This window comes from Erythrolamprus reginae, chromosome Z, assembly GCF_031021105.1.
Source record: "Erythrolamprus reginae isolate rEryReg1 chromosome Z, rEryReg1.hap1, whole genome shotgun sequence".
NCBI classification, from domain to species: domain Eukaryota; kingdom Metazoa; phylum Chordata; class Lepidosauria; order Squamata; family Dipsadidae; genus Erythrolamprus; species Erythrolamprus reginae.
The window spans coordinates 29,285,806-29,346,753 of NC_091963.1; the positions used below are offsets into that span (position 1 = coordinate 29,285,806).

The 60,948-nt window shown below is 40.1% G+C and overlaps 1 protein-coding gene across 1 annotated transcript; it reads right to left on the reverse strand.

Moving 5' to 3' along the window:
- Positions 1-31,002: 31,002 nt before the first annotated feature.
- On the reverse strand, positions 31,003-57,086 carry HACD1 (3-hydroxyacyl-CoA dehydratase 1). The gene is made up of 7 exons (XM_070729519.1): positions 56,907-57,086; positions 53,416-53,533; positions 42,744-42,762; positions 42,579-42,667; positions 37,319-37,440; positions 32,961-33,139; positions 31,003-31,904 (listed from the first exon to the last, which is right to left on the reverse strand). Exons 1-7 carry the CDS (start codon positions 57,041-57,043, stop codon positions 31,822-31,824), a joined length of 747 nt encoding a protein of 248 aa, XP_070585620.1. The 5' UTR covers positions 57,044-57,086; the 3' UTR covers positions 31,003-31,821.
- Between the last annotated feature and the right edge of the window lie 3,862 nt (positions 57,087-60,948).

The following is a 60,948-nucleotide window of genomic DNA, read 5'->3' on the forward strand; positions in this document are numbered from 1 at the left end:
CACCATCAGAAAGTTTTTCCTTATTTCCAGGTTGAACCTCTCCTTGGTCAGCTTCCAGCCATTGCTCCTTCTCTGGACTTCTGGTGCTTTGGAAAACAGTGTATGCTATCATGTCCGCTTCCCTGGACTATCCATGGCCAGTTCCTGCAACCTTTTTTAATATGGTTCAGTTTCCAGTCCCCTTATCATTCTGGTTCCTCTCTTCTGCACTTACTCTAGTGTTTCAATGTCTTTTTTGTAGTGTGCTGATCAAAACTGAATGCAATAATCTAGGTATGGTCTAACTAGGGGTTTATAAAGTGCTATTAATATCTCCCTAGTCTTAGAGTATATCACTCTGTTGATGCAACTCAGGATTGTATGGCCTTTTTAAGCCGCCGCTGCACATTTCTGGCTCATGTTTAGTTGGTTGTCCGTCAAGACTCCTAGATATCTTTCACAGTCACTTGTGTTGAGTAGGATTTTACCCAGTTTGTATGTATGTTTTGGGTTTTTCTTACCTAGATGTAAGATTTTACTTTTCTCTCTGTTGAATTTTATTTTATTTATTTGGACCCACTGTACTCATCTCTCAAGATCCATCTGTATCCTGAACCTATCCTCTGAGGTATTGGCAACTCCCTCCATCTTGGTATCGCTTGCAAATTTAATTAGTTCCTCCTCTATTCCTTTGTCTAAGTCGCTGATTAATATGTTAAAGAGTACAGTACCTAGGACTAATCCTTGTGGTACCCTGCTACTTACTTATTTCCATGTGGACATGGACCCATTGAGGACTACTCGGGTGTGGTTGTCAATCCATTTGGTTGTGTTATTGTCCATCCCACTTTTCACTAATTTGAAGAGTAGTAGATTATGATCCACCTTGTTGGATGCTTTACTGAAGTCCAGTTATACTAAATCCACTGTGTTTTGATGGTCAGTTGATTTGGTCACAGTGTTGAAGAATGAGATAAGGTTGGTTTTGCAAGATTTGTTCCTTACAAACCCATGTTGGCCATTGGTTAATACGTTGTTTGTCTCTAGGTGGTGGCAAATTTGTTTCTTGATTATTTTTTCTACTATTTTCCAAGATATTGTTGTTAAGCTGATTGGTCTGTAGTTCCCTGGGTCTGGGGTTTGGGGTTTTTTTGCCTTTTCTTTTTGTAGCTGGAGACTATGTCAGCTCGTTTCCAATCATACAGTAGTTCTCCTGTGATTCAGGATTATTGGAAGATGTAGTACAGTGGTTCAGTGATGACATCTGCAAGTTTCTTTAGGACTCTGAGGTGTAGTCCATCTGGCTCTAGTGATTTGTACTCATTAAGTTCCAACAGGTGATCTCTTACTGTTATTATTAATGTTGAGTTTTGTTCCAATTCTGCTTTTTACAGCTATGTTGCAGATTTGTTGATTTGCAGTTTCTTTATGAGTGAAGACAGATGTGAAGAATGTGTTGAGTAGTTTTGCTTTATCTCCTTGTCTGTTACTTCTTTGCCATCTTCCCTTTTTAGTAGACTGACTGTTCCTTTGGTTTTTTCCTTGTTGTTTATGTATTGGAAGAAACTTTTTTTATTGTCTTTGAGTCTTATTGCTAGACATTGTTTGTACTGGGCTTTTGCTGTCCTGATATTTTCTTTGCAGATTCTGGCTGTTTGTTGGTAGTCTGCTTTAGTTATGTGTCCTTCTTTCCATTTTTTGTATTTGTCTTTTTTCATTTAGTTTATCTGAGGTCTTTGTGTAGCCATGGTGGTTTCTTTTTGGATTTCTTGTATTTCTTTTTCACGGGGATAGTGTTGTTCTGGGCTTTTATGAACTCCTTGTGTTGTTTTGCCCTTTAGGGCTTCTATCCAAGGGATCTGTCTCAGGTATTCTCTGAGTTTATTGAAGTCCTTTTTAATGAAATCTGGGTCTCTGGTGTTATTGGGTCCAATTGTTTCTGTTAGCATTATATTGAACTTTAGAATGGTGTGGTCACTCTCACCCAGCACCCCTTCAGTTTCAACTCCTTCTATAACTTCTTCTCTGTTGTGAGTATTAGGTCTAGTGTGGCTGCCCCTCTAGTTCCCTCCTCTACTTTTTGGACTAAGAAGTGGTCTACAAGGCTGATTAAAATTTTGTTTGCTTTTTTTGCTTAGTGCAGAGTTGATTTTCCAGTTGATGTCTGGGTAATTAAAGTCTCCCATTATTACTGTATTATGTTTCTTGCATATGTGTGTTAGCTGGCTGGTAAAAAGGCTGTACATTATTTCTGTTTGATTTGGTTATGTAAGATTAGGTTAACATCTCTTGTTGCAGTGGGCTTTGGCACTTAGGTTATTTGATATGAGTGTTCTAAGGTCTTTGATAGTGAGGGTCTTCTGCAAGATCTTGTTTATTCAGCTTGTATTTGGTATTCTGATTCTTTTTGCCAATGTGTAGGACAGAGCATTTGTTGGTTGAGATTTGGAGTTGTCAGATGTTTGACTATTCTGACACAAAGTTAAGGTCTTTTTGGAGGGTAGCCGAATTGTCGGTGGTGTTGAAGAATTTTGCATCATTGGCAAAGAGAACAAGTCACTTGTAATGTGATCGCAAAAGTCATTTATATAGAGTATAAAGAATGTTGGTCCTAGTACTCTGCCTTGGGGTACACCGCTGTTAACAGAAAGGGGATTAGATAGGGCACTCCCTATTTTGAGCACTTGTTGTCTATGGTCAAAATAGGGAGTGCCCTATCTAACCCTTTGCATTGTCATGTACATGCCTGTGTATGTGTGTATGTGTATATATCTGCACATGCAGGTGCATGAAAGTACACATATACATGTGTGTGCGCGTGCATGCGCATACCCACACCCACACTCACACATACATGGTCTTGTGAGGGGATGTCCTTGCTTGTAGATCAGACCAACGATCATGCAATCTGAGTGTCTAAGTCTGGTCAATATTTTGTTATGTCAATTTAAAATATAAGTGGGAGTGCAGGATAGAATACTATAAGGATCCAAGGCCAATATTTTTTCACCAGCCAAATCCAAGCATGGCAAGAATTCTGTAAAAGCATCCATCAAAAGATTTTAAAATTCCTGATCTTTTCAGGGCTTCAGAAATTTTGTGTGGTCTGCTTTAGATATGGGCATTGATCAAATTATCTTTGTCCCTTGGGAAAAGTTTACCTAAGACTTTTCAGATCTATGTCTACAAAGGTCAGTGGTGATGAAGTCATGGCCTCAGAATTAATTTTGTAATGATAAAGCAGGCAAAAAGAAAATAGGGAGAGTAAATACCAAAGGAACACCAGAGCCTGCTGAAGAAAAACAAATTTCAAAAGTATTAGGTGAAAATACAGAAGAGATAAAATTAAAACTAACAATTGAAGAAGGCTACTGTTCCTAAGAACTTGCTAAAAATAAAAAGAATTAAAATACTTCCCTTCACCAACTACTGTAGAAGTAATTGAAGGAGAGATTATAGATAATTATCCTACCATTTGCAAAAATAACCCTAAAACCTCATAAATATGAATATTTGTCTTAATAAGTCCCATTAATCAGCATACAGTAGCTTGCGTCATTTTTAGAGTTTAATTGCTTGTATTTGTTGATAGGTCACATGAATATGTCTACTGGCTTAAATTAATTAAAATCAGATGTTATACTGTTGTGCATTTTCTAAGTTCAAATACCCAATGTTTGTTCTGGGAATAAAAAATTATTACTGAATTTCTAGGTTTAGGATGTTAAAGAATATGCGACTGAATCTTTGGAGATCTAAATAGACAATCAAAAATGACTAATATTAAGACCATATATCATACCACTCCAGATTGGTTTTAACCGTGAAGTGCTAAGTAACAACTCAATGAATTCAATCCCAATTACTATAATTTTGTTCTTTGATTATGAGAGATACAGGTTATGGGAACGATATATAAATAGCTGAAATCATATGAACCGTGCTCTACACAGCATATTGAATAAATGATATGCCAATTTCTTATCCTGATATGTCAACAGATATGAAACTGTGGAAGCATTCTGAATTAGTTAATATATTGTTAGTTCCAGTAACAAGAAACATATGGAGAACACAACAACAGTGATAATATTAACTTCTTTAACATTAGTTTTGGGATGGCAAATTAAGAGTAACAGATGTAGAGCTGTCTGAAAAATGCTATAATGCTATTCTTGAATCCTTCAAGTTTGCTTTGCTTAAAGAATTAAATATTGTTTTTATCTATGTTTTTAATGCTCACATAAGCCAACTTATGTACTATCCACACATCAAACAGTCAGATTTGTAGCACAATTGATTGTGCTCATCTGATTTTCTGCAGGATATATTGCTGTCATTTAAGAATGTATGCTATTATTAATGTATAAATCATTAATTATTAGGAATGAAACTGAGAAACAGAATCTGAATAAAACTGGAGGCATTAAGGATTGCTCAGCCCAGATTGCCCTGCTAAAAAATTTCTGCTCTTTTAAATCATATTTAAATAACCAAGTTAAAATCTAGCCAAGAAGAATACTATATGATTGAGGTCACATATTGTTCCCCACCTTAATTTATTAAATAAACTACAATAGCAATTTCTTTCGATCACAACACTGAATAAATTACAGCTGGTGGGGTTCATGTAACATGTTTATGTATGTATGTGTTTGTTTGCTTGTTTGTTTGTTTATTCATCCATCCATCCATCCATTCATTCATTCATTCATTTGTTAGATTTGATGTTGTCCAAAACTATGCTTTAGATACCACAACTGTTGGGTTCATCCAAATGTGAAGTTCCAAAGAAAGAAGACTAACATAAAAAGAAAGCATGCCTAGCATTTTGTGCAAGTGCAAACACCACTAAGGTTGCATCCAACCCCCAGGCCACATTTTTTTGAAAACAGGAATCCAGGGAAGTAGAATAGGTATTAAACAATGAAGACGGTCATAACAAACAACACAGTTGAAGGTGTGGTTTCTTTTAAAAAGAAAAAGAAACCTTTTGTTGCATGTGTGATATATATAAAATGGAGTTTGTGGCTACCATCTTAACATTTTTGAACAACCCTGAAACACCTTCATTTTTGCACTGCAAAGTCCAGGTCCAGATAACATTTCAAGCAAAACGTTTCAATCCAGACTTTGATTCATTATGTTGTTTAATTCTAGTGAATGTTAATTATGAACCAGGTAAATGGTAACACTGATTAATCAAAAGCTATGAAAATCAATTATTACAGAGAATACTCTTGTGCGTGTGTGTGTGTGTGCGTGTGTGATTTTAAATGTGCATGGGGGCACGCACCACTATTCTTTATATGCCATTATGTGAGAAACAGTGTAGTGAAATAGAATGTGTAGTAATGAAATGATCTTCCTATTACTTTTCTCCTGTTGTCTGCAGGGTAAATAATATACTGATATGAGAAATGCAAGAAAGCAGTTATAGCTTTGTTCTATAGGATATGAAATTCCATTCAGATGCTTTAAAAAAAATTAATAACTTGTATTCACAGCCCCTTTCATGATGGTTCTTAGTTTATGAGGATTTTATGATACTATACTATACTGTATATTGCTGCATCTGAAAATGATATTTAATCTTTTTCTTGGATTTTGGGATGGTTTTTTATAGGAGCTTTAGATTAACTATATTAACTGGTTTTTTATTGGGAAAGTGATTTTAAATGTTTTGCATAGTTCCCATAAAGTCTCAGTTAATACTGTAAGAAGGTTGGATTAATTTTCCATATTTATTTGCCACCAGGCAGCTGCTTACACATAATTATCTCCAATGCCTCTCCTATCCTGCAGGCAATTTATCAATAAGATAAAACACTAGATGGCACAGTAACTATTCAAAAAAAGAAGCAAGCTAGACAATTACTAAAACACTAACTGCACAAAAACAATGAAAATACTGCGTATCTTGGTTAGAAGAAAGAAAATAAAAAATTGAACAATAATATTCCGTAGCCACGTTGAACCTAAATTGAAATATTTGCTGATGCTCACGCATTTTAATAAAATTAATAGTGGTTTTAATAATAGTCAAACAAAGAACAAAATAAACAAGTTTATCCAATGCATAGTTCCATAATTAGATATCTGACATTTTAATATTTACATGCTTCCATTTTTTGGTAATTTATCTGACATTTATTTTGAAAAGACTATATTTTCAGAAAAATATATACACACAGTTGCATACATAGATATCAGACTTCAAGGAAGTAATAACGTAATGCAGAAATCAGATAATTTTATTTCCAGCATAAAGCTAGGGAAGCAAGTTTACTGAATATACAACATCTGCTCTATAACATTGGCTATTACAGAGAGTATTTTAAAACAGTAGTTGGTATGTAATGGTTTTGATGGCTGCAGTTCATCTCAATTGTGGAGAACTAGGGGCAAAACAATTCTTCTTAACCAGGCAGGAAACAATTCTTTTCCTGTAATTCATAGAGGAGAGGGACGGCATACAAATCTAATAAATTATTATTAGAATATGAATACTCTGTGAATTATGTTTGAATTTTTTTTAATTTAAACATGAATGCACAAAATATTATCATTCTATTAGAGTGAATAATAATAATGGGGATAGACTGAGGGAGATTAAAGTGAAATTAAGAGTCTTCCAAGAAAGTTCATTATTGCTACTACTGTTTGTTATTGCATTGATTCCTCAGTCAAAAATGCTAAACAACTCAAGCCATGATTTAAACATCAAAAATATGTTATTCCAGCTTTTTTGCATGGATAAGATTGAAGCTATATGGAAAAACATGATCTGAAAAAGAATCACTGCTCAGCACTGTCCAAATATATAGAACCAAGATGGTTCAATGCAATCTGAATTGGACAAATGTACCTTACCATCAATTAGGGCAACATAGTGAAAATTGAATGAATTAAGGTACCCTACGAAAATAATATCAGGTGTCTGGATGAAAACAATTGAAGGCAAGGAGAAGTTTAGAAGTGAATACATCATGAGAGTGAAGGAGATCTTAAAGTCCAAATTCCTTGGAAAAAATAGACAATCAACATCTGAGCAATTTCGGTTATTTGATACACAGCTGTAATAGTGGATTGGACTCAAGCAGAATTAAAAGTCCTGGATGGAAGAGCAGAAAATAGTGGCAATGAATCATGCCTTTAATCCACCCAGCAATGTTGACAGACTTTATTTGCCAAGGAACATGCAGTAGGTGGAATGGAATCTTTCAAGTACACCAGGTAGTTGAAGAAGAAAAAAGAGGATTGGGAGAATTTATGAAGGATAGTGAAGAAGATGCCTGAAGGCTTATTGAATACTAGAAAGATCAAACAGGCATATATGAAAGATCAAATAAAGAACAGAAAAGAGACATGGCAAGGCAAACTATTACATGATTACAGCCACCCCCCCACCCCCCCATCCACCCACCCCCACACAACTAGTAGGTAAAGTATATAAAACAAGACTTGGCAATGGCTAAGAGCAGAAAAGTTGAAGAAAAAAGAGGGGCTAATTCTGGCTGCAAAACAAACCTTTAAAACAAATGCATATACAATGATACCTCTACCTAAGAACGCCTCTACTTATGAACTTTTCTAGATAAGAACTGGGTGTTCAAGATTTTTTTTGCCTCTTCTCAAGAATCATTTTCCACTTACAAACCTGAGCTTCCAAAATTGTAACTGGAAAAGGCAGGGAGAAGCCTCTCTAGGAATCTCCTGAGAGGAAACAGGGCCAGAAAAGGCAGGGAGAAGCCTCTGTGGGGCGTCTCTAGGAATCTCCTGGCAGGAAACAGAGCTGGAAAAGGTGGGGTGAAGCCTCCCTGGGACCTTTCTAGGAATCTCCTGGGAGGAAACAGAGCCTCCACCCTCCCTGTGATTTCCCCAATTGCATGCATTATTTGCTTTTACAATGATTCTTATGGGGAAAAATTTCTTCTTACAAACTTTTCTAGTTTAGAACTTGGTCACAAACTAATTAAGTTCGTAAGTAGAGGTACCACTGTACAGTCAGAATTAAGAAGACAACAAAAGAGAGTAAATGTTATATCTGCAGAGAAACTTTAAGAAACAGTGGACCACCTAATTAGCTGCTGTAAGAAGATCACACAGACTGACATTAAATAACAGCATGACATTTTACTTATACAGTAGTATTCCAGAATGTGTGTAGTATCTGTAAAAAACCACTATTTGCCTGCAAGCAAGAACTGATGGGGTCACAAAATAAACAAAGTAATAGAAAATGAAGAATCTTAGGACAAACAAGCATCTGTAATGCAATACTGCAGACTTAACAATGCTTAGTAAGAAAGACCTAAAGGTCTGCATAGTGGGCGTGGTAGTACCTGGAGTCAGCAGAATAGGAGAAAAGAACTGTAGAAAACCCACAAAATATAAAAAGCTGCAAATAAAATAACTCCAGCAAGAAAAAGCCACCATAGCATAAATAACTATAGATGCCTTGGGTGTAATCCCAAAATATTTGGAGCACTACTTGAACACCATTGGCATTGACAAAAATCAATTGCATTGAGTCAATTGTAAAAGGCAGCTTTATTGCAACAGCTTATATCCCACAACAATACTTTTAACACCATCAAATGACAACATCTGTCTCTCCCAAATTTTTGGAATAAAATGCCAAATCTTGTCTACAATCTGGCTGACTCTGTAACTAACAGTAACAATAATGACACTAAAAGAGCTGTTGATAAAACAGGGTTTACCTTTTATAGAATAGTATAGAATAGAATAGAATAGAATGGAATGGAATGGAATGGAATGGAATGGTAATCGAATGGAATGGAATGGAAAGGAATGGAATGGAATTGAGTGGAGTGGAGTAGAGTAGGTCTATTGGCAAAGTGTGATTGGACACACAAGGAATTTGTCTTTGGTGCATATATGGTGTCAGAGTATATAAAGGTGGGGGGAGAAAAATACAATAATCAAGAATCCTAAAATACAGCTGTTAGTGACAGTCAAAGGTTACTAATAAGCAATCAAATCATACTAGGAAACAAACAGAACAATATAAATTGTAAAAATTCAAGCAACATGGTTATTGTCATAAGTAGGATGAGATAGGTACTAAGAAGGATGAAATGAATAATAGTAATAGACTTAGTAAATAGTTTGAAAGTGTTGTGGGAATTAGTTGCTTAGCAAAGCAGTAGCATTTGGGGAAAAGGCTGTCCTTGTTTTGGTGTGCAGTGCCCTATAGCACCGTTTTGAGGATAGCAATTGAAATAATTTATGTCCAGGACATGCGGGGTCTGTAGATATTTTGTCAGACCTCTTTTTGACTCGTGCAGTATACATGTTCTTAATGGAAGGCAGGTTGGTAGCAATTGGGGGGGGGGGTTGGCAAAAAAAAACCCAACATATTTTAAAAACAATAATTTTAAAGTATTAAATTGGCACATTACCTAACATCTGACTGACTCTACTGGCTGAACTGAAAAAATGATAGTCTGCGAGCTATCATTTTATTATTTTTATTTTATTTATTGATTTTGTCCAATACGCAATGAGAGTTTTAGTGGGTATACACATAGTAAAATACATGATGAAGGTTATAGAGGATATATTCATAGTAAAATATATCTATGAAAGAATAGAAAAGAAGATATAGTAATAGAACATATCAATGAAAGAATAGAAGAAGAGATATAGGAATAGAAGAAAGGTATAGGAGATATAGGAGAGCAATAGGACAGGGGACGGAAGGCACTCTAGTGCACTTATGTACGCCCCTTACTGACCTCTTAGGAATCTGGATAGGTCAACCATGGATAATCTAAGGGTAAAGTGTTGAGGGTTTGGGGACGACACTATGGAGTCCGGTAAAAAGTTCCACGCTTCGACAACTCGGTTACTGAAGTCATATTTTTTACAGTCAAGTTTGGAGCGGTTAATATTAAGTTTAAATCCGTTGTGTGCTCTTCTGTTGTGGTTGAAGCTGAAGTAGTTGTTCATTACTGAAAATAAATTTTATTGAATTACATTTTGTGTGATGACTGCAACTGCATTTATTTAGGGCAGTAATGGAGGGAGGTCCCTACTTTTAAAAAAATGAGTTAGATTGTTTTGGGGCTTTCAACAGTTTTAAAAGACATTGCAGTTCAAACACTGTAAAGATACAGAGAGGTGACTATTTAGCAGAGAGATCCTGCTGGAAATGGAAACAGCCAAGAGGAAAGAGACAGTAAGAAACAGATGGAGTTAAAGGAGCATCTTGGTATTATTCTCTCTGCTGCTCAACTTGACATGCTTTATCATTATTAACATGCCAAATAAAAGGTGAAGAATACTGAGACAGGCAGGTTCAAAGATGGTTCCTTTATTTAGCTCTTTTTGGAAAGTGACATTCAGCAGGGAACGCGTCTGCTGTCAATGAGAAAAGCCGCTCTATTTATACTTTTGCGGCTCGCGCCAAAACGAACTGTCATGTGTCTGAACCAATCAGATGCGACCTCTTGTTATTTACATTTTCTGCCCGGAGACAGCTTTGTACAAGGTTTCAACTATTTACATAGGATTCAACACCCCTCCCTCCTTAGTTCAGAATATGTCAATCAGTTAACCATGTGATATAGTCCTCCAATCTGCTTGGTCTACGCGAGGCTCTCTCCGACCTGCGCAGATCAGTTGAGTCCTCGCTTTCAACGGTGGAGGTCGGTTCGCCTGTACCTCCACAGTGCGGCTGGGGCCGAGTTTGAGCTCTGGCCTGCTGAGTTGAGTGGGCAGGCACAACACCGACCTCTGAGGACAAAGATGGCTCGGCGTCGCTGGAGGACCTTTCCTGGCTTGGTAAATCAATTTGTAATTCCAGTAAATCGGGTTGTGAGTAAACGTCTGATAGGGGGGAAGAGTTTTCATTAGCGGTTTGTCCCTGGGAGGATTCAATGCGTCCTCTCAAGTGATCAATGTGCCGCTTCCACATGCGGCCATCCTCTAATTGTACATAATATGTTTTGGGAGCAGTTTGCTGTACAATCTTTCCCTTAATCCAGTTTAACCCCCCATCAAAATTTTTAGCAAAAACATTTTGTCCCAGGTACAAATTCCTTTCAGGAGTTACAGACATATAATCAAGACATTTATTATTACAATATCGTGGGTGTAACCTGTCCAGAGGTGATCTGAGTTTTCTACCCATTAGGATTTTTGCAGGACTCTTGTGTGTAAGGGAATTGGGTGTAATATGCTGTACTAATAAGAATTGGTCCAAATGTTGCTGAATTTCTCCAGGGCCTGCTCTGCGCAATGCTTCTTTGGCCACCCTTACGTACCGTTCCGCCAGACCATTAACCCATGGCGAGTAAGGTGATGTGAGTGCGTGTCTGACCCCCAAGTTACTGAGGAATATTTCAAATTGCCTGGCTGTCAATTGGGGCCCATTGTCTGACACCAAGATGTCAGGACAGCCATGAGTGGCAAACAAATGGTGCAAAACCCTTATGGTAGCACAAGTGGTTATATTACTCGTTGCAATTATCTCAACCCATTTGGAGAAAGCATCTACCACAATCAGAAAATACTGAGACCCTATTGGGCCTGCGAAATCAATGTGTATCCTGGACCAAGGCCCAGCAGGCTTTTCCCACTCTACTGGAACTGTTTTGGGGGGATTAGGACGTGACTCCTGGCATGGGTTACACTTGGCTATCCACCGTTCAATGTCTGTATCCAGACCTGGCCACCACAAGTGCCCCCGGGCTAAACTCTTCATTCTGACAATACCAGGATGGCCTACATGTAACATAGTGAGTACTTTGGTCTTCAGGCTTTCAGGAATGATTACTCTATCACCCCACAATAGACAACCCTTAATAAATGACAATTCTAACCTTTTGGTTTTAAACTCACTTAATTTTGCCTCCTCATGGTCTCCGTGCCATCCCTTTAGTACACAATTTATAACTTTTTGTAAAGTTGGGTCTTGCTGGGTGTGCACAGCCACCTCCTTTGCTGTTGTTATTGAATTTTCCTCAAAATCTATTATTAACACATCCTCAGATGGGGCTGGGTCTTCAACTAAGTCTGACATAGGGCACCTACTTAGGCCATCAGCGTGGTTGATGGTTTTGCCCCCTTTGTGAATGAGCTCATACTGGTATCCCGAAAGAAATAAGGCCCACCTAATTAGTCTGGGGGACATAAATGGAGGTGTTGGCTTGTTAGAGGCCAGAAGGCCCAATAAAGGCTTGTGGTCAGTGATCAATTCAAACTTCCTTCCAAACAGATAGTTATGGAACTTTTTTACACCAGCCACTAAGGCTAAAGCCTCCTTATCTAGTTGGCTATAATTTCTTTCAGTGCTGGTCATTGTTCTGGAAAAGAAAGCGATTGGGGCTTCAGTATTATTAGGCAGAACATGTGCCAATACCCCACCTACCCCATAAGGTGATGTGTCGCACGTAAGCCTGACGGGTAGTAATGTACTATATTGAACCACCACACTTTTGGAGGTTACTAATTGTTTAATTTGAAAAAAGGCTTCGTGCTCAGTTTTGCCCCAGGTCCAGGGAATTCCCTTCTGAAGCAGCCGGTGTAGGGGTTCTGCTGCCGTTGCCTTCTGTTTCAAAAAGATAGAGTAAAAATTAAGAAGGCCTAGAAAAGCCTGTAACTCTGTTTTATTTTTTGGTTCTGGCGCTTCTCTAATAGCTTTTAACTTTTCGGCAGTGGGGTGGATACCATTCCCATCTATTCTATACCCTAAGAATTCTACACTTTCAGTTCCCCACATGCATTTGTCAGGTTTGATCCTCAGGCCCTTAGATTGCAGTCTATGTAAAACCTCTCTTATTCTTTGGTTTAGTTGTGCTTGGTTTTCCCCACAAATTAGTATATCATCAAAGTAGGGGATAGTCCCCTTAACCCCGGTCAATAAACGTTCCATTATGCTTTGAAAAATCCCAGGGGCTATGCTTACCCCAAATTGTAGTCTGGTGCATTTAAAGGCACCCCTGTGGGTAATGATAGTCTGTGCTAGAGATGTTGGTTTATCAACTGGGAGTTGTTGGTATGCCTGTGCGAGGTCGATCTTTGCGAATACCCTCCCTTCCCCCAGGGAGTGAAGGATTTGTTGCACCACTGGAATGGGGTATGGGTGATGTTGGAGGGCTTTGTTGAGTGTGGATTTATAGTCCGCACAGACTCTTAAGGAGCCATCTGGTTTTAGAGGTGTGACTATTGGCGTTTCCCAAGGCCCTTGTTCTACGGGGACCAGGATGCCCTGGGCTATGAGTTTATTGAGCTGTAGGTCAAGCTTGGGGAGAAGAGGTAAAGGCACCCTTCGGGGCTTGAGTCTGACCGGGGGGACCTTAGGGTCAATAGAAAATGATATAGGGGGCCCTTTATAAGTTCCCAAGGTGGGGCTAAAAACCTCTGGAAATTCCTGTAAAAAATTGGGAATGTTATCAGAGTTAACAGTACAGATACCCGAAATTTCAATACCCAATGGGTCCATCCAAGTTAATCCTAGAAGAGAGTGTTTAGCCCCTGCAACCACAACCATAGGAAGGAGACATTTAACATTTTTAAAATCAACAGGTACATGTACTTTTCCTAACACAGGTATGACATTCCCTTGAAAATCCCTAATTACCAATGTAGTTTGTAATAGATCAGATTTTAAGAGGTTAGGCATGTACATCTTAAGCTTTTCCCATGGCATAATAGTATATTTAGACCCCATGTCCAGTTCCAGATTGCATGGTCTGTTGTTTAGGAGCAGCGAGATTACGATTTTGCTCCCATTTTTCGTTGTTGTGCTATTTACAGAAAATTGTTCGTTACCTCTTTTGTAGTCGCAGTTAGCGGTTGGGTAGTTTCTGCGGCTGGAACCTCGGGGAAATCTGGTGTCTCACGGTTGGGTTGTCTGGTTGGAAAATCGACGAGGACGAGGAGTGGAGAAGGATTCCTCGGGTAGAGGGGCTCTGCAGGCCTCGGCGATGTGGCCACGTCAGTTGCAGCGGCGGCAGATGGCGTCCCGGAAGGGGCAGCGTTGGCGCGGGTGGTTTCCTTGGCAGCCGGAGCAAGGAGCAGTGGGGTGAGGGTATCTGGGTTGTCTCGATTGGTCACTCTGCAGTAGGAGACAGTTGTCCTCGGCGATGGCAGGTGGGCTGAGGTCGTCTGGGGCCTCGGCGCGGGAAGGCGAAGAGACGATTTTGGAAATGGTTTCTCTTTTGTCATGTTCTTTTAGCTCTTTGGAGGCAGTGTCAGCGACCTCGGCGGTTTGTGCCAACTTGATTACCGCCTGGAGAGTAGGCTCGTCTTCGGTGAGGAGCTTGTTGCGGACTGTGGCATTTCTCATGCCGAAGATGAGGGCATCGGTGAGGCGAGCTTCCGGGCTGTCAAACTTGCATTTTGACAGCACCGTTCGAAGTCGCGTGGCAAATTAGTTAATGGACTCGGAGTCGAGTTGTGTCATTCTAGAGAACTGGTGTCTGAACACGACGGCTGGCTTTGTGAGTTTGAAGTGGTTAGCGAGCCTTGCTTGTAGGTCGTCCCATGGAATGGATTTTGCTGGCAGCGGGTCGGTTAGAGTCTGTGCGAGGTCAAAGATTTCTGGGCCGCAGTAGTTTAAGAAAATTGCCCGCTTTCGGTCGGCGTCGGCGTCCCTCATCCCGGCGGCTTCGAGGAAGATTTCGAATTTTGCCATGTAGGCGTCCCAGGATGACTTCTCCGGATCGAAGTATTCAGGAGCCCGGCCGATTTGAAGGTTGTTCATCTTGCACGCGTGGTTTCTCCGTCCGTCGTCGCCAGTGAAGAATACTGAGACAGGCAGGTTCAAAGACGGTTCCTTTATTTAGCTCTTTTTGGAAAGTGACATTCAGCAGGGAACGCGTCTGCTGTCAATGAGAAAAGCCGCTCTATTTATACTTTTGCGGCTCGCGCCAAAAGGAACTGTCATGCGTCTGAACCAATCAGACGCGACCTCTTGTTATTTACATTTTCTGCCTGGAGACAGCTTTGTACAAGGTTTCAACTATTTACATAGGATTCAACAAAAGGCCTTCCTGTTATTTCTGCTGAAATTTGGGCAAACCCTGGGGAACAGTGGAAGCTTATCATGCTTTGGCCATGGATTTCCAAAGAGTTGAACATGAGTTTGTGATTGAACTACAACAGTTTCATTGTATTTGGTTATTTGAGATTCAGCGAAGCTCATGAAACCCTTCACTTTCCTCTCCTCCTCCTTATGCCATACCCATCATCAGATATTGGTGATCATGTTGGCAATCCAATTTTGGATTTCACGAAAAAGTGCTGTTGAATTTTGTCCAAACCATTCCCTTAGATTTTGAAGCCATTATATTCTTCCACTCGGATCTCACTTGTCTTCTATCTTTCCTTGGAGGATTAAGTCAAGTATGTAGTATTTTTCTGGGTGTCACATCACATGTCCAAAATATTCTAACTTTCACTTTCTTATGGTTTTGATTATTTTCTTTGGCTTTCCCAGGTGGCTTACCACCTCCTCATTTCTCATTTTGTCAACTGAACATACATGATAGCCATATCATGTTGATTTTGCTAGTGACTTTTAATTACAAAGAGCAGTTTGACCTGTGCAAGTTTGCAGAGATAAATCTGATCTAAACAAACAAATGAAGTCTATAGCTGCATTCCAGTTTTCAAAAATGTTCTTCTATTGCTTCCTACTTCTGCAGCTTCCAGATGTGCACTTATTGACATCCAAAGCAAAGTCTTTGGAGAGGGGCAGCATACAAATCTAATTAATAATAATAATAATAATAATAATAATAATAATAATAATAATAATAATAATAATAGCAAATATTGTACTGAGCTGTTTGTCAGATGTTTATTACCAATGTGTTTTTCAAAACTGCTATTATTACCATAACTCATACCTGAAATTGCAAATCTGTCATGAAGATAGACTAGAAAGTAAAGCAAAAAAGTAATTGCAGGGCTTTTGGTAGTGTGGAGGAATCACATACTGTCTTGTACCAACATGTATTTTTCTTTTTAAGACTTGCACTGAAAACCAAAGCTCATAGAAACTCTAAAGCTTTTCACGCTGTTCAAACTAAGTTTAATTTTCCCAATTTCCATATAAATCTCTAGAAGATCACAGCATCAAAGATCTTATCTCTATGAAAAGCAAAATTTGAATAACTCAATATATCCATTTAATTGCAAGTTGAATACGCAAGTCCTGTTATTAATAATGTAACAAGTTTGGGACGTATTAAAAAAGGTTCTGAACATACCATGGCCCCCAACGTCTTGAGCACAGGCCCAAGCTTGTCTTAAATTAGTACTTTTATGTGGAAAGAAGGAAAACATCATCAAAGACAGAATAATCATATTTATTTTGCATTTAATTAAACTGAATTGAAAGTAAATTAAATCACCTCCTTACTTTTTGTCAAGGCTTACCATGCTTTTGGGGAATATTGCCCCAAAGAAGCAATTCATGAAGCCCAGGACATGATTTATTTTAGCTTCTCTTTTGCTTTCTGTTCCCTTTGAATTACACGCTACCGATGTATTTATTAAGAGAGACTAGACACCATTTGCTATTTTAGAAAAGATTACATCATACCTGACTCTAGAAAGATGGTTCCATTCAAATTGGCATTACAATTGAATACATTCAGGTTTCTTCAGATACAGCAACAGGCTGCTGCTGGCTTTGCTCTTATCATTAAATTGGACTAAATCTTCTTTCTATCATCTTATAAATATTGCTACTGCTTTTTTTTTACACCTCAGGCAGCTGCTGCCTTGCCAAAAGAGAAATTTATCATTTTGCAGTGTGATAATAATTCAAAGAGGCAGTAAAGTCTTAATTAATGGCTTGAAATGGAATGAGTTCTTTAACAGTCCTTAGATTTCCCTGGCTGAATTGTCAGCTTCTTTTTAAACAATTGGGCAAATCCCTAATTTGCATTAATAGCTGAGGACAGACTTGTGTAATGATTAGAAAAATGTGTTTTTAATTTTAAAAACCACAGAATAGCCATCCTTTGTGAGACTTTTTATATTATTTTAAAGAAAAAAAGAATATATCCAAATAATCCAGAGACTTAAATAAAGTGACAGCTCAGTAATTTTTCTTTGGTAACAAATTCAGTAGAACTTACTACTAACATACACATTCCATTATTTCTTTAAAATGCTATAAAGTATTTGTTTTGGTCTGTACAAGGACCAATTTTTTTTTTTTAAATGTCCAATAAATTGCAGTGTTTTCACACTTAAACTGGCTTAGTTCTTTATAATTTCCCTTTGAATAACATATACTAGCATGCTAAGAGACAACTTTTAGTAGTGTTCTGCCGGGCTTCTTGACACGAGCTCCCAATTGAGTTCAAAGGTGGGAATTCAGACACACACAATTGTAAAGTCAATAACACTGTTTTATCGAACGGAAAATACGAGCCAAACACACTTTTAGTTAGTCAACATCGACCAAACATTCAACAATCTCTGGTGGGCCCGGGACAGGGGTTTATGTCCTGGTGCTTCTTGACCTCTCAGCGGCTTTCCATACCATCGATCATGGTATCCTTCTGCGCCGATTGGAGGGGTTGGGAGTGGGAGGCACCGTTTTATGGTGGTTCTCCTCCTACCTCTCTGGTCGGTTGCAGTCGGTGTTAGTGGGGGGGGGGCAGAGGTCAACTCCTAGGTCCCTATCTTGTGGGGTTCCTCAGGGGACAGTTCTCTTTCTTCTGCTGATTAATATCTACATGAAACCGCTGGGTGAGATCATCCAAGGGCAGGGGGTGAGTTACCATCAGTACGCTGATGACACTCAGCTATACATCCCCACCCGATGTCCACTCAGCAAAGCAGTGGAAGTAATGTGCCGGTGTCTGGAGGCTGCCAGACAAGATGGAGTGGCTGTGGGTACTGCCCCCCAAGGACACATCCATCTGTCCGTTCATCACCCTGGGGGGGAATTATTGACTCCCTCAGAGAGGGTTTGCAATTTGAGTATCCTCCTCGATCCACAGCTAACTTTAGAACACCATCTTTCAGCTGTTGTGAGGGGGGCGTTTTCCCGAGTTCGCCTGGTGCACCAGTTGCGACCCTATTTGGACAGGGAATCTTAGCTCATGGTCACTCATGCCCTTATCACCTCGAGGTTCAACTACTGCAATGCTCTCTACATAAGGCTACTTTTGAAGAGTCCCAGTGACCGGTGAGTTCCCACAGAGTTGGCCTCCTTAGGGTTCCCTCAACTAAACAATGTCAGCTGGCAGGACCTAGGGAAAGAGCCTTCTGTGTGGGAGCCCCGACCTTCTGGAATCAACTCCCCCCAGAGATTTGCACTGCCCCCACCCTCCTTGCCTTCCGAAAGAGCTTAAAAACTCATCTTTGCCACAAGGTTTGGTTCTTTTAGATCTTCCCCCTGGCCACTGAATGCTTAAGTATGATTGTTGAATGTTTGGTCGATAAGTTTTTCTTTTAATTGTTTTTAAATTGTAGTATTAATTGAATTTACATTATTGTTCTGTTTTTACATATGCTGTGAGCCGCCCCGAGTCCTCAGAGAGGGGCGACATACAAATCCAATAAAATAAATAAATATATAAATAAAGTGCTCACCTTCAAAGCAACAGCCTTAAAAGCTGTGAAGAACAATAAACAAACACAAAGCAGATAAAAGGCAGCTGTAAAGTCGTCACAATCAACCTCCTTCAAGAGTTCTCAAGTCCCAAACTTAACTATGAAGTAATCCAAAACGTCCTGGAAACAGTTCAAATAGTCTGCACACATCAATGAATATCTCCCCTTTTGAATCCACTGATGATAATGATGATGAATCACGTACGGGGCAACTATCTAATGGGCTGCCTGCAATTACCTCTTCTGAGGATCTCATTTCACTTTCACTATCTTCTACAGACGCTTCACTGTCGGAAGCAGTCGGAAGCAAAACTGGCCTCTGACATTGGGAGGATTCACCCACATCCACTCCCACAGTCCTTGGAGTAGAAGCTGGCCCAGAGCCAACCACAACTGGTAACACTTTATCAGTTGGATTATTAGTCACAGAAACCATCAGGATGAATTTGGGACAGTCACCCTCTATCAGCACAATCACTTCATAGGATTTTTGTTATGAGAAAAATAGTTGGAGATGCTGTGCCTTGAGGAGTACAAAGTACAAAGTAAAGGTCAGCTATCAATCAGTCAACCAATTTAAAAAAGAGAAAAGCTGTTATATATTAGGAGAAAACAGAATTATGTCTGTTAGCATCTGCAAAAGATTTTCACTCATGAAATAGTGTCCTTTCCATATGGAAATCAAGGAATCATCATAATTTCATCCAGTTGAGACAAGATAAAGGTTTCCATGGGAGGACTCATTGTCTACAGCATGGGTGTCCAACTCAGCACAGCACCTTGCTGTCATATGAATGTTTCCCAATATTTCTCCCCCTTCATGGAGCTGGGGTAGCATGTCCTCTGTGTAATGCACAGCTTCATAGTCAAGTCCTCCATCTTTGTTAATATAAAATTTGCAGTTTTGCAGCCCCAGATGCCCCAATCTGGCTAGAGAATTTATCCTTAATGCAAAAAAACCAACATTTTTTTAAAAAATGTACAGAATCCAGGTCAAGAATTAGGAGCAGAAGTTTTATATTCTTCTCTTGCTGTTAAGTTGAATAGCCTTAGAGATCTAAATAATAAATACATGTGTTTTCTTTTGGCATGGAAAACCTACCACAATAATTCCTTCTCTAGTACAAAAGTGAATGATTGACAGAACATTATAAGAACATGCCTGATACAATGTTTGCAGCTGTGGATGTTTTGTAAAAATCAATGTGCTCGGAAATCTAGGGACTATTGACAATGTTACCTTCTATCAGTTTAGCTTATGCTTTAAAAAAGCTAACTAAAGTAATGTGAATACCAAGGTCCCTTGTGGTAGTAAACATCTTAAATCAATTGTACATTGAACAAGTACAGATGCTACTAAGTGAAAAACAATAAGTAAAATTCCAATGGAGTTTAACCCAATTAATGCATGAACAATCCCTCAGCACAGCTCTGAAATGAAGTTGTTTCATTTGCAACATTAGCGTGAAGATGGTGACTATTATATTCCTCCTTAGCAACAGAGTAACTATCACTTCTTGAAGAAAACAAGCATATAATGCTGAAAAACTGGCATTTTAGATGCCTGTGGAAGCAGTCTGTTGTATGAGCATAGGATTTTAATATGATCCTTTTCAATTAAGTCTTCCATTTCCCAAGAGTAAGATTCATGGAGAAATCATAATGCTTCTTATTAAACTTTTTTAATGCTTCCACAACAGCTGTCAGAGTTGTCCTACCTGGATTCTGAACTCCAGATAATTGTTTCTAAAGAAGTTAATGTTAAAATCCATTGTATGGTACAAATGACTGCAGCTTTATAAGCTGTCTCTGTAATACAGATTCTGTAAATTGATACCCTCCAGGAAACAAGAAAGTAGCAATGAAAGGAATGAAATCAATTTCAATGCTAGGCCAGCCAACTATTTTTCCTGGCAAGAGATATGGGCAGATCATGATGTCAGAGTCAATTGAAAGAGGTCTGCAGAGGATTTTTTCCCCCATATTTCCCCCCCCCCCCCGCATGCCAGTACACAAGAAGTCACCTGTAATCTCTCTCAGTGATATGACTGGATCCTTCCCTTCACTCAGAAATTTATATTTTCAGGTGTGTGTGTTTGGTTTTTAAAGTTCTTTTGCTTAGGATAAATTATCCATCAGTCAATCTAGTTTGGTCTTTCAGCAAGTATCCTGAAACAAATGCAACATCATACTATACTATGATTTTATATTATGCAAGGAGTCTTTGGGTTCAAATACAGTCATCTCTTTTCTTCTTTCTAATATAACCCATACTCCATCTGAGCTCTCTTTTTCGTAGTAAATCATTGTTTACCATATTTTGGACAAATTGTGGAGGAAAACTAGTACAATAATGAAATCAGAATCAACTCATACTCCTTTTGTTCTGGTTTTTATTTGCCTATTTTGAATGAAAAAGGATCTATGGAAAATGAAACAGTCATGTAAACCATTGTTGCCTTGGCTATATCGGAGAGGAGGCAGCATATGAATCTAAATAACAACAACAACAATAACAATAATATTAAGCTGCAACGACTCTGGCATAAACCAGTGAAAGTGGTCCCAGTGGTACTAGGCACACTGGGCACAGTGCTGAAGGATCTCAGTGGACATTTGAAAACCATCGGAATTGACAAAATGTCCATCTGTCAATTGCAAAGGGCCGCTTTACTGGGATTGGCACACATAAGTTGCCGCTACATCACACAGTCCTAGGTGCTTGGGAAGCGCCCGGCTGGTGATGAAATACGAAATCCAGCATAGTAATCTCATTTGCTGTGTTTTATTGAAATAATAATAATAATAATAATAATAATAATAATAATATAATAATAATAATAATAATAATAATAATAATAATAATAATAATATCATAATATCATAATTTCAGCGGGTGGGTTCCCATTATAAACCATGATTGTAGGTTTGATGAGTAAACCACAATTGTCTAGATTCATATGTTGTATTATCAGGGTAGAAAAATGCAGAACGTGACAAACAGAACATATCTGAATATCCAATAAGTTTCTATTAATAAGACAGAGTAGTTGCACAATAAATGTAGTTGTTTTCCTATTTGCATTAATTTGTGACGCTGCCACAAACCTTGGGGGTAAGTAGTGGCATTAATATAAATGTTATGTTTTCACTCTTGTTTGTTGGAAAGAAATAATGATGTGCCGGCTCACATAGTATCAGTTCATATATAATGTTTATTAATAAACCATAATATTTGAATTCATGCATTTGCTTAGGCCGGTAAATGTGATTGGGTTTGGCTTTGGCTTAGCCTGATGTGAAAAGCAGGATTTTCTTTGCTAGTCTGTCGAACTAGTAATTTCATTATTTCAGCTGCCTAGTAGGATTTCAGTCTTTGAACCTGTTAACATATTTGGCACAATTCCCTCAGACAACATGTTTAGAGCGTACTAACAGTCCATTCTATATTTGTGGATTTTTTTACATGCTTGTTCTTTGCAAACTGCCATTAAACTTCCATTCTTTAATCACATTTTTGTTACAGATTACATTTTCGCCCCAAATAAATTGTTTTCCTCTGCTAGTAGTGAGAAGAAAGGGATGAAATTTTTAGCAGCTACTACTCATTTAAAAATCTGTAATTTGTCTTCAAATGTTTATTTTTTTGATGTGTTGAAAGATTAAATAAAAGAATTTCAAATAGTTATACATAAAAGACATTATCAAAGCCTAGCCCCTTATACATGCATAATAAAAGTTAGGCTTACATTATGGAAACTTTTAAAAAGTGGTTAGAACTCTGTATTTCCTGCATGGAAAAAGGGTTGATGGGGGGGGGGGGATTCCTGTTCTCATCTGCTCATAAAGGCCTTAGCTGAAAACAGGAGAGTTTTCCATTTTTTAAAAGGAAATAATGAGATAAAAATAAGTTCTTGTTTTTCATTTGATAATTTATTCTCATCCTTCTGAAGGTCAGAACGAAGAAAAGCATAATGTCTTAGTGAAATCTTTAGCTTTGGTATGACTCTAGGTTCTTACATTTAAAATGATAGATATAAACCAATAAGTCATTTGCTGGCTCCGCTATCCTCTTTGCTCTGCTGACCTGTTGTAAACTGAGAGTACAAGCAGATTTACGGGCACGAGCAAATAAACTCTTTTGCTCTTGCCAGAGGCTGAGTTCACTGCACTAAAACTTATTTAGGCTTTAGTATATTGTATGAATCTATCATATTTTTCTCCGCTGCTTGACATCAACCATAGCTAATGAGCTTTATGAATCAACAGGGAGGCATGAGATGCATAGATTCAGGAGGAGTATTCCAAATTTGCCTGTTTAGTAATTAGCCCATATTCAGTGATATTAATTAGTTTATATAGTAGTTTCCCTGAAACATAGCAGGTGGTAGCACAAAGCTGACTTTGAAGAATTAATTAAGGTCACATTTGGTTAATTTTACACACACACATAACCCCCCCCCCCCCAAAAAAATACTGTGTGTGTGTGTGTGTGTGTGTGTGTGTTTTCAAAGATTTTCACGGGTATATGTATGTAGATTATTGTGAATTCAGGTTTTTTCCCATGAAATATTTTGAGTCTCTTTGCGACATTTTGGCGAAATTACATTCGCCATCTTCAGGCTGACGTCATTGGCTTTGGGCTGTTCTAATATGGTCTGAGTATATTACTGGTACAATTGTGTGTGTGAGTGAGTGACATGTTTTTGATGAATTTTTAAAATTAAGGGAGACTAGGATAGTACTATTTTGGCCTTGTTCTGGCCTCATCAGCTAGCCATTCCCCTGCAGGGATTGTATCTTGCAACCTTGGCCTTGTAAGGCAGAGAATTAACCTCTAGGCTACAGTATCCAATCCTTTCAGCAAATACATACAGTAATACCTCATGATACGAACTTAATTGGTGCAAGGAGGAGGTTCGTAAGACGAAAGGTTCGTAAGACGAAACATTGTTTCCCATAGGAAACAATGTAAAGTCAATTAATCCGTGCAACCAAAAACCCCCCCGCAAAAAAAACGGCTTTCGGAGACTGCTGGGAAGCCGCGCGGCTGTTTTAAAACGTGACAGCCGGCCTGGGGGGCTTCCCAGCACCCCCCCCCGAACCCGGGTTCGGGGTTCGGGGCGTGCTGGCAAGCCCCCCAGGCCAGCTGTGACCTTTTAAAACAGCCGCGCCGCTTCCCAGCTGTCTCCTGAAGCCGAACGGGGAAGTTCGGCTTTGGCGTTCGGCTTCAGGAGACAGTTGGGAAGCGGCGCGGCTGTTTTAAAAGGTCGCAGCCGGCCTGGGGGGCTTGCCAGCACCCCCCCGAACCCGGGTTCGGGGTTCGGGGGGGTGCTGGCAAGCCCCCAGGCCGGCTGCGACCTTTTAAAACAGGCGTGCCGCTTCCCAGCTGTCTCCCGAAGCCGAACGCGGAAGTTCGGCTTTAGCGTTTGGCTTCAGGAGACAGCTGGGAAGCGGCGCGCCTGTTTTAAAAGATCGCAGCTGGCCTGGGGGGCTTCCCAGAACCCCCAGAACCCCGAACCCGGGTTCGGGGGGTGCTGGCAAGCCCCCCAAGCCGGCTGCGACCTTTTAAAACAGGCGCGCCGCTTCCCAGCTGTCTCCTGAAGCCGAACGCTAAAGCCGAACTTCCGCGTTCGGCTTCGGGAGACAGCTGGGAAGCGGCGCGGCTGTTTTAAAAGGTGACAGCCGGGCTGGGGGGCTTCCCAGCAACCTCCCGAACCGAACCCGGGGTTCAGAAAAATTTTGCCTCTTCTTACGAACTTTGTTTGAGTTACGAACCGGCGTCCGGGAGGCTTCTGGGAAGCCCCGCCGCCCGGCTGTCACCTTTTAAAACAGCCGCGCCGCTTCCCAGCAATCTCCAAACGCCAGTTCGTAACTCGAAAAAAGTTCGTAAGAAGAGGCAAAATTTTTCTGAACCCCGGGTTCGTATCACGAGTTGTTCGTAAGACGAGGGGTTCGTATCTTGAGGTACCACTGTATTATATGTATTGTTCCAGGGAGGCATGTATCTCATGCCTCCCTGGCACAATCTGAGAGGAGAAGTACCAGTGGTTTAAAGGTTAAAGCTACTTCCTTACAGTGTGAGAATTTACTTCTGTGCATGTGCGGAAATCTCAGCGAGGACATTTGCACACACAAGATTATGGAAATTTTCAGCCATTTCTTTGCTTCCACGCATGTGGAAAAGCAAAGAAGGGTCAAAAATCTCCAAAACCTCATGCATGCGAGCCTCCTTGCATGAGATTTCAGAATTTTTGGTCATTTCTTTGCTTCTGTATATGCGCAGAAGCAAATTCTTGCCTGGGAGTGTGCGGGGGGCATGTGCGCATGGTGGAGATACACAGATGCACATGATTCTTGCTTTAGCAATGGAAACTCTGGTCCCATAAGTCAAGAACTACCTATATAGCAGGAAATCATTATTCAGAAATAGGTGCTATTTCTTATGCCTTTCAGTATACTGAAGAAAGAAAAACGAAAGCCCAAGTTAATGAGCAGTTACTAACAATACTTATTTGAACCAAATCTTTCCAAGTGTTGAAAATGCACGAATATTTTAACATACCCAAATTTATGAAGCATCTCAATGAAATACTTTGTTTCGTTCTTATCAATGCTTATTAAAATTAAGCACAACCACATCACCAACAGATTTTTCACTGAACAATCCCATTGATCAGTTTGAAGGTTACAAATAAAACATTCTGAAAGGCAAATGTACAGTGTCATCTGAAAAGCCTTGCTGTGTAAACAGTTGGAAATTATTTGATTTAAATTTTTTTACACTGTCCTGTTTTTTAAAAACCCACATATCTTTTCCGTAGTATTGGCAATGCTTGTGAAAATGGGGAACTTCAAATGTATGAACATATTTTTTTTATTTATTTATTAGATTTGTATGCCGCCCCTCTCTGTAGACTTGGGGCGGCTCACAGCAACAATAAAACAATGTACAACAAATCTAATAATTTAAAAAACACTAAAAACCCCATTATTAAAAGCAAACATACACACAACCATACCATGCATAAACTATATAGGCCCGGGGGAGATGTCTCAATTCCCCCATGCCTGACGGCAGAGATGGGTTTTAAGGATTTTGCAAAAGGCAAGGAGGGTCGGGGCAGTTCTAATCTCTGGGAGGAGCTGGTTCCAGAGGGTCGGGGCCACCACAGAGAAGGCTCTTCACCTGGGTCCCGCCAAACGACATTGTTTAGTCGACGGGACCCAGAGAAAGTCAACTCTGTGGGACCTAACTGGTCACTGGGATTCGTACAGCAGAAGGCAGTCCCGGACATATTCTGGTCCAATGCCATGAAGGGCTTTATAGGTCATAAGCAACACTTTGAATTGTGACCAGAAACTGATCGGCAACCAATGCAGACTGTGGAGTGTTGGTGTAACATGGGCATACCTTGGGAAGCCCATGATTGCTCTCACAGCTGCATTCTGCATGATCTGAAGTTTCCGAACACTTTTCAAAGGTAGCCCCATGTAGAGAGCGTTACAGTAGTCGAACCTCAAGGTGATGAGGACATGAGTGACTGTGAGCAGTGAGTCCTGGTCCAGATAGGGCCACAACTGGTGCACCAGGCGAACCTGGGAAACGTCCCCCTCGCCACAGCTGGAAGATGGTTCTCTAATGTGAGCTGTGGATCGAGGAGGACGCCCAAGTTGTGGATCCTCTCTGAGGGGGTCAATAATTTCCCCCCAGGGTTATGGATGGACAGATGGAATTGTCCCTGGGAGGCAGAACCCACAGCCACTCCGTCTTATCCGGGTTGAGTTTGAGTCTGTTTACACCCATCCAGACCCTAACAGCCTCCAGGCACTGGCACATCACTTCCACTGCTTCGTTGACTGGACATGGGGTGGAGATGTACAGCTGGGTATCATCAGCATACTGATGTTACCTCACCCCATGCCCCTGGATGATCTCACCCAGCGGTTTCATGTAGATATTGAATAGCAGGGGGGAGAGGACCGACCCCTGAGGCACCCCACAGTGTAATTATCGGGAGGGCCTTTTCTGTTGCTGCCCCGATTCTATGGAACCAGCTCCCTTCTGATGTTCGTACTGCTCCCACTTTACTGGCTTTCTGAAAAGCTGTTAAAACCTGGCTTTGCCGACAGGCCCAGGGGCTGTGAATTTTGGGGGAGGGGTTATAATTTGGGTTTGTTACAGTTTTGGGGTTTTAATTATTGTTGTTGTTCGACTTCTTTTTTATTATTGTATCATTGTATTGTTTTTTAATTGTTGTAAGCTGCCCTGAGTTCTACGGGATTGGGCAGCATAGAAGTCGAATAAATTAAATTAAATTAATTAAATGTGTGACACAATACTAAGTCTTAATCCTATAAAACAAGTAACAATCCAATGTCCTGTGTTTCTGGGAACTGGAAAGACCACATTTCTCCAAAAATAAACCTTTTTTTTTAAGCACATGCCTAATCGAAACCCTAACCCAAAATAAGACCTAGCAAAGATCATCATCAGCTAGGGCATGGGTGGTTATGGCCAACACCAGAAGCTGCAAAATCACGGGGCAGTAATGGGTTCCTATTGGAACGGTAAAAATGCTGCACCAATAGTAAAAGATGAGCTGCGTGTGCAATTTCGGGTGTCCTGTGTGCGCACGTGCATTTTCTAGCGTGTTTTTGCTTCTGTGCATGTGCAGGAAACAACATCTCATGAGGGGATGTTCGCGCATGTCAGATTTCTGAGATATTTTTGCTTCTGCGCATGCACAGAAGCAAAATAATTGCTGGAATCTCATGCATGCGTGCGTCCCCTTATGAGATTTTGCTTCCTGTGCAAGTGCAGAAGCAAAAATATGCTGGGACATATGGGCGCGCACACAGGACACCCAACGCTGGTAGCAGCAAAAATGGGAATCCGTCCCTGCGCGGGTGGGGGCTGATATTAACCAGCAGCAACCATAGCCTGCACAGTGCAAGTGAGCTGATTATCTATCCAAGCAGCAGGCAGAGGCAGAGATGGGGGGAGGGAACTGATCCACATGGGCTGTGGAGAAGCCAAAAGTCAATGGGCAATAGTAGATGGGTGGCAGCAGAAGCAGATGGGGAACGAGGCATGAGGAAGGCAGGCAATCCCAATGCTCTGCACAGGTGACGGGCAAACCGGAGATTGATTGATTGATTGATTTGTTGGTTTATTTATTTATTAAATTTGTATGCCGCCCCTCTCCGTAGACTCGGGGCGGCTCACAGCAGTAATAGAAAAACAATATACAATACAAATCTAATAATTAAAACTAAAAACACATAATTTAAAAAAACATGCACACAACATACCATACATAAACAATATAGGCTTGGGGAAGTTATATCAGTTCCCCCATGCCTGACGACAGAGGTGGGTTTTAAGGAGCTTACGAAAGGCGAGGACAGTGGGGGCAATTCTGATCTCTGGGGGGAGTTGGTGCCAGAGAGTCGGGGCCGCCACAGAGAAGGCTCTTCCCCTGGGTCCCGCCAAATGACATTGTTTAGTCGACGGGACCCGGAAAAGGCCAACTCTGTGGGACCTAACTGGTCGCTGGGATTTGTGCGGCAGAAGGCAGTCCCGGAGATATTCTGGTCCAATGCCATGAAGGGCTTTATAGGTCATAAAGACAATGCAAAGACAATGCTCCCATGGTCAGCTGCCCACTCCTTCCCACCATATCTTGGCTTGCCTGTGGCCCGTGCAGTGCATCCAGATTGCATACCCCCACCCGCCTATGCCATTTGTCATTGCCACAAGATGAAGATGAACCTACCAAGCCTGCCTGCCTGCTCCGACCCAATGATTCTCAGCTTTCCCAAGGCCTGGGCAGCATGTCTGGATTGCATACCTGCTGCTTGGACAGGTAATCAACTCACCTGTGCTGTGCAGACTGCACAACCAGAGTGTGCCAACCAAGTGGCCAATAGGTTGTAGCAGCTGCTATACATCGACAGTTGTGCACTCACCATCTTTTGTACATGTGGGTAATGCGTCCAGCCAACCTAAACACCCTGAAATCATGTTTCCCTAAAAATAAGCCTTGGTGTTTATTTTGGAGGGGCCCCCTCCCCCCCCAAAAAATTAAGACCTGGTCTTATTTTCAGTGAAACAGAGTAGCAAAATCATTAAAACATAGGGATGTGGATTTAGTGATTTATTGGAAATGTAGTTTTTCAGAATAAAATACAGTGGTACCTCTACCTAAGAATGCCTCTACTTACCAAGTGTTCTAGAAAAGAATCAGGTGTTCAAGATTTTTTTTGCCTCTTCTCAAGAACCATTTTCCATTTACAAACCCGACCCTCCAAAACTGTAACCAGAAAAGGCAGGAAAAGGCCTCTGTAGGGCCTCTCTAGGAATCTCCTGGGAGGAAACAGGGCCTCCACCCTCTCTGTGGTTTCCCCAATCGCATGCATTATTTGCTTTTACATTGATTCCTATGGGAAAATTGCTTTTTTTACTTAAGAACCTGGTCACGGAACGAATTAAGTTCATAAATTGAAGTACCACTGTATTTATATTCTTAAATTATGTCCAGAAAGACATTCCAAGTACTGTATGTATTGAGAATTAAAAATCATATTATTTAATGGGGTGTACAAAATGATTTTTAAAAAAAAACATTTTATCAGTCATTTGTTTAGTGAATGAAATCTTCAGTTTAATGACAGCATATATTAGAACCAAATATTTATATCCAAAAAAACATCTGGAATAATTCCAAGTTAGAACAGAAAAAATTAACAGCATGAAGAAGATATTAGTATTTAGTGTTAAAACATTGAAGAAAATAAAGACACCAGTCATTAACAAACTCCCCCCCCCCATATTGCTGTTCTCTGTACTAATTTAGAAACCTGTTTCAAACAGCTGCCAGGATATTTTGTGTGACAGATGAAATAATTAAAAGACACAGGTAGTTATTGCAAAGATACAATTGATTCCTCTCAAAATCTTTACATACAAGTATAACTGAAGGCTTTTCATGGTACTTTATCTTAAAGCTTTCTACAACGTGAGATAAACAGCGCACCTTTCATCATGTTGTTGTAGAGATACATTTCAATTAAACACAGTATCTCAACAGTGGAAATAAGTTTTTTAAATATAGTTTTAATGCAATTTTCGTTAAAATCACATAAGGATTTGACTGAAAAAATTAAGACCATCATTTACATTTAGCCAGTAGCTGCTCCCATAGGTTCTACAGCTCAAATGCTGTGTAGCAAAAGTTCCTAATCCCATAAATCCCAAATAGAAATGCCCCTTCCCCTTTTATATCCCATAGAGTTCTACAGATCACACTTTTGAAGTCCAAAGGTACCCTGAAAAGCAATGATTTGTTCCTAAAATAGAAAAGTAATGGTTCTGATTAGGAATTCTTAGCACCCGTTCCCACAATAACAAATAGGCAAAATATTAACAGCTACTTTCTCTTATATTGTCACTCTCTTTGTATACACTCTTTATAATTGTTCATTACTAAAAAAAATATGTTTTAAAAATGCAACTTTTGGCTGCCAACAAAAATTGCTTACTGCAGCTTTGAACGTCTCTGGAGTCAAATTTCAGATTGACCTAAAATTATAAGCGTTACTCATGTTTCAAACGCATTGACAAGAATTCAAAGAATTAGATAGCCTACATAAATCAAATTACTTTGGAGGAAAAGTTTGATTTTTATATTCCATCAGATTTTTAATCAATTTGACCAAATAAAGTTTTTTTCCTCCCTCCATGAACACCTGGAACTAATTGTTAGGGCAGTGTTTTGTTTGGAAATAACTGTGAAAAGTAAATTCTGAGACATATGGAAATAGGAATTTGCTTGCAGCTCTTTAAAATGCACATCTGATGGGACAAGATATGGTCCTATCTGAAACAAGATCTTGGGAAAGATATAGCTGCTTTAAAAGAGTTGCAGACAACTGTGACAGTCACACTCCCATGAGCTCCAAGGTTATTTTTCTGAAATTGAAACTAAAGTTTAACCAGCCTTTGTTTGTTTCTTTGAATCCTGCTCTGCAGCTTTAACCTCTGTACTGCTGTTTAACCAGAAGGGTTAAAATAATTAAGAACAATTAAATATCACCATGCTATTCCAAAAATTGACAGTTTATCATGGTTTTTCATTTCATAACTAGTGGGTGATAATATTTTCATACATTTTTATATACAACATTACAATACTGTACAATACAAACATGATTTTTTTGAGTTATTTAAAAATTATTTGTGTGCTTAGATGTTCCTTTTAAAAATTATTCTGGAGTTTAGCAGGTTTGGCTTCTCCAAGATATTGCATTTATCTGTTTGTTAGTGGCTTCTAGTTACAAATTATTCTATATTTAAGATTAATTTCAATTATTTATTTCTATTTATTTTATCTTCTATTTATAATATGTTATTCATTTACATTATTGTAATTATTCCAGGGTGATGCCTTAAAAAATATTTGTATTCAATGCAAATAATTCTAATGAATGTTAAGTTTAAAATTTGTTAAAAACTCTAAGCATGAAATGAAAATTTATGAATGCAATGTTGTTAACAAAGAAAAGAAATCTGTTTTCATTTCTCGGGACCTTCTTAAGCATTGTCTTATAACATAGAAAGAGGTTGTCACTCCCAACTACTTTCAAATGCCGCTTAGTAGGTGGCATCATCTGGCCAGTTTCTAAAGTTAACTAAACTTATACCTGGTTAGTATGTGGATGTATAATCACCAATGAACAGTGGATTGTAGCCCAGCCTTGGAAGATAAAAACATCAAAAAGGCATTGGTAAGCTGTTTCCATAGTATTGCCATGAAAACAACAGAGTTTTGTTCCACCACTAATTGACTCAAAGCTGCCTCTGCCTTCAATGACAGGTAAAAAGATTTCGTGAGCACAATCAGGACTTGCATTTCCTAAGTAAAGCTTAGCCAAATTAGTGCAATAATCTCAATTAAATAATCAAGTATGATTTAAAATTATGAATGGGAATTTCTGAATAACAAATTCCAATCTTACTCACCTTCTGAGTAATGTGTGACCGAAAGGATATTAAATAGCTTGAAAAATAAGACTAAAATTTCATATAAGCCCTTGGGAATACTGTATGTTACAAAATGTCATGATCTGTGTTGATTTTATTATGTCCCATAATTTCCAGATCAGACTTGGTAACATGAAGGATTTGATTGTTATGCTAAAAAAAGAACCATGATTACAAAGTTTGTTTTAATCGTCCTTTTCCACAATCACTTCTCCATGAAGCACTTTCCTTCTTTGACGTAGCATATGAAAGTACAGTTGTGGAAACACTAAAAAAAAGCCAAAAATAAAACAAATTAGATTATGTTGAAAATAAAATGTGCAGTCAAACTTTAGTGCACTGAATTGATGAAATATGGAACTGAATCTTGGCTAGAATGATCCAAATCTGAAAGTCCAATTATTGTTTTTAGCTTATTGTATATTTGATAAGGTTTTATTACTATTTAAAAATGATAGTCTTGAATTAATATATTCATTAATAATTCAATGAATAACATTGGCTAGTATTTCACTAGATAGGTATTTCAGTATAGAGTGTTCCCTCGATTTTCGCGGGGGATGCGTTCCGAGACCGCCCGCGAAAATTGAATTTCCGTGAAGTAGAGATGCGGAAGTAAATACACTATTTTTGACTATGAAAAGTATCACAAGCCATCTCTTAACACTTTAAATCCCTAAATTGCAATTTCCCATTCCCTTAGCAACCATCTAGATTATTACTCACCATGTTTCTTTATTAAAGTTTATTTTAAAAAAATTATTAAAGGTGGATGAAGGTTTGGTGATGACATATGATGTCATCGGGTGGGAAAAACTGTGGTATAGGGGGAAAAAACCACAAAGTATTTTTTAATTAATATTTTTGAAAAACCGTGGTATAGACTTTTCGCAAAGTTCAAATCCGTGAAAATAGAGGGAACACTGTATTACATCAAGCATTTGTGAAGACAGTAACTTTATGTTCCTGATTTATAGTGAAGATATGCTGAGAAGAAATTCTAGGTTTTCCAAATCCAGCACATTTTGAACATTTGAAATATTGTATACTATTGATCAATCTAGTGTAGTTTTGCCCAGTCAGGTAAAGAGCAGCTCTTCATGATTTCTGTCTCACTAAAAAAAATTTACAGGCTAATCAAAATCCTTTTTAATTCTAGATATCACATCTAAGAAGTTGTGGTGCCTGACAGAATTTCACTAAAGACCTATGTTTTATTATTAAGTGGTAGTTAATTTCAAATACGTATAATATTCTTAGTATAAAAGTAGCTCTGTACAACAAAAACAATTATTTCTGTATAAATATATTCACTGAAACTTACTTGGTATATAAGAGGCTATGACAATGAGCAGAAAATAGTAGTAGTCAAAAGACACATTATATTTGTTGGGAAGTCTCACGGAAAACATGCCTGATCTTTTCACATAGGGTAATGCTGCATATATTGTTAAGAGCTCACCAACAACCCCTACTGGATATAGGATGATGAAAAAAGTGTACCTGGAAGAAACAACAAATAAATTGCTTGTCTTTTGCTTTGCAATGCACAACTAGCAGAGGAAAGACCAGTTGAAAGTCTACGTGCATTTATCTAAGTTCAGTGTAGGATGTGAAAAATATATTTGTACCCAGTAAAATGTAGTGTTCTTAATATTGCTTTAAATATTAAGAGTATTTTTTTTTCATGTATCCATATTATTTTGAAACCCTGCCTGAAAACCTGCTCCTAGGGATGTCAGTGGGGAATGGTCTTACGATCATCAACTAAAGTGTCCTGGATTTTTTTCCCCTTTTAGGGTTAGATTCTAGGTAAAAAGGAATAATCTCACCCAGTTCAAATCACTGTTCATCTACACCACTCCTGCACTTCCTTTATTGCCTTGGCTGTCCCAGGTTCTCAGCAGCCATAATGGCTGCCTCTTCTCTTTGTCATGGCTGAGGGAAAAAGGCCCTGGATTAAGTGGAAGAGTTGCAAATCACCGCGATCTTCATGGCGCCCCTCTTTGCTTCGCCAACCTCACACGGTGGTTTTGTGCCTTTTGGAGCTCTCCAATGGGGAGAACTCAGGAGCCGTACCCTGCATCCGATCTCGCCACAATATCAGCCGGAAGTCATCAATGAAAGTGTCATGCTTGCACGCAAGGAACTGTCTTACTCCGCTGGGATTGATGAGATAGAAAAGATTCTTTCTCTCAAGCTTGCCTCCATGTTGGTTTTTAATTTTAATTTTCATCTTTTATTTTATTTTGTTTTTGCACTTAACTTTTATTACATTGTAAACTGTCCAGAGTTACTGTATTAATGAGCCTAGGAATCCAATAAATAAATAAAAAAATTGGATGCTCATAAAAAGACATGACTTCAGCTATGGCTTTCATTTTCATTCTCCCTACCTACATGAAATATAACTAGATAAAGAAAGGCAAAAATAAAGATTTCCCGAATCCAATCGTGTCTGATTCTAGGGAGTAGTGCCCATCTCAATTTCTTAATGGAGCCAGTGTTATCTGAAGACAGTTCCAAAGTTATGTGGTTATGAATGTATATTGAAACGCATGGAACACTGTTTCCGTCCCACTGAAGAGCATACAATAATATACTGGCCATCAGAAATAAGAAATAAGCTTTATAAATTCAGATCTATATGTTTTACTGAATCTTTATGTCAGGTAGAAAACTTGTGAAGTGATAGGATGAATATTTTAAAAAATGAAAGACCGGCTGCTTTGAAAAGCACTGTCTTATTTACTAGTTGTCAAGTCACACACTGAAAACCTTCAAAAGGTTATGAAAATACTTGAAGAGTTTTCATGCAAGATACAGCATGCAAATGTAGTCTCCATAAAATAAACCTTCTCTTCAACTCATGCTGGAAAAAGCAAGGAGACAGTTACAAAAACTGCACAAAAGGCATTCTATGAGGAAAATAGTTAAGATTTAAAGCAGCTTCCCCCGAGCCTGAAAACTTCATTAAGATTTAATAGACTTAGAGAATAAATAAGTCAACTGGAATGGAATGAATGGGAATCAACAAGAGGCCCAAAAGTGCCTTGAAGGAGAAACCAATTAATGCAACTTTAACTATAACAGCTGCAAATCAATAAAATGTAGGTTAAAATCATGCCTATGCAAAAAAAAAAATATTACCAAACCAAAATTTGAGAATTCAAACCAAGAAGTCACTGAACCAAAATGTCTTTTGAATTTTGAACACCCACTTAGAAAAAGTCAAGTGGAAAAATTCAGATTAAGGCTATCATTTTCATTTCACAAAAGAATGGCTGTCATCTAATTGTCATATGGATTTTTGCAGTTTATTTTAAATTATAGTTATCTTTGTTATATAATATTCAGACAACTTGCAGAATTTCTGATTTACATTCAGAAGAGCTCAGTGTTTGACTATTATTGGCATTATGCATTTTCTTAAGTTTCAAAAAAAACCCTGAATTAATTTTCTCTTTTTTTGTTTGTTAATGAACTACTCCAGTATTATCTACTTCTGAAAAATAATATGAAAATTGTTTTAGCCTTTACATACATGCAATCCTGTAAATCATGTTTAGGATTTAAATTATGTATGCTCATAAGGAACTTTCCAACAAAATAATGATTATTTCTACAAAAAAGGATATTTGTGGGGGTGGAGGACAATCAGCTAAGTGGTAGGTTCTTTTTCTTTCTTTTAGCTCCGTTGAAATGTTTAAAAATTTAAAATGCTAATTTACTGGCATTCCTACTTAGTATTGTTTGTAATTTATTGCTACTTACTGCCATTTATGTAGTATTATAATGATGTATAGCAATATTAACATTTAACTGAATAAATTGTGCAGCTCGATGGAAAATGATCCTATCTTAGTAAAGGAACCAAAGTTCAATTCTATATTCAGCTTGGAAGCTCTTCGTGGAATTCAATTAATTTTATATTATTTAAAATAAAAATCTGATTTACCTTTAGAAGAAAAAAAAAGCCCCAAATGTTAATTGTGTAGGCCTTTGCAAAATATACTATTATGATTGTATCTCCAAAGTGAAAAACACTTTTACTGGATGGAGATAAAAAGCAATATGTGGGGAAATACCAGATTTGTTTATACACAGTTCAGTGGAGTCTCTGGTAACGGTCTGGAATATGGTCGCAGGAGGGACTCTGGACCAAATTGCACCTTTACGACCTTTCTGGGCAGTGGACCCAAGAGATCTCCTCGGTATACTGAGGAACTCAAGGGGGTGAAATGCCAGAAGAGGTGTCTAGAGGAGCGTTGGAGGGACAGTAAATCTGGATCTGACCAAACTTTAAGTTCTTACATTAAGACTTATTTAGTGGTGATTAAGGTGGCAAGATGCGTGTATCATTCCGTCTTGATTACATCAGTGGAATCTCACCCAGCTGCCATGTTTAGGGTTACTCCCTCCCATCTTAATATGAGGGTGGGGGGTGACGAACCTTTGCAAAGTAGCGCTGGGGGTTTTAATGAGTTTTTTGCAGATAAAATCCCTCAGATCCAGATGGACTTGGAATCCGGATGGAATGCAATGTTGATTGACAATGAATCAGTCGAGGTGACAGGGACCCATCTTAGTCCTGTTGTGTGGGAGGAGTTTGACCAAGTGGCACCTGATGAAGTGGACAAGGCCATGGGAGCTGTGAGCTTGCCACCTGTTTATTGGACCTGTGCCCCTCCTGGCTGACCTTGACCAGCAGGGAGGTGACACGAGGCTGGATCCAGATGGTTGTCAATGCTTGTCTGAGGGAGGGGTCCTCAAAAAGCCTCAAAAATTACCTGGGAGAAAAGGTCATGTTGAATATGAATAGAATATTTGAGTTTTAAATTCTCTAACAAATTGCTTTCTAACTTTTTAAATATGATGTGCTTTTCCAGAAACCATATCTTCCATATTTCTATTTACCCCCTTTTACATTTAATTCCAGCAAAATAATGGCCCAAAATGGCAGAGTAAAAAGTTTCTTACAAATTTTATAAGAAGTAACATTATGTAAAATGCAAAACTTACCGTATACAGTATATATTGTAATTGAGAAAGCCAATCTGGTCTAGTGCAGAGGTCCTCAAACTTGGCAACTTTAAGACTTGTGGACTTCGACAAGTCTGGAGAGTTCTGGGAGTTGAAGTCCACAAGTCTTAAAGTTGCCAAGTATGAAGACCTCTGGTCTAGTGGTTAAGGTGTTGACCTAATCACTAGACCAGAGGTGTTGACCTAATCACTAGACCAGAAGACTGGAATTTTAGTCCTCACTTAAAGATGAAAACCAGCTGGATGACCTTGGTCCAGTTAACTCTCCTCTCAGCCTACATTATCACATAGTTGTAGTATGGAAAACAGGAAGATATATTTATTAAAATGTATAAATGTGTGATAAAAATGTAATAAGGAAATTAAAATAAATTCAATATTTGGTCTTTTCAAAAGACACACACAAGCATGCCTTAGGAATATTAATGGCATAAACAAAGGGAAAGTTAACAAAAAATTACAGAATTCTGCTTTCAAAATACATCAAATTCTAAAAATTTGTAGCATGTTTCAAGCACATCAAATCACTTTATAGACATAAATGGAAAACTCTCAAAGCAAATTTCTCCCTTGCTGATTAGGCATGCATGAAAAGCATTCCCAGAACAATGAGAAACTAAACTGCAAGGCATTCTCCACCTGGCCCATTTTATGAAGTATGGCAAATGGTTGAGCATATTGAATGTGTAGAAGGAATATCGAGTAATCTCAGTCACAGTCCAAACAACCAGAAAAAGAATAACACTCTCCTCATTCTGGATCTGTGGAAGTATAAAGAGTCAACGTTTCCTTGAATTGTTAGAATTGTAACAAACTCTCAAGATAATTCACCAAAGGCAATATAGTAGTACCCCTAGATATGAGCATAATTCCTTCCAGAAGGGAGCTTGTATGTCGAGCAACTCGTATCTGGAACAAATTGCTTTAGACTTTGTTTTTCCCCTCCGAGATAACCAAAAGCAAGGATTCTTGCGCCACCTAGTGGACACTCGGCTCATATCCCAAATTTGAGCTCGGGACTGGAACAGAAATTTCTCTCCCCTCGTGGCTCGTATCTTGAAATACTTGCATGTGGAGCAGCTCGTATCTAGAGGTACTACTGTATAGTTTAGGACAAATGTAGATGCTGTCTATATTTTGGTCTAGGTGAGTAGGTTTACTATTAAACAGAAAAAGATGTAGAAACAAATAAATGATATGTACTGTAACATTTTCCTTATTTTAAACCTAGCCCCATCCTGGTGGTCTCCAGATGTAATGAAATTCCAAAACTCAGAATCTCAAGTCAAAAATGCCAAAGCTAGGTGGAGAATTTTGATTATTGAAATCCTACACATCTGGTGAGCAGTAGGTTAAAGAATGCTACTATATGTAGTTTCTCAGAAGCAACCTCTTTAGAATTCCATCACAATGGGGTGTAAACCTATTCAGATAACTGACAAAAAATATTATTTTAGAGAGGTTGTATTGGTTCAGGTTTTGAGGGATTATTTTGCAGAATACCCTTGATCCATAAAAGGATAAAGCAAATTAAACATTCTTGCACATGTTTTTCAAAATAAAATGTTAACAATGCTGCAATAAAAAACTTTTTTCGCTGTTCTAAAGCAGATAGAGAAAAGCCCTTAGTCATTTCACTGTCTCAAGAGCTTCTATCGATCTAGCCATTATTTTATGACATCAGCATCTAAGATGCATTAAATTAATGCTCACATTTACAAAATAAAATCTATTGATTAGTTTCTGAGAATCATTAGAGACAAGTAATTTTCCTTTGATTAAAATAGGAAGAATTTTGTAATAGATCTTCTTACTCGAAGGCTAATACACATTCCAATGGTATCTGAGAAATAAAATAAAAATTCAGAATTGTTGGTGTTTTAAGAGAAAAATACTTCCAACTACAATGACCAATACAAAGACTATATTAATTTTAAGAATATCAATTTTGTCATTAATAAATGCATTCAATTTTTTTCTTTAAGGAATAGGAATAGTTTTTCTTTAACTTCTGTACAAGCATGCATTTACTCTGTGGTTTCTGGGAGTGAGGGGACTAAATGTTTATAAATAATACACATTTGTTAAAGCATGAAGAAGGTATAAGATAGAAATCAAATTTAACCCTTCCTTTCTAATTTGAAGAAAAGAATAAACAATACTGTGAAGACCTTCATATTAAGGTAGAAACATTTATTATATATAAAATAATTTAAACATTTTTTTAGTTGTTTATCAAAGCTAAACACACCTCTGGTTATTAAATATAAGCAATCTTATGCTTATATTAAGCAATATTAACATTTTAGAAAATACATTAAACCTTTTTTCTCTATCTTTAAAGTTATCTGAATAATCTGTTAATGATCTCTAGTCAACACTGTATAAATACCATTGTACCCATACATAATTTACTATTTGTGTTTAATAATAACACAGTAAAGTAATATTTTTAATGTGTGTGTCCTGGTTTATTGCTATAGAAAATCAAGTGTTAGATTACTACACATTTAGGTTTTCAAGGCTCTTTTGAAACCTGAAGTTTTGTATATGGCATAGTATAATTTAATGTATGCATTATAAATCATAAAGATTCATAGCCTTTTTGTTGTTGCTAACATTATCATTCTACAGTTATTTTTAAACCTTTTCTTCCTGGTTAGATAGCCTCTTACAAATAAGCCTTTTACAAATAGCCATTCATTAAGTGACCATCTGAAGTTACAACAGCAGAAGGGACTTAGGAACACTTTTCACATTTATGACTGTTACAGCATCTCTATGGTCTCATGATGAAAATGTAGACACTTGGCAACTGGCATATAACAATTTCACTATACCGGAGTCACATTATCACCATTTATAACAACCTTCCCAGCCAGCTTCCAACAAGCAATGTCAACAGGGAAAGCCAGTTTTGCTTAATAACCGCATGATTTATTTAATAACCACAGTGATTCACTTAATAACTGTGGCAAAACTCACTTAACAACTGCCTTGCTTAGCAATGGAAATCTGGGGCTCAATTATGGTTGTAAGTTGAGAACTAGCTTGTCCCCCACACTATATTGACTCTAGTATTCTCCTGTGTTTTTTTACATTTTTCTTTCTGAGAAATATAAACCTAATATGATCAATATCTTAGAAACTAAGTGATACCTTCTATTGATGCTGAAAAAGGTGCACCAGTTGCGGCCCTACTTGGACAGGGAGTCATTGCTCACAGTCACTCATGCCCTTATCACCTCGAGGGTCGATTACTGTAATGCTCTCTACATGGGGCTACCTTTGAAAAGTGTTCGGAAACTCCAGATCGTGCAGAACGCAGCCGCGAGAGCCATCGTGGGGCTTCCCAGATTCGCCCACGTATCTACAACACTCCGTGGCCTGCATTGGCTGCCGATCAGTTTCCGGTCACAATTCAAAGTGTTGGTCATGACCTTTAAAGCCCTACATGGCATTGGACCACAATACCTAGGGAACCGCCTGCTACCGCACGAATCCCAGCGGCCGATAAGGTCCCACAGAGTTGGCCTTCTCCGGGTCCCGTCGACTAAACAATGTCGTCTGGCGGGCCCCAGGGGAAGAGCCTTCTCTGTGGCGGCCCCGGCCCTCTGGAATCAACTCACCCCGGAGATTAGAACTGCTCCCACCCTCCTTGTCTTCCGTAAACTACTTAAGACCCACTTATACCGCCAGGCTTATTATAATTTATGTTTGGTATGTATGTGCTGTTTGGTTTTTAATTATGATAGGGTTTTTAGTTTTTTCTTAATATTAGATTTGTGCCTGTATATATTGTTTTTTATCATTTGTTGTGAGCCGCCCCGAGTCTTCGGAGAGGGGCGGCATACAAATCTAATAAATTATTATTATTATTATTATTATTATTATTATTATTATTATTATTTAGATATAAACCGTGTTTAATTATCTAGTCCAGGGGTGTCAAACTCACATTGTCGTCACATGACATTATCACAACTCCCCTCCCTTTGTTAATTTTGGCATGGGCTGCTCATGACGCATCCAGCCCATTGGTCTGGAGTTTGACAGCCTTGATCTAGTCTAATAAAAAATAAAGTTTCAAGTACCAAAGGAAGAGAGAAAAAATCCCACATATGACTTTTAATCAGTGGGAAGAGGCCATTCCTACTTACATTCCCACATAAGGAAATCACTAAGTGCCATCTGCTGGTGAGAGATCCAACTGTTTCAAAGTGCATAGGGGTATACAAAAACAAACCAGCTTTATGTGAGCAAAATGTCTACAATCTAAGATCCATTCAAATAGTAAACACAATCAATTTAGTAAAAATTCCTAAATGCAACAATTGATCGGACCGGCTATGAAGTAGCATAAAACACCGTTTACCTTATTATAATAATGCTGCACCCCATCCAACAAAAATGGTATAAAGCAGTCATGAATATATAGTTAACCAGACTCCCACCTCCTTTTGTGCAATAAGAAATGATCTTCCAGCGAATGCTTTTAAGATTGGCATTTCCATGTTTTTCTAAAGAGAACTTCTTCAACTGAGGACAATTACATTCTTGATTTGAAACATTTACTGGCTGGATTAATAACTATAAATAATCACCAGGAAGCTACAAACTGTTAAATGCAATTGAAATTAATGGGACAATAGGTTCCATTCTTCTGTTTATTTTTCAGCAAGTCTAAAGCACAGGCACACTATTTAATAGATAATGATTGTTCTTAGGACGCATATCCAAAACTTCACCTGCATAAAACTGCACATTTCTCCTCAAACCAAAATTTATTTATCCAATTAGTTTACAATATGCATGCAAGAATGGGTACTTTTTCAGAATTATTTTAATAAATACTTTACTATTGGAATGGCGAAACATAAAACATATTGGAACACTTTACTATAATATGCATGCAAGAATGGGTACTTTTCCAGAATTATTTTAATAAATACTTTACTATTGGAATGGCAAAACATAAAAGCCTGAATGGCCTTTACAACCTCTTCACCCACATTAGGACTTTCTTATTTTGCCTTATAGATCTGGGCATTTCAGTCTTTCTTAAGACCACTGACAATGGATGTATGCTAACTTATGCTGTGGTTAGCTCTGGCCCAGCTCCTGCCCCAAGGACTGTGGATGTGGGGGAGACATCCACATGCTGCAGGCCTGTTTTGCTCCCAGTGGAATCTGCTGATGAAGGCTCCTCTGACCATGAAGACATGAGTGACAGGGAGGAGGAGAGTGTGGCAGACAGCTCAGAAGGAGATCAATTATCTAGCTCCTCCTTGGATTCGGAACAAGAGTTAATGATACAGCCACGCATGAGGAGAGCGATGCATAGGCAACAACAACTGAGAGATTATTATCAAAGAAAATGAGGCCACCTGTAGTTGGGTGGGGCTGTAGTAATTAGTGAGGCTGCTATAAATAGCAGCCTGTGGGTTTGGCCATTGTGGAGGATTATCTGATCGTTGTGTTTCGTGACTGCTTTAATGACTTTGACTTTTTGTGTGCTGATTTTTCCCCGCTTTGAAACTAAACCAGAGCAAAGTGTGTTTCACTTTGTGAAAGAAGAAGGACTGTGAATTGCCTCACAGCTGCAAGCTAAGTATCACAGAACTGATAAGGGACCTGTACAAATTACCAGTTTGTTTGGAGACGAGTGCTCTTTGCTATACCAAAAGAGGGCTTGGTTTAAGTGAATTTTCGTTATAAAGAACATTGTTTTGAATTTTCAAACGTGTGTGTGTCTGAAATTTGTACCTGTGAATTTTTGGGAGGAGTCTACCAGAGAGCCCGACAGAACAACTTATATTTTAAATTTTTCAATGCATCTCTGAATGATACCAGGAAATTGTGGACCGAGCAACGATGCAATGTTCACTTGGCTGCTTACCTGCTTTATACTATGTGTAACAAACCACACCATGAAGATTCTGGAACTCACTTGGACCCCCGTCACAAGCACGGAAGTGTGCACTACTCCTTAAAAAGAGAAATAGGTCACCGTTGTCCAATAAAGAGAGGGCTTAGTTAACTGAGGAACTGAAAAGAGACTCACCAACCGCACAGTGGATTATCTGTAAAATTGAAAGGAGGGGTAGACAGAAGGAATTGGAACGTGAGTATTCACAATTGACTTATGGCTGTAAAATCTCTGCTTAGCTGTATTTTTTTCAGAGATACTTTTCTTACATGGAAATAACAAATTTAATTTGTACATGGATTTTGTATAAAGAATGAGTTTTAATGTGGATAATACAAGCTATACAATAACCATGGAAAAACTACTGGAGAACTATGTTCACTTGCCAATTTAAGAGTAGGGTTCTGGCAAGAAAGAATATTCACTTTAGGTATATTCATTTAAAAACAATAGCAATAATGAAAGGTGATATAATAGCAGGCTGTCCTTCTTTTCTTATTTCAATCAAAATGCATCCAATTTAGATTACAGATTACTGGTTATGGCGTTTTTGACCAGCCTTGAATCATCCTTCTGATTTGAAGTTAATTACTCAAATTAGGTAATTATAATACAAATGGAAGAGGTGAATTATCCATTTATTTGTCTATAAATGACACTTAATTCATTGTTTCTCCTTCCCACTCATTTTTTTTACAGCCATGACATTTATTATTGTGTATCTGTTTTCTCTATTATCGCTAATGCCTGGGGGGGGGGGAGTATGATTACAAGTTGAAATAAAAAACCCAAATAATTATATGGCACTAGAATTCAATATCTAATTAACCAATCCTGTGACCTGTAAAATTATGAAGTCTAATATCTTGAAAAAGGAATGAAAATAAATCTTAATTAAAAATAGTAAGATTGGAGAAATTTTATGGCCACAAGATACATAGAGTGAATGAATACTTCTAACATATCCCACTAATTCTCACCAATGGTCATGCTGGTTGTAGCTGATGGGAGGAATTCCGAAGAATTTGGATGGCCATGTTTCTTATTCATGACTTAAAGTAATATCCACCCTTGAAAACTGGAAAATTGTGGAAACCGAGCTTTATATGCAGGTTACAGGAGATTGTTATATGTGATTTCTTTACATTCAAAGAGGCTTTAGAGCAGGGGTGTCAAACTCAGTTTCATAGAGCAGTGTTTTTCAACCAGTGTGCCATGGCACACTGGTGTGCCGCGAGACATGGTCAGGTGTGCCGCGAAGCGAAGCTTCCAAGACCGGAAGCTGAGCTTTATTCTTTGCGCCCAGCTGGAGCTTCCCTGGTGGGGGTGGCAATAAATGTCCCTTGGGGCCCGGCGGGAGGGCACTGGCAGCGGGAATGGGAGGCTGCCGGTTGCAGCAGCCCCGGGCAGTCATCGGGGGATGGCGGCAGCAAGCAAGAGCTCCAGGGCGGAGGCACCGGCAGTGCCCTGCTCAGCTGGAGATTCCCAGCGGAGGCGGCAACAATTGTCCTTGGGGGCTCGGCGGTGGGGCACTGGCAGCGGGAACGGGAGGCTGCCGCTGCAGCGGCCCCAGGCAGTCACCAGGGGATGGTGGCAGTGAGAGGGAGCTCCAAGGTGGAGGCACTGACAGTGGCGGTTGGACGTGCTGCTGGACGCTGTACATGCTGGCGCTGCGGGGCTGGCACTGGCTCACTGGCTGGGCTGGAGGTGTCAGCCCCATGCCCATGCCCAGTGCAGCACCAGTATATACGGTGTCCAGCAGCACGTCCAGCTGCCGCTGTCAGGGTTTCCACTCACAGTCAATCGCTCTGCCGCCACCCCTGGCTACTGCCTGATGCCGCTGTTGCCGGCATGGTGTAACGAGAGAGAAAGAGAGAGAAAGAAAGAGGGATAGCAAGAGAGACAAAGAGAGAGAAAGAGATAGCAAGAGAGAAAGAGAGACAGAGAGAGAGAGATAGCAAGAGAGAGAGAGAGAAAGAGATAGCAAGAGAGAGAAAGAAAGAGATAGCAAGAGAGACAGAGAGAGAGAGAGAGAAAGAAAGAGATAGCAAGAGAGAGAGAGAGAGAAAGAAAGAGAGAGAGAGAGATAGCAAGTGAGACAGAGAGAAAGAGATAGCAAGATTTAGCGGCGAAGTGACGTGAAGGGATGGAAAGCTGAAACCGCCTGGTTTCAGCTCCCCATTCCTCCACGTCACTTCGCTCCTGTCCTGGCTAAATCGTGTGGCAGCAAACAGGCTTTGGGGTTTTGGCTGGGGGGAGGGAGTTAGGAAGGTCCTACTGCCTCCTCCCCCAGCCAAAAACACAAAGCCAAGCAGCCTCCAGCCGCCAAAGGAGCCTCCTGATTCTCCCCGCTTCTCTGCTCTGCTCATTGCCCGTGTCCGGCAGAAGCTGCTGCCCGATTGCTCTTAGCCGGCGGGATGCAAAGTGCTGGGGTGGGGGGTGTCCTGACAGCCCCCCTACCCCAATGCGAGCGGTGGGGAGTCACCCATGGCCGGCAGAAGATCGCTCTTGCTGACCCGCGAGGCATCAGGTCAGCATTCTGGGCGGCGGGCGAGGAGGGGGGAAGCCTCGCGGGGAAGCCGGGCAAGAGCGATCTTCTGCCGGCCATGGGCGAGCGGCGGGGAGTCGCCCATGGCCGGCAGAAGATCGCTCTTGCTGACCTGCTGCCTCGCGGGGAAGCCGGGCAAGAGCGATCTTCTGCCGGCCATGGGTGACTCCCCGCCGCTCGCCCATGGCCGGCAGAAGATCGCTCTTGCCCGGCTTCCCCGTGAGGCATAAGGTCAGCATTCTGGGTGGCGGGCGAGGAGGGGGGAAGCCTCGCGGGGAAGCCGGGCAAGAGCGATCTTCTGCCGGCCATGGGCGAGCGGCGGGGAGTCGCCCATGGCCGGCAGAAGATCACTCTTGCTGACCTGCTGCCTTGCGGGAAAGCCAGGCAAGAGCGATCTTCTGCCGGCCATGGGCGACTCCCCGCCGCTCGCCCATGACCAGCAGAAGATCGCTCTTGCCCGGCTTCCCCACGAGGCAGCAGGTCAGCATCCTCGGCGGGCGAGCGGCGGGGAAGCCGGCGGCTGTGGCAGCTGCTGCAAGAGGCTTCCCCGCCTCCTCAAAGCAGCCTCCCAAACCCGAACTTTCGCTGAGAAGCCCCGCCGCCCGGCTGTCACCTTTTAAAACAGCCGGGGGGCTTCTCAGCAGCCTCCCAACCCGAACCCGGAAGTTCGGGTTTGGCGTTGGGGTTCAGGAGGCTGCTGGGAAGGCCCCCCCCCCCGCTGTTTTAAAAGGTGACAGCCGGGCGGCAGCGTTTTTTTGCGGGGTTTTTTTTTTGTTGCACGGATTAATTGACTTTACATTGTTTCCTATGGGAAACAATGTTTCGTCTTATGAACCTTTCGTCTTACGAACCTCCTCCTTGCACCAATTAAGTTCGTATCATGAGGTATTACTGTATTACTATGTTTATAAAGAAATTAATGAATCCAGCCAAATCAGTTAGTGTGCTTCTGGTTTTAATTTATGCAACAAATTCCACAACAGAAAACTGCATTGTAATTAAGCTATGAAGACTGCCTGTGTTTTCAAGAGAATAACGCAGAGACAAAGTTTGCAGGATGTCTGCTATTGAATTTAAGGAAAGCTCTGTGCCCAGATTGGGACAGAAGAACTATATAATTTGGGTGCAAAGATGGAATATTTCCTGAAGGCTAAGGAGCTGTGGGATATGGGTATTAATCAACTGTACAGAGCTTTAGCAGCTGCAGGGCAGAAGGAACATTATAAAGCAATGGCTTGTATCATCTTAAATTTAGAAGATGAAGAGTTTATCACTGTAGCTAATTTAAAGATTGCAAATGAAGTATGGGTGAAATTAGGAACTGTGCATGTGAGTGTGTCTGCATTGTGCAATTATTAAGAAAATTGTACAGAGCCTATCTGCAACCAGGAAATATATTTATTGCTCTGTAGAATTGGAACAGCGTGGAATAAATATTTCTGAGTCCCAAAAGATGTTGTTAGTATTAAACAGCCTTTATGAAATATGGGACATTGTTTCTGCAGTGTTTGAAAGCAAACCAGAGCAAGAATTGTGTTTGGAAGTTTTAAAGGCATGTTTGACTGCACAGGAGAACAAACGCCATTATAGAAAGAGCCACAAGGAAAAATTCCTGCAGTGGGAGCCCAAGGAGCAGAGAAAGAGCAGTGGGGAAAAAGCAGCAGAAGATATCAGATTACAGCCCAGCAACATAAGCATTACTTAGTTTGTGATGAAACTTCACATTTAAAAAAGGACTGTTTGTAGAGAAAAAGCTGTTTGCAAAAAAGAATTTTTTTTACAAAGAGGACAGTCCACTGATAGAAACATTGCTATTGCAAAAATTGGTTATTGCAATAGCAGAGACAAATGTTTAATAGACAATGGTGCAAGTCAAACAATTGTTAACAATTCTAAATAATAAATAATAATAATAATAATAATAATAATAATAATAATAATAATAATAATAATAATAAATTGTTTTACAAGATTGGATCCAGCTGCTATAGATGCAGTAGCCTTGGCAAATGGCCAGAAGGCTAAGGTCTTGGAAGAGGCAGTGTATAAATTCCAAATCTGGAATCAAGGTTTAAAGATGTATTATGTGTGCCTGAAATGGAGCATAATTTGCTAAGTCTCTTGTTTAGACAAGCAAGGATTTGAGACCACATTTGTAAATGGGAAGTGTCTCATAAAGAGAAATGGGAATGTATGTGCATAGGGCATAAATGAGGATAGTCTTTATCTGTTACAGAGACAAAAGATTCAATATTTATTTATTTTATTTATTTCATTTGACTTCTATGCTGCCCAATCCCATGGGACTCAGGGTGCTTACAAGAATATAAAAATACAATACGTTAGTGAAAAAAGTCAAATATTAAATGTTAAAAACGATAAAAGCCCTTTATAAACCCACTGCACAATCTAATCAAAACAAACATTCGTACCAATCAATCATAATTCAGCTGTGACAGATGTTAGCATTAATAGCTCCCAGGCTATAAGAATGCACAAAAATTTGGAAATGTTGCACAGCATGATTCATGTGTTAATCTCTTGCACAGAACTGCCAGCTGCAGAATTTTGCAAACGATGGAACAGTTTGCAGGATTAAAATTAAAGGGATGTAAGTGTTCTGCCCCAGTTATGAACATAATAAACACATAGGTTAGATTAACTTAATTTAATCAATAAACCATTACTAATAACTGGCTTATGAATGGAGACACATACACACAAATCTTAAAGCAACCTTTTCTTACAAAAAACTCAGCTGCTAATTAATTTTCATTTGCAGCTGGCGTAAGTTCAAAAGAATTTTAAATCGGAGCAACTACTTCTTGTTATCTCACAAAGTTTCCAAGGCTTGGCAAAATGTCTAGAAATCTTTATCGATAAGCAAGCCAAGGTAGGAAAGCAGAGTAGAGAGTTTCTTAGATATGAGATACTCACAACAGACACACTATTCTAACATATTGTTTCCTGCAGCCTTTCAACTGCTTCTGCTGTCCTTAAGTAGACTAGGGAAGTGGCCAATTAGCCAAGTGGAAAGTCTTCCGAAAAGTAACCACTCCTGCCTCTTGGCAACTCTGAATGCTCTTGCATTAAGAAGAGAAGAAGCCTCTTCTTCCTCATCACTGCCAAGGGGTGCAGGACACTCCGAAAGCCCTGACGCTCTGCTTCTGGCACTAAGTCCTTGCCAGCCTCTCCTCACTGTCTGACTTGGGTACCAGCTGCACAGGCTGCTGGTGCATCACCAGGTCGGTCTCCTCTCTAATGGGATCTGCTATCAGCTGCCCAACAGTACGGCAGATTCATCCGTTGGTGGGGATGAATCCATCCAATATGCACTGGTCATTGTAGATTACTACAGCAGGTGTGGGTTCTACTATTTACTAAAGAGTAAAATAGAGGTGCTACAAAAGTTTAAGCAATGGGTAAACTTCATAGAAAGAAAGTATAAGCAACAGGTATGTCAGCTGCAAACTGACAGAGGTTCACAATTCATGTCTACAAGTTTTCAACAATGATTGGAACAGCTGAGAATAAAACAGAGATGCACAATCTGTACACAGCAGCTGAGAATGGTGTAGTTGAGAGGCAGAATGGAGTTTTAAAAACGATAAAAGACTTACTGATGGAGGATTCTGGTCTGAGCAGGTCATATTATTATTATTATTATTATTATTATTATTATTATTATTATGTCAGTACAGTGGTCCCTCGACTTGCGCGTTCTCGATTAGCGCGAAACGCTGCAACGCGGTTTTTCAAAAAATATTATTTAAAAAAAATATATTAAAAAATAATTTTTTTTTAATTTAGACCGCCGGCCGCTCAATCGGGCCGGCAGGGAACAGAATGGAGCCTTCCGCGGCGGGGCTGGGGGAGCCGAGCCCAGCCCCGTGATATTCGCTTTCCTGCCACCCGCAGCCGAGTGATCGTGGGCTCCTTCGCAACCTCAGAGAGCTTCCTGGTTTTCGTGAGCTTTCATGCCCAGGAAGCTCTCCGAGGTTGCGAAGGAGCCCAGGATCACTCGGCTGCGGGTGGCAGGAAAGCGAATGTCACGGGGCTGGGCTGGGCTCCCCCAGCCCCGCCGCGGAAGGCTCCATTCTGTTCCCTGAATGGAGACCGCCGGCCGCTCAATCGGGCCGGCAGGGAACAGAATGGAGCCTTCCGCGGCGGGGCTGGGGGAGCCGAGCCCAGCCCCGTGACATTCGCTTTCCTGCCACCCGCAGCCGAGTGATCGTGGGCTCCTTCGCAACCTCAGAGAGCTTCCTGGTTTTCGTGAGCTTTCATGCCCAGGAAGCTCTCCGAGGTTGCGAAGGAGCCCAGGATCACTCGGCTGCGGGTGGCAGGAAAGCGAATGTCACGGGGCTGGGCTCAGCTCCCCCAGCCCCGCCGCGGAAGGCTCCATTCTGTTCCCTGAATGGAGACCGCCGGCCGCTCAATCGGGCCGGCAGGGAACAGAATGGAGCGTTCCGCGGCGGGGCTGCTATGGGGGGGGGAGACGAGCCCAGCCCCGTGACATTCGTTTTCCTGCCGCCGGCAGCCGAGTGATCCTGGGCTCCTTTGCAACCTCGGAGAGCTTCCTGGGCATGAAAGCTCACGAAAACCAGGAAGCTCTCTGAGGTTGCGAAGGAGCCCACGATCACTCGGCTGCAAGCGGGAGGAAGGCGAATCCCACGGGGCTGGGCTCGGTTATCCCCCCGGCTCCCCTCCTACCAGCCCCGCCGCGGAAGGCTCCATTCTGTTCCCTGAATGGAGACCGCGGGCCGCTCAATCGGGCCGGCAGGGAACAGAATGGAGCGTTCCGCGGCGGGGCTGGTAGGAGGGGAGCCGAGGGGATAACCGAGCCCAGCCCCGTGGGATTTGCCTTCCTCCCGCTTGCAGCCGAGTGATCGTGGGCTCCTTCGCAACCTCAGAGAGCTTCCTGGTTTTCGTGAGCTTTCATGCCCAGGAAGCTCTCCGAGGTTGCGAAGGTTACATCTTCCGCTGCCAGCCAGGCCATGCTGGCGGCAGCGGAACAATCGCTGGCTGTCAACTTTTCTTTTTAAAACTGGGCAGGAGCTGACTTGCCTCCCCAGTGCTAAAAAGCAAAGTTGACAGCCAGCGCTGCGAAACCGCCGAAACCGGAAGGGGCGAGGTGGGGGAGAACGGGAGGCTCAGCATTCCGTCAGCGATCTGGCGGGAAGACCAAGGGAAGGTTCCTTCAGCCGCCCAACACCTGATCCGCTCCGCAGCGCGGCAGCAGCGAGGAGCCGAAGATGGGGTTTCCCCTTTGCCTTTACCCCATCTTCGGCTCCTCGCTGCTTCCGCGCTGCGGAGCAGATCAGCTGTTGGGCGGCTGAAGGAATCTTCCCTTGGTCTTCCCCGCCGCCCACACGCAAACTCCACCATCTGCGCATGTGCGGCCATGAAAAAAAATGGTGCACATGCGCAGATGGTGGTTTTACTTCCGCATCCAGTATAACGCGGAAATCGGTTAGCGCGGGAGGTCTTGGAACGTAACCCCCGCGCTAATCGAGAGATCACTGTACAACAAAGCAAACGAGATCACTATGCTGGATTTCATATTTCATCACCAGTCGGGGACTTCCCAAGCACCTAGGACTGCGTGATGTAGCGGCAAATTATGTTTGCCGATCCCAGTAAAGCGGCCTTTTGCAATTGACAGATGGAGATTTTGTCAATTCCAATGGTTTTCAAATGTCCGCTGAGATCCTTTGGTACTGCGCCCAGCGTGCCACATACGCAGTTGTTGTTGTTGTTATTATTATTATTATTAATAATAATAATAATAATAATAATAATAATAATAATAATAATAATATTTGTATGCCGCCCCACTCCGCAAACTTGGGGCAGCTCACAACAATAGTAAAACAGTGTACAATGAACAAATCTAATATTTAAAAAATATCAAAAAACCCATTATTTTAAAAACATACACACAAGCATACCATACTTAAAACTATATAAGCTTGGGGGGGGGGATATATCAGTTCCCCCATGCCTGATGGCAGAGGTGGGCTTTAAGGAGTTTGCAAAAGGCAAGGAGGGTGGGGGCAATCCTAATCTCCGGGGGGAGCTGGTTCCACAGAGAAGGCTCTTCCCCTGGGTCCCGCCAGACAACATTGTTTAGTTGACGGGACCCGGAGAAGGCCAACTCTGTGGGACCTAACTGGCGGAACCTAGGGGAAGGGCCTTCTCTGTGGGGTGCCTGACCCTCTGGAATCAGCTCCCCCCGGAGATTCGCATTGCCACCACCCTCCTTGCCCTCCGAAATAGCTTAAAAACTCATCTTTGCCACCAGGCCTGGGGTTTCTAGATCTTTCCCCTGACCAATGAATGCTTTTAGTCTGATTTAGTCTGATGAATGGTTAATGGAAGTTTTTTAAATTAGAATTTTTAACTTTGTTTTTACATGTATTATTTATTGGATTACTTATTATTCTTTCTTGTATATGCTATGAGCCGCCTCGAGTCCTCGGAGAGGGGCGGCATACAAATCCAATTAAATAAACGAACGAACAAACAAATAAATAAATAATGAAGCTATAACGGTGTATGAAGATAATGCTGCCTGCATCAAATTGGAACAGAGGACAAAGTAAAGAATAGAAGCAAGCATGCAGACATTATTGTAATATTGTAATATCAGGGAAGCCATAAAATTTAAATTAATTAGCTTGCTTCATTGTTTTTCAGAGGACAATTTGGTAGATATAATGACCAAGCCATTGAGTGGAGTGCATTGTGGAAAGGATATTAAATTGATTGAATTTATGTCTCTTCCGGTTATGAAGCGAGGAGTGTTAAGCTATTCATGAACTGGGACAACCAATGGTAACAAGGTCAGCCAATGAATAGGGATAGCAACTAAGTCAGCCAATGAGAGCTAAACACATATGAGTCTGTGCAGAAAGTCAAAACTGAAACTAGAAGGTAGGGTGTGGCTCAGTCCACTTTGAACTCTTAAATGAAACTAACTGTTCTCTGCTGCCTGTAACTGCTTAAGAAGAATCTACATTGGTATTTTTATTATTATTATTATTATTATTATTATTATTATTATTATTATTATTATTATTATTATTATTAATTGGATTTGTATGCTGTCCCTCTCCGCAGACTTTAAGTATACCAATATTATTATGTTTATAAAGAAGTTAATGAATCCAGCTGAATCAGTTATCTGTGTGTGCTTCAGGTTTTCATTTATGCAACAAACTCTAATAGTTTACTTAATGACCACCACAAAAAAGATTGTAAAACTGAACACAGTCACAGTTTACAACCATAATTTCAGGCTCAATTACAGTCATTAGCTGAGAACTACCCATTTGCTAACTGAATTAATTTAGACTACATTGCATCACCTGAAGAAGTTCTAAATGAGCACACAGAGTTACTTTCAAATTTGCAGCATTAAAGCCTGTAAGCTGAAATGTTCTCATAGCATTTTCATGTGGATGTCTTGGAATTATAGTAATTTGATTGTGACATCTCACAAAATAACTATCATAGTTGCATGTATTTTATCAGTGATATGTGAATACAGCTATTATCTGAAAGCATCAATTCATCTAATCCATCTCCAGTGACTTCTAGCAATTTCTGGGGCTTTCATTTAAAAAAAAAAAAAGGTCTTGGTCTGAAAACCAGAATCTCAAAGAGGCATTCTGGAAAATTAACTATCAACTCTGAATCCAGCTCCTTTTTTTTAAATAATTGAACATTTAATAAGGTGTTAAGGAACAATGTGCAAAGGACATTCTGAAAACTACAGTTGACAACTCAAAATATATCCATAACTACAGTGGTACCTCTACTTACGAATTTAATTCGTTCCATGACCAGGTTCTTAAGTAGAAAAGTTTGTAAGAAGCAGCAATTTTCCCATATGAATCAATGTAAAAGCAAATAATGTGTGCAATTGCGGAAACTACAAGGAGGGTGGAGGCCCTGTTTCCTCGCAGGAGATTCCTAGAGAGGCCCCACGGAGGCTTCTCCCTGTCTGTTCCGGTTACAGTTTTGGAAGCTTGGTTTGTAAGTGGAAAATGGTTTTTAAGAAGAGGCAAAAAAATCTTGAACACCTGGTTCTTATCTTAAAAAGTTTGTAAATAGAGGCTTTCGTAGGTAGAGGTACCACTGTACCTTCTGAGCTCACTAATGGCACAACAGCCTCTGGCAACAATTAGTTTAGGCTAACTATTTTTTGTCCAAATTCACATCCTCCTTTCGAATAAGATATATTTACTAAAAACTTACCTCAAGCAAAGCAAAAGTCTGGAAAAATTTAAGTGTCTTTTGAATGCTTTTATATAAGCCTTTGTATGTTCCTTTGTCCATATAGAACCGGGCCATGGTAATAGCCAGTACAAGCCACCTAAATAGAAAAAACAATATCCTTAATGGAATAATGAATAGCTAAACTATTTTCATGTTATTCCATAAAAGTTATGTATAAGTCATTATCTCTTAGGCACTGTCATTCCTGTGTTTTGTATTTATAACTAAGTGAAAGTGTGTTTATACAGTTAGAAATTCAAAAGTACTAGAAAGAATGGAGATCAAGTTTAGTTTGTAGCAAGAAAACAATATTTCAGATTATTCCTTTCTCTAATCTCATGGTCCAACTGAATTTATTTTATTTATTTTATTTACACATTTTGTATCACTAATTTCTGGTAATTTAGAGTGATGCAAAATCCATAAAGCATGAAGAAACCGAAACAAGAGTATATTTGGTAACACTAGTAATAAGAGTGATTTCTATGTTTTTCAACAGTCAACAGCTGTACAAAACAGCTGGATTCTAACGGCACATTACAAAAATGTAATGGAAGCCAACATGCAAATTTCTGGAGCAAATTATTCTATTAAGATAAATTGGGTCCTGTGCATTAATACGCAACAAATTAGGAAGTCGTTTATTTTCTACACAAAGCATTCAATTATGATTCCAAAATTCTGGAATGTATCTACTATGCAGCAAAATGAAGGAAGATACACAAGCAAAAACTTATAAGCACAAGTCTTTTCAAACCAATTTTCCTAGTCAAAGAGATGGTGGTAGGAATACAGTGTTCCCTCGATTTCCAAGGGGGATGCGTTCCGAGACCGCCCGCGAAAGTTGAATTTCCGCAAAGTAGAGATGCGGAAGTAAATACACCATTTTCCCCTTAACACTTTAACCCCATAAATTACCATTTCCCATTCCCTTAACAACCATTTACTCACCATTATTACTGGTACTCACCATTGAATATTTATAAACATAATTATTTATTAACAATAATTATTTTTTTTGTTATTTATTTGCAAAAATTATTAGTTTGGCGATGACATATGACATTATCAGGTGGGAAAAACCGTGGTATAGGAAAAAAAACGTGAAGTATTTTTTAATTAATATTTTTTGAAAAACCGTGGTATAGGCTATTCGCGAAGTTCGAACCCGCGAAAATCGAGGGAACACTGTAGTTCAAAAGACTGTTCTCCCTAGCAAAGGCAGGAAGAAGCTAAATTCTGCTTTTGTTAGTGAAATATTATTTGTGATTATTGTTATACAGTAGAAGGAAGAAAACTTTTCTGTTATCTCATTCCAAATTTTTTTCAAGCTCTGTTTTAAAAAGCTTTCATAAACCTTGTAAAAATTTAATAAATAATTTAAAAACATGATTTGGATTGGTTATGGTTGACCATGTGCTATCAAGTAACAATTACACAGGCGTCACATCTAGACCTTCTCCAGGATGAATAAATGAGTAAATAAATAAAACGAATCTTAAGCCCCCCTTCTAGGTAGTGAGGTCTGGATATAACTTTTTAAACATATTTTATTATTCAGGAATAGAAGCTCTTCATAACATGTCCAATTTAGTAAGGTTCTACAAGGCACCAAGTTATGGATTATTTTAACAACTGTTTTCTGAATAAGAATATCTGACTGCTTATAAATAGCAAATATAAACAATTTATACATAGTGGAAAGACACATCTTCTGTGAATCAGTTTGATATAGAGGTAAAAGCATCAGGCTAGAAAGTAGAAGCCCATAAGTTCATATCCTGTCTTAGCCATCAAAGCTTATCATGGACCAGTTACTTTCTCTCAGCTCAATCATCTCACAGGATTGCTATTTTGAGGAAAATAGGAGGAAGAAGATGTTTGGATATGTTTTCTGCCTCAAGTTATTTCTAAAAATGATAAAGACATACATATATAGATACATACATAAAATAAAATGAATTAATTAAGCCAGATTCCTAGTGATCTCATAGATGCAATTTAGGGGTTAAACGTATAGATGTAGCTACATAGGAACAGAATCATAAATCACAAAGGTTGGATTCACTAATGTTTGTGATGGATTGTAATAAGGGATGGACTCCCAGGAGGAAGAGGATGCATTCCAGAAAAGTAAGAGGCAACTCAGTCCAGAACTACAGAGAGAAAAGACAGCCCTCTCTCTAATAAAGGGGTATAGAATATCCTGAAGATCAGTAGTGGTTTCACTTACCTTCGCTACTGGTTTGTAACTTTGAATGTACGCTCATGTGCTTAACTTGCGTGCAGAGCTTCTACGCATGCGTAGAACCTTCTGCACATGCGCAGATCATCCCTTAGGTTCAGGCGGGTGGGCGGAGCCTCCCGCCACCGCCAATATTACTTCACTGAACTGGGGCGAAATGGTAGCAACCCATCACTGCTGCAGGTGGGTCCTCGGGAGTCTTCAGTTGGCAAGAATTTGCTTATATACGTCAAACAAAGACCTTGGAAGAATCATGACCACTTCCATTCTTGGTTTTTGGCTTGACATCTTTGAGGAACACGAAGCATGCAAAAAGAAAAAAAAATGGGGCGGGGGGAGGAATGGAATTCTTTTTCACTCTTTTTAATAATTTGAATTAGTCAAAAATATGCTCAGGAGAAAGCAGAGTTGATAAAAGCAGCATGCATTCCTTTTGGAAAAACATTCTATTGTCATTTATATCGATTATAGGAGAAGGAGTATCTCTTAACTGAACATTCAAGAAGAGTTTCAAAGTCCAAATCAGATCAGCATTTAGCTAATTATGGTTTTATTCAATATGTGATGATCAAAGAAAGTATGGTATTAGTAGAACTATTTTGTAAAGGCATGTTTCCTTTTAAACCCAGCTACAGCAACACAACAAACTAAGCTGAAAGCAAAGTTATAACTTTGTCCCAATGTTAGAAAGTCTTCCTTTAAGTAGGTTCCCACAGGGCCACTCTTGTCACTCCGGAGATTTGGGGTTAAAATGCTCCCTGATCTACCTAAAGCTCGAGTTACCTCGCCATCTGGCCGGGCCAGGTGCTATTGAAGGAAGCCGGCTCAAGTCAGTGGGAGGGGACCGAGCGGCAACTGAACACGCTCTTGTCTTCGGCGGCCACCGCAATAAATTATGCCGAGGGAAGCAGTCTGCCCCCTTCCACAACCCCCGGCCGGCATTCCGGGCTCGGGCTATACTTAACCTCTCCGGCGGGCTCGAGGGATGACGTGCTCGTCTTGCTGGAAGTCTGCACCGTATTAGGCAATGCAAAGCAAGCCAGGGCTTATCCCCCCAGTCGCCGCGCACTGCCCGCCAATGTCGCCCCCGATCTCCCCGTCGCCACCGTGCCCAGCAGGTACAATCCCGTCGGTAGTTCAAGGGAAGCCTTTCGACCTGGGACGGTGAGAAGGAAAAGTCGCGTTTCCGACCCACTGCCGCTCCACCTGCAACACCCCCGCTCACCCGGCCGTCATGGTGATGTTATAGAAGATCAGCCAAGCTGTGGTCACCGAATTCCGAGGCCGAAGCACCTTCTTCCCATTCTCTTTCTCTTCCACCGACCCGTTGCCGGCGCCGCTGTCCTCTTCGTTGGACGCCATGGTTTCCTCTTGTCCCCGAGACCAGGCGCGGACAGATCGAGGCACGCGCGGCCGCGAAAGGGACGGAGGGGAGGAGCAGAGCAGGCGGGGGGCTTAGGCACTTGGGCGGCTGCTTAGTGGGGGCGAGGGTGACTGTCTCCGCCTCCCTTTCCTTTCCTGCATAAGGTGCCTCCCACTCACAACTTTGTGTTGGGTTCATTTTGGCAAAGAAGTTGTCAGTTGCCGGGGAAGGGGCTTTTACTTGTCCTACAAAGGGCGGTTTTCAAGGATAGCCAAATGACCTATCCCGAATATATTCGGACCTCCTTTCTCATTACTTACACAATAATAATGGGAAGTGCAAAATCTTTTAACAGGAAGGAGATTTCCCCAATCTGCCGCTCTGTAGGTTGCACTACATCAACTCTTGGCCTTTCCCACATAGGGGAAAAGAATATACTGTACTGCTCAAAAAATAAAGTGAGCACTTAAACAACACAATATAACTTCAAGTAAATCAAACTTCTGTGAAATCAAACTGTCCACTTAGGAAGCAACACTGACTGACAATCAATTTCACATGCCAGCAAGTTCAACAAAGTATTCAATGAAAATATTGCATTCATTGAGATCTTTCATTCATTGAGATCATTAAGGGGTGTGCATAAGTGCACCTTTGTGCCTACCATTCCTGTCCTAATGTCTTTTTATCTTCTCTCTCTCTACTTTATACTTATGCTAAACGTACTACAATACTATATTTGTATGACAAATAAATAAATAAAATAAAATCTAGGATGTGTTCTTTGAGTGTTCCCTTTATTTTTTTTAAGCAGTGTAGTCATCGGGGTTTGCAAGTCTTGATTCAACACACTTGGAAGGCTTCTGACAGGGTTCTTCTGCAAGGCATTTTGCACTTTTCAGGAAGTCACCAATTCTCCTTATTTAGAAAAATGAAATTGGATTTCAGTAATTAATTGTATACTTTGGGATTTCTGCTAGGCTGAAAAGAAGGCTAGTTTATGTGTCATTCTAGATCCTTTCTAATTACTCCTAAGGACACAACTCCTAAGGACAGTTTCATAGGGGGTTTTTTTGGAGAGCAAAATCTAACTTCCAAATCAAGGGTAGAAGACCTCAGTGGATAAAGAATATATTACAGTAACATCTATGCTGTGGATAAATTCCAGGGAAAATTGCTTCTTCCTTAAGATATCACTAAACTGATGGGAGGTTTGCTAACATGATTCAGCAGAATTTCTCTTTGTACCACTGTACTTTCTTTTAAATATGAGAATAAATGCATTGACATGTACCCTGTTTCCCCGAAAATAAGACGTACCCTGAAAGTAAGGCATGTCAGAGGTTTTGCAGAATTTGCTAATATAAGGCACCCCCCGAAAATAAGGCGTACTCAAGTTTACATACGGTACGGTGGAAAAACATACGGTACCATTCAAAGCTGTTCATAGCGGTACCGTAATAATGTGGCGTCCCCTGCTGGCCCCTTCCATCGCTTTGTACCGTCCAGTACAGCAGACACAGTCTGCTGCTGTCTCACCACCATTACAGTCTCCACTACAGTGCGTAGACTGTAGTTCCTCTAGTGGCCAGAAGCTGCAATAGCAGGAGTATACTGTTGTACCATATAAGTGCCGTCGTTTGTGTGTGCGGGTGCCATACTGACAGGTACCGTACCGTAATCAGTGTACGTACGGTACACTTTCTTTGGAGGTGTCAGCTTTTCTGCCTGTGAATTTGTCTTATTTGAGAAATATAAGGCACCCCCCGAAAATAAGACGTAGCACAATTTTTGGAGCAAAAATTAATATAAGACAGTGTCTTATTTTCGGGGGGAAAGGTATGTCTGAGATAATTACTGTACTCTCATTTTTAAAGACATTGTCATAATGTAGACTGCGTCATTGTCAATTCACCATGGAAACACTATACAGTGGTACCTCTACCTACAAAAGCCTCTACTTATGAACTTTTCTAGATAAGAACTGGGTGTTCAAGATTTTTTTTGCCTCTTCTCAAGAACGATTTTCCACTTACAAACCCAAGCCTCCAAAACTACAACCAAAAAAGGCAGGGAGAAGCCTCCGTGGGGCCTCTCTAGGAATCTCCTGGGAGGAAACAGGGCCTCCACTCTTCTTGTGGTTTCCATAATTGCACACATTATTTGCTTTTACATTGATTCTTATTGGAATAATTTCTTTTTCTTACAAACTTTTCTATTTAAGAACCTGGTCACGGAACGAACTAAGTTCGTAAATAGATGTACTGTACCACTGTATGTTCCTTTTAAGATGTCAGTTTTCAAGTGATGTATTTCTTCTTTTTAGAAAATGGGAAGACCTATGTTCAGAACTAACTTGAGTGACAGGTTAATGGTTGAATAACTTCATGTTAGTTACCTGTCTGTCAAACATTTTGAAAGATGGCCAAACTCTCAAACCAGGCATTTACCCACAATTTCCCAAACCTTACTACCATATATTAAAAAGAGCAACTGCTAAGTACTTTTTCAACTGGAAGAATATGTAAGACAGCTGGTCATTTTCATCCTGTCAGAGTTGAAGAAGCTTCTTGGATGAGAAGTGAAACATCTTCAAAGAAAAAACAAGAAAGTCCAGTTGCCTCCTGAAAAAAGCATCTTTTGGACAACTGTGACCTGGATGACTGAGAATCTCTACAGTCATTTCACTATGCAATTTTGATGAACATCCTTTGAATGGTGTGTGAAGAAGAATGGATTTCCAGAGAAGAGCACTACTTATATGACCCTGAGGACATCTTCAAGATAAACCTCCAAGTGCTTCAAAGACCCTCTAAAAGGATGCAAATGACCAGTTGCCTGTAAGGAATATAAATCCTTCCATTCCTCACTATCCTGTCAGAGTTGAAGAAGCTTCCTGAATGAGAAGTGAAACATTTTCAAAGAAAAATAAAACCAAGGAAGTCCAGTTGTCTCCTGAAAAAAATCACCTTTGGGACAACCTGGATGACTGAGAATCTCTGAAGACATTTGAACCATGATTGGCTTTTGCACTTATGACCATCACAACAGTGGTGGGTATACTGGTTCAGACCGGTCTGCACAAACTGGTGGCAGAAATTTGACCATGGTTGCCGAACCAGTAGTGAAGGCCAGCTTTCCATACTCCTGCACTGGTTCCTTGGTCATCACTATTTGAAAGCAGTTGGGAAATAACCCTCTGTGCATGCACATAGGCTTCTGCGCATGCACAGAGAGTAAGTATACGGATGTGATGCACACAAGTGTGCACTTCTGATGATTCATGCGCACTTCTGAACCAGTGGGGAAGGTACGAGAAACATCACAGCATCCTCATGGTCACATGATCAAAATTCAGCTCCTTGGCAATCAGCAAATGGTTACACAGTTGCAACATCCCAGGATCACATGATTGCCATTTGCAACCTTTTGACAAGCAAAATCAATGGGGTAAGCCAGTTTGCTTAGCGGCTGTATGAGTCACTTAACAATCCAAAGGAAAAAAGTCATAAAAACAGATACAAGTTACTTAATAAACACATCACTCTGCATAGGAAGTTCAGGTCCCAAGGAATACCTGTATACTTTTCTGCTAGTTTAAGGATGGGAGGAGGAGTATACATTAATATGAGTGTGAGGAAGAACACTTAAAAAAAACCACTCAGATAGTGCGTCCATTCAAAACCCAGGAAAGAAAACCTCCAATTCCATGGTTGTACAGAAAGGTACTTTTACTGAATAAGAACTGGATAGCAAGAAGTTAAGAGCCGAAGCTAAAGGTACAAAAATTACATATAGAAAGCAATCCCAAATCCCTTCTTCACCACAAGGCTGGCCATCCAATCCGGATGCCCCCAAGATGTCATGTGGGCAGCTTCTTCAGGTAGAGCCTTTGCATCTGGCA

Excerpts from the sequence above, each read along its gene's own strand:
- HACD1 (XM_070729519.1), bottom strand. The coding sequence starts at position 57,043 with ATGGCGTCCAACGAAGAGGACAGCGGCGCCGGCAACGGGTCGGTGGAA. Across the intron at positions 53,534-56,906 it reads AACATCACCATGACGGCCGG|GTGGCTTGTACTGGCTATTA; the intron begins GTGAGCGGGGGT and ends TTTTCTATTTAG. Across the intron at positions 33,140-37,318 it reads TACTTCATAAAATGGGCCAG|GTACACTTTTTTCATCATCC; the intron begins GTGGAGAATGCC and ends TGTTTCTTCCAG.